Source organism: Cloeon dipterum, chromosome 1, assembly GCF_949628265.1.
Source record: "Cloeon dipterum chromosome 1, ieCloDipt1.1, whole genome shotgun sequence".
In the NCBI taxonomy this organism is placed as follows: Eukaryota; Metazoa; Arthropoda; class Insecta; order Ephemeroptera; family Baetidae; genus Cloeon; species Cloeon dipterum.
Genome location: NC_088786.1, coordinates 5,987,541 through 6,054,979, shown reverse-complemented (window position 1 = coordinate 6,054,979; position 67,439 = coordinate 5,987,541). Strand labels below are relative to the sequence as shown.

General features: G+C 36.0%; 1 protein-coding gene and 1 long non-coding RNA gene across 3 annotated transcripts; both read left to right on the top strand.

The window, feature by feature from the left end:
• The first annotated feature begins 10,444 nt into the window (after nt 1-10,444).
• On the top strand, nt 10,445-14,748 carry LOC135934782 (uncharacterized). Its single transcript, XM_065476764.1, has 7 exons — nt 10,445-10,639; nt 10,694-10,872; nt 11,331-11,745; nt 11,872-12,189; nt 12,769-13,128; nt 13,495-13,732; nt 14,414-14,748. Exons 1-7 carry the CDS (start codon nt 10,479-10,481, stop codon nt 14,576-14,578), a joined length of 1,836 nt encoding a protein of 611 aa, XP_065332836.1. The 5' UTR covers nt 10,445-10,478; the 3' UTR covers nt 14,579-14,748.
• A 28,089-nt stretch (nt 14,749-42,837) lies between these two features.
• LOC135947870 (uncharacterized) lies at nt 42,838-44,687 on the top strand. Of its 2 annotated transcripts, XR_010575732.1 has the most exons (4): nt 42,838-42,967; nt 43,576-43,698; nt 43,753-43,872; nt 43,932-44,687. It is a non-coding gene; the product is annotated as an uncharacterized LOC135947870 (long non-coding RNA). The 2 variants fall into 2 exon arrangements; XR_010575731.1 differs by lacking the exon at nt 42,838-42,967 and having other exon boundaries at nt 43,520-43,698.
• Nucleotides 44,688-67,439: the final 22,752 nt, after the last annotated feature.

Below are 67,439 nucleotides of genomic sequence, written 5' to 3'. Positions count from 1 at the left end.
TTAAGCATCGCCCTTTTTCGTGCATGCGGCAGTTGAGCTGGGGTGAAGACACCTGTGCATGTGACTATTGTTGTCCCCCGGCCGTCTCATTCCGCGAGAGCAGTTTATGAGTCACCGCATCACCGCCGCGCGCGAAACACTCACTCGCTCTCGGAAAATTTCGACGAGGGGAGACAATCAGGAAACTCGACACCGAAATTTATGAGAAAGAGAGTGAGAGAGAGAGAGATAAATAAATAAAGCAAAGATGCACTCGACGCATTTGAGAACAATGCTGCAGGTTGCTATCTCGACTGATACTCTCTGTTGCATGAATGGATTTTTTTTTTAATTTAATCATCAGGGTTAAGACAGTTAATTTAATTATCTTTGGGGGAGACAATTTAAAGGGAAGCTGCACTCACGAGAGGAGCAAATGCGTTCGAGGAAGAGGCCAACCATCTTTTGAAGTCTTGAAGGCAACTTTTTTTGCACCTCAAAGGCCTCAGCGACAGCAACATTGCGGGGCACTTCACTGGCAGTGCCAGTGGTCATGATTTCCATTTTGTTGGTCCATACATTTCGATTGGATTGGTCTTGAAAATTGTGTTTTTGTCACTGGTGCACAAGCAGCGAGCCTATAGAATCTCCATGAGAGCGTTTTGCCCTGAGTGATGCCAGGAGAAGTTGACTGCAATCTTCAGCACTTGCGGATACACTTTCAGAATGTTGAATTTGCACTTTATTTCCTCCTCGAGAGTGCTTTTCAGCAATTTGAGCAGGAGGTACTCGTTCCTCTTGCTCGAACCAAAGTTGGAAAGGGAGAAAATCACGCATTGCAAGAAATGCATCGACTTACTGTGCGCGCCAAAGGACTCAAGTCCGTGACCAAGGAGGGTCGCCACCTTCTGGAGTGCTACCAGAATCTCTTCAGAACACACTACCTGTCCAAACTGCTGATATTATTGATTATTTTATTTAAAAAAATAAGCCAGGCAGAAACATTACCACAATTAACTCTAAAATTGATCTAAATTGAATTTATTTCCGGCCAGGCTCAGCATGACCAGCATTTTTCTCAGATTCCATCACAGCTCACATAAAGGAGCATTATTTTTCTTAGGGTAGATTCTTGAGATACTAAAATGCTACCCAAAAATCTAAAATTTACGGAAGAGCCAGTCTGCTGCTGGATCCTCCTCCCGATGGATATTAACATGGTGTTGAACCTTCATGACTGGATGCAGCGATACAGTTTAGCAATCGCAGCGTACGCTTTTCGAGAGCTCAATTTTAATATCATCTTTTGTATTTAAATTATTATAATTCCAGATTTGAGACGTCGTCTGAGTTTTTCATATTAAGCTTGCTCAGCGGCGTACCTTATGGTTTTACCGTGGAGGAAATTTTCACAGCATATCTTTTATTCCAAGTATTTTTAACGATACCCATAGCCTTCGTGATTTTTTGCCAAGAGGTTAGTTAAAATACAAAATTGAGCCCTCCGATAAGAGTTTGAATTATTTTTCTTACAGACTCCAGCAGACGAGTAAGACCAGCAGCTTTATGCATCAGTTCGCATTAGAAGAACCATGCGCCGACTTAGAAATTAAAAAATAAATGTCAGAGCACACTTGCTACTTTTTAGCATTTGAAATATTCAGAGAAATCAATAAAGAAATTATTGAAGGAGCAAAATTCTCTCTTTTATTGTTACGCCAAATTTTCAATTTTGATTTTTTTTCAGCAGTTAGTTAAGTTAATTTTGCTAAACCTAAAGAGTAAAAAACAGAATTAAATATTTTTAAATCGAGTTTCTTTCGATCGGTTTACTCTTTTGTAAAAGTGAAAAACACATAGAAAGTGTAGAACAAACCGATTTATCAACATAATTAAGAAATAAAATTTGAAATAGAGGAATTTTAACGCCCGAAACTACGTTTGTGAGAAAGATGATAGAAATTTCCCCGCGAATAATTTTAACCCTGGAAATGGGGCTAGTTTCATTTTTATGAATCTAAAGATTAAATTATTTTTACGCAATCTCAGCTATTGATTGATTTTTGAGTAGAGCGTGAAATTTAGACAGTAATTTTTTACTCTGACATTCCAATCGTTGCGTTGTTGCGTTGCAATATAATACTTAAATAAAGTTGCCTAAAACTAAACAAATCTTCTTATAGTGCTAAGTACGCACCAAAATCCTCTAATATTCCATAAAAAGGTTATTTTTTGTTTCACTTTTAAAACCTGTCTCACAGAAAATATTTTTAATCAGTTTTTAGTCTCAATATTTTTCATGCATCAGACCTTGCTGGACAATAAACAGGATCATCTATTCGCTCTTATTTGATTTAAAAAATATATGGCTTTCGTTTTCATTCGGGTTAAAGTCGGGCAAAGAAAATGGTACAAATTTTATATACATTTTTAAATTAATTAACTAACTTACTTTATATTTGATTCGCGTCAGATCAGTACCGAGTATTTTCTAATATTTTCCCAGTAAGTTTTTCAATGGGAGCTTAAATTTTTGGCGTTATAGTCTCATTTCCTTCTTCAATATTTCTTATAACCATATTTTTCTTCAACATTTGAGCACCGATTTAAATCTTACAGCAATTTTGATACCGTTTAAGATGAGCATTAAGGATCAACACAAGGTACCAGTCTAAGATTATTTTTTTCACATTTATTTCATTGAAGTGAACAGCGAACGGTATTATTTTCTACAGCGGAATAACGTCTACCATCATAAGCAATTTTATTTTATTTTTGGCTTTCCATGGGATTCCAGTAAATTGTGCAATTTAATGTAGGAAAAATGGAGTAGCGGCTGAGAATCCTGAAGGAGGGATTGACCGTTGTTGTCCGGACTCCGGAATCCTTCGGCGAACGTCCACAGTTATACTTATGATAATATATAAGTCTTACAAGGAAACAAGAGCAACAAAACAAGTGCGTTCCCTTGCTCTGCATTGATTGTAAAAACTGAAACTTAATTGCCAACTAGTAGGGCGATAACCAAGAATAAAAGTTTTCTCATAATAATCTCTCGTTGAATGTCTAAAATTTGTTTTGTTTAAGTTTGAAACCGTTAAAATTTAATTAAGGTTCCCTAGTGCGATCCTTAAAAATTATTTTATTCCAAATCAGCTCTACTTTAATAATAAAACATAAAAGCTATCAAAGTTAAAATTTGAGCAAAAATAAGCAAATATTTTTTCATTGAGCTAGTTTATTGTTACAGAGGTATTTTTTTAAAATACACCGCTTGCCGAAAAAATGAATTTTTGTCAGTTTGGCTGCCTTTCCATTCTCAAATAGCAGGCAGAAGAAATTTCTAGGATGGATTCTTTGGATTAGAGAAATTCTCGAATAATTGATGCTCGCTAGAATTCAAAGCAAGGGAATAAGGTCTGTTGGAAGATTCACACGACAATGGAGTTATTCAACGCTTACGAAGAATTTATTTTTCCGCAACGTCGCCCTCAACGCCGAAGTTGGTATTGGTATTTCAGGCCCGTGCTATTATTTTTAGAACTGTAAGTTTTGAGGAATGATTTTGTTAAAATTTCCATTTGTTTAGAGTTAGAGGAAGAGTCAGGAGATTTTTCACTTTTTGATTATTTAAGAAAAATTAATGATATGTAAGCATATTTTTGAAATTGACAAAGATGTTGGAAGAAATAAAAATCATAGAATTTTTAGAATGAAAGACGAAGCATATTATATTAAGAAAATAAAACAGAAAACTCCCAAAATTATTGTTCAATTTATATTATTTATTTTTTTAATCATGATTCCAGGATTACCCGGGTTTTATGTCTGGCCATGTGTATGGCCGTCGTCACGAGGATATTTGAATTAGTGAGGAACACTGTGGTCGCCATTTATTTCAAGATAGCCGACTGGTGGGCCTATATTGCTGTGAGTGAAAACAAATCCGTTATAAATATTTGTAATATCTTTGATTATTTTGATTTGTTTATATGCAGGGATTGCTTTGAACTTCAAAGCAACAGATTGATTCAATGTAATAAAACCCTTTCGACGAACTTATTTTACATCAGGACTATCAGGGAGGGATAAATTACATCAAGTACCGTGGACTCCTTCTTTTCATCAATTCATTCGAAAAAAAAAATAAAAAATAAAATTTGAAAAGGCCATTTTAAAACGAACAAACCTATAGTGTATTATGCAGCCAACCGAATTTTTAGTAGCAATTTCACTTATTCTTGTTTGACAAAAGTTCATTTTCTCCGCAAGCGATGTCTCATATTTGGAGTTTATTTATTTACAAAATTCCTCTTTTAGAAATAATTATTTTGCAGGAATGCATTTTTCTGAGAGAAGGGGTAGAATGTACTTAAAATTTTAATTCGTCCCTTGATTACTTTTTCGAAAATGAAATAACTTATATGAATGAAGCGATTTCATTTGCTGAAATTCAAAAAATGGTATTTCCGCATTCAATTATCGGAATACGTGCAATCCGTGAACATGCAAGTGTTTTAAGCAGCAAAGAGTTTCCAAATTTATTAAAGGGAATCTTGAAAATTATTAAAAAAATATTATTTTTAAACAATAACTGAATGAAGAAAAATTGCTTCTCGTCTTGCTCAAATTTTAAATTGTTTTCATGTGTGCATATAGTGCTTATTTTTATTTTTGTGGAGAAAATCCCTGATATATAGATCAATAATACTACTGCATCAGTAAAAGGAACTACTTCTTCAGCAAAAAATTTCGGCTTGTAGGAAAAATTTGTTAATACAGACCATAAATCTTTTATATCTCGACAAGGACCGCATTTTTAGCAATTTTTTATATTCAATTGGATTTTTGAAATGCTAGAAATTCCTGGCTATTACAACCAAATACGCCGAAAAACCAGACAAGTAAGTCTTCTACCTTCTTCTCTCAAACATGGACCGAACAAAAGGCCTTTCTCAGTCTGGCAATAACTTTTGAGCAGTTTAAGAAAAATCTAATTATGATTATTTTATTTTTGAAATTTCTTACAGAGTTTTCTTCGGCCTGTATATATACGGTTGTGTCTTAATGGTCTGGAAATTGTTCCGAGGAGAGTATATAGACGAGATCCGCTGGCTAGTGCTTTTACAGCTAGTTGCTTTTTTAACCGTGTCAATTTTAACAGGTGAGATTTTTATATGGATAGAGATTTTAAAAAATTGTTTTTAATAATTCGTTACAGAACTGGAGTCGTAAATATTTACCGTCAAACCGCACTTAACACTCATTGGAAACCATGCATAAAAGTATTTTTTATGGAATTGTGTATGGTTAATAGGATTAAAAAAAATTGTAAAAAAAACGTTATGAAAATAATTTGGATTAATATGTATTAAGGAATAATGCAAAATTGAAATAAAACTTTGGGTGAGAATCATAAGATCTCTTTTATTTTTTTAATTATAACCCATTTTGCAATGCCGCGACACTATTTTTTGTCGAGCGCGTGGTTTAAAAAAGTTTCAAACCTACTAAAAAATTCAATATTTTGAATTTGTTTACCATTCAAAATATTTGAGAATTTGCTTTCGTTTTTAAACGTTCTAAAATCCCTAACAAAATTTGAATAAATATTATATATCTTTAGCAAAAATCAACAGTTTCTGGAACGTTCCATTTGTTCGGGCACTCCTTTAATTGCGTTCAAACAACTAGCTAACGCGGGCCAAATTAAATTTAGCTGGGATAAATTATACCAAAAACCGTTTTACATATTTTCAAGATCATCAAAAAAATTATTTTAATATTTTCTACAAAAATCTCTGAATAAATTGACACTTGTGAGATATATTCTGCAACCCATTGCTCTGAAAATAAAATGATTTAAAAGCCAAAAGAACGCGATTCTCAGGCATCTATCTCTCGTCTTTCTGAATAAAGTCTAAAATTCTAAAAATGCATTCCCGAAAGATAAAAATGTCTAAAGAGGCATTTTTTATATCTAACACCAATATGCCAAGAAAATGAATTTTCGTCAGTTTGGCTCAACACTCAAATCTCAGACAGAAGAAATTTCTAGGACGGATTCTTTGGATAAGAGAAATTCTCGAATAATTTACGCTTGCTAGAAATCTAAGTCTGGTGGATGCTTCAAACGACTGCAGTTCATCATGGACGAAGAACTTATTTTTGCGCAACGCCGGCGTCAACGCCGACTTTTGTGTTCGGTCATGCGAAAGGCTTGGAAACCGTGAGTTTTGAGGACGGATTTGTAAATTTTTTTAAGAAAGAGTAAAAGTCATGAGATTGACTATTTTTTATTATTTAAAAAATCAATCATGGCACAATTTTTAAATTGATAAGGTTGGAAGAAAAAAAATCAGAGCACCTTAAAAGGATTCTAGAAAGAAATAAGAGGCATTTTCTACTGTCAAGTATATTTCCTGCAGCAAGCACAGTTTTATTAATTTTAATATAAATATTAATAGACAATGAATTGAGCTAACCAAGAACATCTTATAGCAGAAGTTTAAATGATTTATTTTTATATCTCATAATTCCAGGATTGCCTTGCTTGGCATCGGCGTTTGGATTTTGCAACAGGTGGAAGTTGAAAAAATTACTACCATTTTCTTCGTGACTGTGATCGTCTTACTTTTTAAAATAGCATCCTGGGCCTATTTTGATGTAAGAGAAAACAAATCCGTTATACAAATTTGTAGTATCTTAGTATTTTGTTTTTAATTGCAGCGTTATTGAACTTCGCAGCAACTGTTTGCTTCAAACATAATTTACATCAGGACTATCAGGAGGAATGGATTACATCAAGTATCGTGGACTCCTTCTTTTTATCAATTCATTCCAAACAAAATATTTTTTTAAAGTGTTTTATTCTGTCAACCTGATTTTTCATAATTTTTATTTTTGTGGAGAAATTCGCTGATATAGATAATACAAATGCAATAAAAGACACAAATAAATTGCGCATTAAAGGAGATTAATTTCATTTTGTCCATAATTGCGAGTGTTAGCGAAATAATTCAGGGGCGAAGACCTTTCGCCGCGTGCGACCGTTAATTACTCTGGCTCACACTTGTGCAAAAACATGCACTGACTTGTTCCTCCATTCCTTCCTGCTTTCATACGCATTGCCCACCGGAATTGAGCGACGCGGGCGACTTCATAAAAGATCCAGCGGCGCGATAGCGAAAAGAGAGGAAGCAATTCAAAACAACTGTCGTGTGCGCTTAAACTAAAACGCAATCTGACTAAAAAGTGAAAAATGCGTGAGTCACCATCATTTCCAAAGTAGGATTTGACATTTCTGTTATATTTTTAAAGCTTATTTTTTATAATTAATTAAATCAATTTTTAAAAACCGAGCATCACAGCAAAAAAAATCCTTGCCAATTGATTCTTAATTTAATTTAATTCATGATTACTGCCTATTCATACAGTCTTGGATTGTATGGCAAATATTAAAAAAAAATACAATAATTCCGTTAGACTATAATCTCGACGAGAAGAATTAAAATCTGACAATACCAAACCGAAAGAAATGGAAATTTAAAAAAAAAAGTATATATTATTTTCGTCTCTGTGGTAAACCTTTCTGCAACACCACAGGAAGAAAGGTTTACCATAGATTTTGGTGTCCAATATTGATTTTTTTAATTAAAAACTTAAAAATTCGCAAGCAAATAAGGAAAATTTCACGTTTAGATTAATTTAAACCCTCAGATACACATTTTTTGAAGAAAAAGAAACCGAAATCAAGGTCACGCACCTTATGCAAATAGGAATCGTGATTAATGGACGTGCTTCTTGCCTCTCCCCTATGTGTGCAGTCCATTGGAAATGCGCACAAGGGGTTGATTTCAATGGGAGATTAATTATTCTGCTTCTATTTCGCATTGGAAATTCGAACCCTTTTATTGCTGGTCACACAAAAACGGGGCAGCAGGTCGCGCCGTGGAATGATTTATGGTCGCGCTCGCTTGCAGCATCTCTAGCCGCGGACAAATAAACGCAGCACCGCAGCATCCAGCCCTCTGCTTTCAGTCGGTGCAGCGATCAGCAGCGTCGTTTCTTCGCTTGTTTGATGAGCTCGCGCAGAGGAGTGAGATAGCAGCTTCGAAATGGATGATTAATCATTTATGGAGACATCTGAGTTATATTTTAAACACTTGAGGAAGAGGTTGATTATGTAATGGTTTTTCTGATTATTTTATTTAAATTTAAATTTATACTGCACTCAGTTCAGCAACAAATTTTTTTGTAATATTCGGACAAAATTTGAAGCAATTCCATATCTGGAGAACGATCAGGTTAATATACCTGTCAGTCAATCAGTAAGTCCAACAGCAGCGCGATTGATGCTTTTATGCTATTTCGATGTTATTCTCAAATAGGTTCGCAACCTCTGCCGCGAGTTGAGAATATAAGGGTCTCTAAAGTACAAAACTCCTTTGTGAATTTAATGAAATACACGATTGAGGGCAGTGGATATTCGTACTAGGGGTCGATATTTTTATAGAAGCAGGGAAACATGGATTTCTTAAAATGGACTTATATCGGCTTAAATCTCCTTCTGGAGCAGGCGAAAGATACAAATGCACTAGTTAAACGGGACTAAAAAGGCAGGAACACCTGTGCTGCACACATGGTATCGTTTTATGTTTAGGGGAGAGTATGTTTGCTCCGAGATCAAATATATAGAAGGATTATACTTGAATTGTGATCTACTATTCCACACTCAACTGCGCAGGAGAATCCTTATACATCGTAAACATCTGCGGAGTCAAAACCTTTTTAAATTTCAAGAAAATTGTTAAAATTCCGTTAGTTATCTAAAAACTGACTGAGAGCTAAAATTTCCTCAGGTAGCCGGGAATGGCTCCAAAGTTTGAATGCCAATCAAGCAACTATTAAGGAAATTCACGAGTTGTTTCCCCATCAAAAGGAAGTTGGATTGATCGCGACGAGAGGAGTCGAACTTAAGCGAATAATCATAGACAAACTGCTCAATTTGGCGAAAAATATGAAGGAATTAATTTTTTCATTTTCTACGTGATTATTGAACGTTGAAGAGATAAGCAACTGTTGCTAAATTCCATGATTTCAAGTAAGGAGACAGTCCTCGCCATTTGAAAAGTAAGCCAACACTGCAGCCACTTTTCTAAAAGAATTTAATGTCAATTTTGGCTTCAACTTAATCCTAAGGGATGAGTTCGTGCATTGGCAGGATCTGGCAGTTAGAATTTGGGATTAAAATCAGTATAATGAGAAAAATATTAAATTTAAGTTAGTTTTCCAATTTTACCGTTCGCGAATTGTTGCCTAGACCAATTTAGAATAAAAAGGATGTTACAGAAGAATTGAAAAATTCATTGATTAATTTTTTAATTTTGAACTCCTTTTTAAAGAATTTGTTCCATTTTAGTGAGTGACACAGCTATATATTTTACCATAACACTTATGTTTTTTAAATAAATAAGAAAATATTTTCTCTACTTCTCAACCACTTATTTTCATCGTTTTCAAGAGTTAGTTCTTAACACTTTGAACATTTTGCTCTCAGGGTAATTTAATTAATTAAAATTTATAAAAGTTTATAATTCCTTCACCCCCATTCCATAAACTGAAATTTAATTTTATAAATTAAAACAAAAAGTGTATCGCCTATTTATCAGAGCTGTAGTGAAATATTCCACTCTAATTCAAGGGAAGACGAACAAGAGGGGCGGAGGGAGGCAAGCGGCAAGCTGCTTTGACAGCGGAACCAGCGGCGGAAGATTTACTTCTTCTGCTTCCCTCCTGCTCACATATAATCTGCGGCAAATTAATCTGCACTCTGTTTGGCCAGCAAGAAAGAAAGAAAGTTAGAAAGGGACAAATACGGTCGGCAGCAAGGCAATTTGCCCGCGTGTTTGTCCAGCGTGTGTGTCGATTCCTTAACTGATTTGGCGGCCACGAAGGGAAAAAAGTGGTTGTCGCGTCGCTTCTTGATTGCATTTCGTGTTTGCTCGCCGACCAAAGGAGGCGCGGAGCAAAAACGTCCGTCCGCGTTGCCGCGATAAATATAAATCTTATCCTTTGTGCAGCTTGGTGTCAGCTCCTTGCTTTTTTCTTCTCTCGTAAAAAGCCGGAGAGAAGTGCTAAACTCTGTTATTAGGGGTGTCTTGGCTCGTCCCTACAGAGCGGCAATAAAAGGAGCAAAAACTGGGGGCTTATCTCAATTTGACAGAGAGCAACAGAGTGATCTATTATCTCTGATGCAGAGACATATGACCACTGGTTGGCTTTAGAAGATGACCTTCAAGAAAAAATAAATAAACTATTGCAACAAATATTATTTACGATTTAAACTTCAGGAATCAACATAAAGGTGATTTCCTTTTCCTTCTAGGTGGCCTCGAATATTTAAGAAATAAATGCAGGTTGCAGCAGGATTTTTATACAGGCATCGAGCTGCATTTCTCTTGAAAAATGTGGCGTGTTAGGAAGTAAAAATTCCAAAAATGTCATCCACTCTACAGTCGCCAGCAGTAAAGCGAGAAAATCTGGAGGACAAGCACGAATTTCCCTTGAGGTCCATCGAGGTCAAAATGGACACTTTCATGCAGGCAGTCAAAAGGACTGCGATGAACCCGTCGCCAAACGTCCAGCAAGTGACGTACAGGTAGGAAAATCGCTATTAAAATTGAGCATCAAGGGAATAATAATTCATTCGCAGACGCGAGGAGCTCAAAGCAATGGCCGAGGGCATCCAGAAAACGAGGAACAGTGCTAAAAACTTTAGCAGTCTCCTGAAGCTTACCATTGCGTACATCATAGAAAACAGGAGTGCCTTCGTACCAGACCCAAGTGCCATTTTCTTTTGCACCAAAATCAATCCGTTTAGAAATGTCCCAGGTATTATAGCTAAATTAAAAAGTACAAATGGGATAAAATTAACCTGCTAATAATTGGGGAAATTAGCAGCCGGTCAAAAAAACGGAATTTAATTTTAATAATTATGGTAAAAACCATTAATATATTTGCCCTGGCTGTAAATTCGAAATGGACAATTTTCAAATTTAATATTGGGAGTTACCAACAGATGACTCCTCCGTTTATTTACAAATTTCTCTTACCTTGAACAGCAATTTTAGATTTTAATCCCGTTAAAATACCATACCTGTCCAGAAATATTTAATTTTACGAGCTAAAATTCGAAACCGGTTCAACCAATCGATGAGGAAAGGTAAAAACCATTTTTCTACCCTTAAAAATATTGTAAAAGAACGGTAGCGCCATCAGTTTGCGGCTTGCAACATTAAAAACATTCAAACTGTTTGGTAAACCGCCTAAAAATAAATTCCAACTCTCAGACAAGGTGTTGAAAAGCCTTTTGCCGGCGGTGGTCGACGCCTCCGACGTGCCAAGCACGGAAAAACTGTGCCTGCTGATGTGTCTTTTGAATCGGAACACCCTCGAGTTCGAGTCGCTGTCGCGGCTGGAAATTTCTGAAATCCGCGACTCCGAAAGCACCATCTTCAGGCACATGCTGCAGAACTGCCCCGCAATCGAGCAAGCCAGCGTCACGCAGGCCGTGCTGAAGAATTTCAGCGTCGTGCCGCGGATGCGGCGCGAGGACATCTTTCCCTTGATGGCCGCCAAGTGGAGGAAACTCAAAGTCCTGCACGTCGACATCTCCTGCTTCGGCAACGTCAGGGACGAGTTCGCTTCTTGCCCTCAACAGGAGCATCCTCTCAAAATGATCTGCGACAGTTTGCCCATCCTCAGGTAAAACTTTTTTCAATTTTATATTCTCTTTAAAAATTAAAAAATATATATTTGAAGTCTCTTTTATCCAATCATAAATTGATAAATTTGTATAATTAGAAAGATTATTCGTGATTATTTTTCTAGCGACCTTGACGTGACGATTCAACCTGACCACATGACCCTCCTGGAAGCCAGGTGTTTCGAGCGCATGCGGCACCTGAAAAACCTCAGCCTGACCTTTGCCGGCGACATCGACATGAAGATTTGCAAGATCGTGGTGCACCTGGTTGGCAAGACTCCCAACCTGCGGGAGTTCAACCTGGACGTCAACAGGGACTATTTGAAAATCGACGTCAGTCCGGTCTACGGAGACATTGTCAGGCGGTACGACCTTGACAGCCTATTTGTTGAACTCTACGCTGAGCTCTACCCAGCCAAGACTTTGCTCCTGAGAAATTGCTGGTATGCATCTTAATTATTAAAAGGAAATAATGGTGATAAAATTTATTAAATTTGATTTTTTAAATATATTTTTTTGAGAATTTGTTTGTTTAAATTTATTTAAATCTATATTAGCGCAGCCAGTCCTTTAGGATTGCATTTTCATATCACCTCTGGCTTTTCCACCATTTAATATCACTCGATTTTGATCAATGTCTGCACAAGATTTGCATTTTTTATATTTTTTTCAAGATATATCACTTTTTGAAGTAATTTTACTGCTTTATAAAATAATATTATAAATTTATACTGTTGTCTACCTTCTCTTTCGCCATATTTACCTGTCTAGCTTACAAAAAAAATTGAAGTCACACGCTAAATCACAAATAGTTATTTAAAAATAATAAAATAAGGAATAAACCAGTCCGCTGTCCACTGAATTTTTTTCTATAATGGATTTTTGCAGCTGTAAAATTCATGGCAGGACTTAACTTAATCGTTTTATTTTACCTTTAAAATTAAAAAAACCCAGATTATTTTATTTTAAAATATTTTAAATTGTATTTAAATAGTTTATTCATATAAAACCATTGTCCAAAGGGTGGACGTGTCGCGGGTGGGCATTTGGCCGGCGATTCTCTCCGTGCGACACCTTCGCGTGATGGGCAAAGTGTTCAACCTGAACATCGCGGCGCTGCCGTACGAGGTGTCTGCGCTGTCCACCGAGTACATGCCGCTTCCGATCGTCTACGCTCTGCTGCACCTGCTCGGCGCCAACCTGTCTAGCCTGACGGTGCGCGTCATGGACTGCTTCTATGGCGCCGAGCCGGAGGAAATCGACATCTTCGCCGTCATCAGCGCCTGTCCCGCTCTCAAACACCTGCGACTGAACACGCCGGGAACTGTCGCTGGACACTCTGCCTACCGACTTGCCCCTGGACAATTCAAAAAGCTTGAAACGTATGAAAAAAATATTTTTTTATTCTAAAATTTCAAAAAAATATTTTTTAACTTAATTTAATAATTCATTTTCAAAAAGGGTATGTCATATTTTAATAATTCTTAATAATAGCTGATATATTTGGACTTGCAAATTTCAGATTGATGATATGTTATTCTAAAGTAATAGTTTTAAATAATCTTTGAAAAACAGAATTAATTTTTAAATTATTTCGCAGTGTTCTCTCTCTGTGAATAATGAAGTTACTAAACCAATAGATTGTGCATCAATATTATGCAATAAATATGGCAATAACAGATGAAAGTAACGCACTACACAGAACACATGTTTTAATAATCAAGATTTTTTAAAATGTGTTCTTTTAGTTTTAGCATTGATAGCAACGTGTACGAGAAGATCGACCCTAGGTTCTCGCAGCTGTTCAAGAAGTTCTTCCTGGAGAGCCAAACCAGGAACAAGAGTCATTGCGTGGAGAGTGCTTGCGAGCTGAGAGCCATGCACTGGGCCCTGAAAGAGCCCAGCGCCGGCACCTGCCTCGACGAGCTGGAGGAGCTCAAACTAAAAAAAATCCCCTTTGGACTTGGACAGGCTGACATCCTTCCTGCAAGTTTAATTTTTGTTTTTAAGTAAAATCAAAACTAATTTATTTGGCGTAGTTTTTCTCAGTTAATAAAAGTTTTAAAACTCATTTTTATTTACAAAATTATTTCAAGTTGAAATTAAATATTTTTTAGTTTTTTAAATTGAATTCATCTCATGAAAAATACCTTTATATTATGTATTCTATATTAAAAAGTCATTTAAATCTTAAGATTAAATTTTTTTATGTATTTCATCACTTTCTTTGATATCTCCTGAATTATAAATATAAGTTAAACTTCGCGTGTAGCATTATTTTTGCCATTTATCATGTCGTACTAATCAATGACTCAATTTGACAGTTAAAATATGGAATTAAAGCTCGAAATCTGGAGCAAATTTTATATGAAACGAGTTTAAATAGGGCTGCCACTCTCCGGGTTTGGGACTGAAAGTTTAACACTGGGAGTATAGGGATCTCCGGGTTTTCGAGTCCAAAATCTCCGGGTTTTAGCTTTGGAAGTCTTGCACCCCTATTTTAAAATCAATTTTTCTAGTAAAATTTGGTTAGCAAAAATAAAACTTCAGTGATAGTATGCATCAACATTCGATAATATTCAGAAAAATATCTACATTATTCCCTACTATCACTTTACTCCTTTTTGTTTGTAATATTTTTAATTATTATTAAAATTAAATTTGCAGGTCATTGGATATCTGGTGGAGCGGTCTCCCTTCCTGAAGAAAGTCAATGTCTTCAGGCAAATCCACGCGTTTTCGCCGCCGAAATGGTTTGAATGCGTGCTGAAGTCTGTCGGCGTCACCATGGAATATTCAGCCGACACCCGAAGCGACGATTGCATTTTTTGATGCGGATGATTTCAGACTATAATTTTAGATTTTATGGTATTTTAACTAGATCGTAATTAGTATGTAAAGTGACGCTGGGAGCCGACTCTCTAAAAATGTTTTAATTACGTATTTCACGAATGTGCGAGAAAATAAATATTTGCTTTAATAAAGCGGTCATTAAACACTAATCTATAGTAGTCTGAATGTTTTTACTGAAAGATTCAATTAATCAGCCCTAAAATCAACGATTATTCAAAAGAAAGAAAAATGTATGCCTTTTAGAACGTCCGGAAATGGTTACAACTGTCTAAACAATTGAAATAGATGAGAAAAATAACATTAACACGATTTAATATCAATAATAAAGCACTCGCCCCACTCACAGAGGCTTTCGATCACGGACTTCGTCTTCAAGCAACAATACATTAAGGCAGCATGGATAACCGACCAGAACGTCTCAATATCTTGGACAAATTGGAAGGGCATGCCCCTGACAATTAGTAAGAACAATTCCAAAAAACAAATGTTTTGTTTTTATAAGGAAAAATTTGACTGCTGCTTGTTAATTTTTATAATTTCTTTTTTAGCACGAGATCCGCGTTTATATTGTTCCCTATCTTAACCGGAATTTTTAGCCTCATTGGATTCGTCTTATGGATTGACTGGTATTTAAAGTTACGTGTGGATGATGACCTTAAATCATAGAATGACCACGGAGTTTTAAAAGTTAGTTACGCCTTTTATTTTAATGCATCAAAAATATTTGTTTGACAAAATGAATCCTTTTCAGACGCAACGCCTCTGCACCGTTTTGACTCGTCTCCAAGACTGGATGAATTTTCAGATTATTGTTTTTTTAAATCAAGTTAAAACAAAAAATTAAGCCCTAGATAACGCATAATATATGTTTTTGTCAATGCACTTATTTAATAAGGGACCTCATTAGGTTGAATTTAATTTTATATTCTAACGACTAAATATCTAATTGCACATACAAATACAGCTTATACTTAAACTGAACAAAAATTCCATATTTTTAAGTTTCTTATATTCTCTGCTGTATAGGAAGTAGATCTGATATTTATCTGTAGTTCCATAATTGATATGTTTTTAAATTTAACGGACGTTATGTATATAAATATATTATTTTAATGGTAGAGAAAGTAATACTTTCTTTTAACAAACGAGTTAGAGCTTAATGTTCCTCTTGTTTTAAGACCAAAACTATCTCATTATTGTTTTATTGTTCTACGCTTCGAGAGCTGCTAAAAAAATACCTTTATCAGTAAAGCTGCAAATCGCTTAATTGCATTATAATGATAATTGTTTTTAATTTTGTACTTGCACAATTAAGATATTTTGTTCAAACTTTACGAATAATTATATTTTCATAATGTTTTCCATTAATCATTTTCATGAAAGTTCTTGAGCTGCATGATACAAAATAAATTTATTTGAACAGCTTTGGCATGATGTACCAAGAAAAATAATTTAATAAAAAAAATACCAATTAACGCGCCGAGTAAAAAACGGTAGATAAAACTTGAGCGCAGAGTGCGGTAAGCGGTTCTAGAAACATTTTATAAAGGTGTAGGTGGTATAATTTGGAGCTTCGAGTGAAAAGGTTAAGTCACCCCCTCTCCCTCCACTCGATGCAGTGCCGCCAGAGGGCGTCTTCTCCCCAACTAACCCTGACCACGCACAACAGCTGAATGCACAACAAGCAACCGCATGTGTTGTCAACCAAAGCTGCGACCAAGGACAGTTTCCTTCACGACATCATAAGTTTGCGCTTCCTGAGCCATGTTCAACTTCCTTGTTTTGCCCATGGTCAACGTCCCTCTGGAGAATGATCCAGGTGTCATGCAGAAATTGTACATGTGAGAACCCCTTTTTAATGACCGCAGTTTTTTCTCTCCAATTTGTTCAAGAGCAAATTAATTCATTAATCTCATTTATTTGGCTTTTCAGATCTGCCTTCTTAGGTATTTCCTCTCTCTTGGTATTAATTATCATCCTCATTCTGGTAACCATCAAGGGATGGATGTGACGCCTGCAATCTCTCTGATAAAAGTTCTGTAAGTTGTTTTGAGTTTCAAAATAAAATATCGTTTCATGTTTTTCTTTGCAGGCGCATCTTCTGGCCATTTTTCGACCCTGCAACCTGACGCATGACTCGCACGCTCTACAAATTTCGGCGTCTGGACGATTTCATCATCTTAAAATGATTTCTCATTTTCAACTACAATAATTATGAAATAAGTAAATCTAAATTATTTTTAAATATCCATGTGCAATATTGGGATGCTTAATTGATGATGTTGTATACTGATTTAGATTTAAATGTCATATGCCACTTACGTAGAAGATCTCCAAAATTACCAAATAATATTGATGTCTTGAATTAAGAGGATTTAAATTTATCGCAATCGTATTTGTCCATTTAAGACTGAACGTCCGTTTTAATGAAAGCAGCCACAGACCAATAGGAAAAATCCCTTAAGAGTTATGAGCCGCCAACTGAGTCGCCGTTATTCAATTAAAATTTTAGGTGCTAGCACCTTAAAATCTTGCATTGCGATTTCAGATTCAATCCTTCTATCCTTATTACCCTTATTACTTATATTCTTGCCGTAAAAAGATGCCGAATTGAATTCATTTCTCTCTCTTGGAATCTGATTTCCTAGACGCTTGAAGATCTTGGTCAATGCGGTCTCAGCAATGTACCTGAGTTTACCTAATTTAATAAAAAAATAAAAATACCTAAATTATAAAAGATAAAATTTTAATTAAAAATCCCTATCTTTTCTTTAGTTTTCAAAGAATTTTAACTCCATCAAAGGCTTCCTGAAAAGTAACTGCGGATTTCAGTAGTTTATTTTATTTTATTTTGATCAATTCACCAGTTGCATAAACCCTAAGTGTTCGAAGCCGCCAACAGATGGCGCCACCGTAGACTTTAGCTTTTAAGGCAATTTTCGCTGCGATTTCAGATTCAATCTAGCTACTGTCCATTCTTCAATTAATATGCTTTTTTTGACGTGCTGAAAACCAAAATCGGTTCAGCCAATCGCCGTGGAATCGTGAAAAACTATCTTTTGAAATAAAAAAAAACTATTTTCCAACGTTTCTACGGTGAATGGCTGAATCGATTTTGGTTTTCAGCACGTCAAAAAAGCAAATTAACTGAAAAGTGCAAAATAGCTAGATTGAGACTGAAATCGCAGCGGAAATGCCTTAAAACTGCTTAAAACAAATTTGTTGAAGAAAGTCTCTGGTTGCGCCATCTGTTGGCAGTTTTGAACACACATGCAACTGGTAAATTCGAGCATGTCTGGGATTTTTACCCTCTCTCAAAGGTGAATACATGGAATATTGGCGCAATTTTCATTTCATGATCCAATTAAATTTTTCAGAAATAAAATGACTGAACCACTGTCATTTAAATTTTATTTAAAATCATTTAAATATATACAGAGCGAACGATTGAAACTATCGTCTCATAGAGGAATTTGTTTCAAACCAAAAAATAAATAGTACATCTTATCGTTGATTTGAAAGACGTTATTCCGGTGTACCGTTCGCTGGTCACTGAGATAGGATCTGCCTAAGTAATACTTGATTAAAATTCTGCACTTTTGTTGATCATTTTTGCTCACCAAAAAGAATGTGTGGTGATGTCATTAAAGCACCAAACCGGGCGTCCATCTGCGAAATATGGTTTAGATGATATGTAGAGATGCACTCCGATGGCAATGTTTAAAATGGTCAACACTCCAGCTCTGAAAAAACGATATTTTGTAAAATAAATATGTAAGTGCACAGAGAGACTTAAAGATACAAATTATGATTTACATTACTAAAAGTATGACGAGAGTGCACGACGGCCCCGACGGGGCTGGATTGTTTGGCATGTTGAGTAGCGTGATCGAGACGTCAATCTATTTTTGACTGAAACCAGATTAAAAAATTCAGAAATAGCCGTATAATACCAGAACTAAAAACTGTTAAAACTTGGCTTAATAAATTACAAAATTTCTAACCTCTACCTGCGATTCAATTTTTGTGTCACGACTACGGGGGAGGACCTCGAATACAAATGATAAATGATGGAATTTTCCCCTAAAGCTTTTGTAAGATAAAATTTAGAGAATCCAATGTTATGTCGGAACAAATACAGGGAGAAAGATTCAACACACGTAGTTGAAATTTTTCATTTATGAGCAGAGTTCGAGCAATATGAGCATGTAACTTGCATTTTTTGCCCTACCTTGAAGGTGGATTATATAAATAGCTGGAATAATGACCATTAAAATTGCTACTTTGCAGCTTAGCTGTTTAATGGGAAAATCATGTACTAATTTTTATTTGATTTTAGTGTTTTAATGAAAAATATTTAAAAGGGTTATTTTTAGCCAGTTTTTTCGTCAAACGTATTTTTCACGATCTAAAAATTCATCAAAAATAGACAGAATATCTGCTCCTATTTTGGTTACAAAAGATAGCTTTCATTTCCATTTGGGCGAAATAAATTCGAGCAAAGAGAATAAATTTTAGAATTTTTCAAATGACACAGATCTTAATTCCAACATGAAATGTTCACACATTGCTCGTTTTCGTAGAAGTGAAAGAAATATTGTAAAAAAACAGTACAGGCGTGATTTACAAAATAGCGTTAAAATAAAAGTTCGATAGGGAAGGCAAATATTAACCTTGTTTATTTAATATTCAATCTTTCGATATAAATTTGAAAAAAAAAACTAATTTTACTGTGATCTAAAATAATTATTTTCAAATCACTTACATTACAGTTCTTGAATTTGGGATAACTATCTTCAAAACTATCTGACAAAATTAAAATATTTCAGTAAAATAAGTTTCGTATGTAAATATTTACATATGAGCAAGGGTATTTTTTTAAACTAAAATTGCTGGATTATTGATTTATTAGGATTTTATTAACTAAGGTCATTTGAATAAATCACGGAGATGGAATTTCAATGATGTTGCTCGGAATCGCGTGGAAAGACAGTTCTAAAATCAATTTATTGCTGCGAAAAACATGCTGTTCGCTGGTCACTGCGATGAAATTTGTCTGGAAAAATAAAAATTAGCATGCTACCCTTGTTTTGATCTTTATTACTCACCCTAAAATGTATCATAATCATCATTGCTATATGAATTTAAGTAGTGCTCAAATGTTGAAGATGATATGCATTAAATGCGAGAAGTAAAATACTAAGCAGTATAAGGCTGCGAAGACACAAACGAAAACTCCGATGCAAAATCTGAAAGTAAGAATTATAATGCAAAGATCTGACGAGAACAAATATAAATTTAGTCCAATAATTTAGCTAATAAAATTTACAATTCGCGATAAGAGACAAACTGAGGAGAAGGCCTCGGTGGTGGTGGGCTCCATTGCATGTCGTGTAAGTTGAGATCGGCCATGGTTGAGTATCAAAACTTCAATAAGAATAAAACAAGAATAATGTGTAACATCAATACATCAATTTGAGTACCCTTCGGGCACTGTTATTTAAAACTTAAGTTTAAAAGAAATAAAATTATCAAAATAATACTTCTGCGATTGCAATTTTGTCTCACGACTGTGGTGGAAGAGATATCAAATAAGAATGATAGAGAAAATACTTCGAGCTTTAGAGTTATTTCAAAATTTAAGGAATCCAATATATGACGGAACAAATACGCTCAGGGAGAAAGATTCAACACACGTAGTTTGAATTTTCCATTTATGAGTGGAGTTCGAGCAATTGATGCATACCCTCCATCGAGGGTGGATTAAATATAAATACCTGGAATTTTGACAATTTAAATTGTTACTTTGCAGCTTAAGCAGTTAATTGTACTAATTTTTATTAAATTTTAGTCATTTAATGAAGAATGATTGAAAGGGTTTGGTTTTTCTGAAATTAAATTGCTACATTTTTGTGTCAATTCAATTTTACCGAAGATGAATATCAGTCATGGCGGTGCGATGAAATTTCAATAATGTTGCTCTTGCACCTCTTGATGGTGGCTACCTTATTATACACCTTTTTCTAATTTTAAACTATTATTTAAAATTAAATTATTTTAACTGAACCTAAAAATCGTTTCGGTCTTAAAGTCGTCCGATTAGCAAATTGATCGACAAATCTGCTCAATAAACGAAATAATAAACACTCTTTCAATCTCTCCAAAAGATCATTTGAATTTTTGATTTTTGAGTAGTTCTGTGAGATTTAGATGATCGACTTTTAAATTCTGACTTTCCTATCGTTTCATTGAACCATGCTTAAAGCTGCCTAAAATTAAAAAAATAATCTTGTTTAAGCAGTACAAACTCGTTGATATCGGCTAATATTCCATGGATAAGGGCAATTTTTGCTTCACCTTAAAAATGTTTCTCACAATTTCATTTTTAGTCATATAATATTTTTAGCTAGTTTTTTCGTCAAACGTATTTTTCACGAACTAAAAATTCTTGAAAAACAGACAGATGATCTGCTCCTATTTCGGTTCGGAAAGATGTCTTTCATTTCCATCGGGGCGAAATAAATTCGATCAAAGAGAATAATTTGTAGTAAATTTTGGGATTTTTCAAATGACTCACACATCGTATAATTCCAGCATGGAATTTTCCTATATCCTGCTCGTTTTCGTAGAAGTGAATGAAATATTATAAAAAAAGGGGTACGCAGGTGTGATTTACGAACAAAGCGTTAAAATAAAAGTTCGATAGGGAAGGCAAATATGAACCTTGTTTTTTAATATTCAATCTTTCAATTCAAATTTGGAGAAATTAATTTTAAATTGATCTTAAGTAATCCTATTTTAATATTTTACAGTTTTTAAATTAGGAAAAACTATCTTCAAAACTATCTGACCAAATTTAAATATATTACTTCAGCAAAAAAGAGTTTAGTATGTAAATATTTACATATGAGCAATGGTATTTTTTACTAAAACTAAATTTGCTGGATCAATGATTCATTACGATTTTATTAACTAAGGTCATTTGAATAAATCACGGAGAAGGAATTTCAATGATGTTGCTTGGAATCGCGTGGAAAGACAGTTCTAAAATCAATTTATTGCTGCGAAAAACATGCTGTTCGCTGGTCACTGCGATGAAATTTGTCTGGAAAAATAAAAATTAGCATTCTGCCCTTGTTTTGATCTTTATTACTCACCCTAAGATGTATTATCATTGCTATATGAATTCAAGTAGTGCTCAAAAGTTTGACGATGGTATGCATTATAATGCGAGTCATAAAATACGAAGCAGCAGAGGACTCCAAAGCAAAAAATGGAAAGTCCGACCAACCATCTGAAAGTAAGAATTACAATGCAAAGATCTGGTGAGTACAAATATAAATTTAGTTCAATAATTTAGCAAAAAAAATTTACATTTCGCAAATATTGATACACTGAGAAGGCCTCGGTGGTGATGGGCTCCGTTGCATGTCGTGTAAGTTGAGATCGGCCATGGTTGGGTATCAAAACTTCAATCAGAATAAAACAAGAATGTGTAACATCAATAAATTAATTTGAATACACTTCGGGCACTGTTATTTAAAACTTTAAGAAGTTTTAAAGAAATAAAATTATCGAAATAATACCTCTGCGATTACAATTTTGTCTCACGACTGTGCCGGGAGAGAGATCAAATACGAATGATAGGGAATACTTCGAGCTTTAGTGTTATTTAAAAATTTAGAGAATTCAACAATGCTGCATCAATAACAAGAGCACCAAGATTGTATTCATCGTTGGAAATTTCTAAACATTTCATTTTGGGTGTACCATGAATTTCATTATTCCTCGCAACAGAGGTTCAAATATCAAGAATATTTTCCCTTTTTTTATATTATTTTTAGGAATAAAAAATAGATCAACTTAAATAATAAAATCGTCCTTCAGTTTTACATAAGACAATCTGTGCAGAACCCGACGTGCATGCTTCCGTGAATCGTCAGCCCAAAATAAATTTATCAGAATTTAAGAAATTCTGTTCCACAAGTATTTTTTGATAAAGGTTTCAAATCTTATTAAAGAGACTTTTCAAATAAATATAGGAGTAGCTTTTTATTAGTATAAATTGTTTTTTATTCATAAATAATAATTGCTGAATTTAAAAAAAAAACATTTTAACATATTCTAATTAAAATCCAATGCAAACGATTGAATTATAAAACTCCACAATTTAAAAGATAATATTATCCTTCTATACGATTTCTGTTTATCATGTTGCTGACATTGGAAGACGATATTCTGGTGAAGAAAATACTTAAAATGAAATCTGCCAAAGATACTTGATTAAAATTCTGCTCTTTTATTGATCATTTTTACTCACCAGAGAATAATGTGTCATGATGTCAGTTTAAGTGTGCCAAATCATACACGTCCTTTTAAGAAATTTCTATTCTTGGCGCAGTGTTCGGGAAGTATGTAAATTTTAAAGAATGTAAAATACGACGAGCAAAACTACAATGAACATCACTACAGTCCTGAAAAAATAAAAGATAATTTGTACGTTAAGTAGAGGTGCACAGAGAGACATAATGACATAATATATGATACGATCATGATATATTGAAATAGATTTGACTGTTGATAATGGCCCTGACTGCGAGAACGAAAACCACGAAACGTGCTCTAAATTGGGTTTAATTTTTACGGGCGAACACTTGACCAAAAACGGAAACATTAATTAAGAGAAGTGATTTAACAAATTAAATTTACACTACGGTGATCCTGATCAACACATCGTCAGGTGGAAGCTTTACTGGTGCCGAAGGTGCTGTTTCCGGAATCGATACAATTACCGGTCGATCGCTTTTCATTGGCAATTCCATCTGCGGCTGCCTGCAATCAGAATAAAATTTCCACAATTTAATTTCATATATTATTTTTTTAAACAAATTATGTTGGCTTAAAATCAGTATAATATTTATTGATTTTATTTATGTATTAATTAATATATTGTTTTTCTTTGTAATTCGAATGCATCTAGAAATCATGTTGTCTGAAGTACAATCGTACCTATCAAATAAAAAATGGACAGTAGTGACAGTGAATAAGCTATGCTAAATTTAATTCAAATTCAAAATTATACTTCGGGGACCGCTTGTCAGCGTATGCAACCTGCACGGCTCCCTTCCGTCGCAACAGCGATTGTCGTATTCACTTGCCCTGCAGCAGCCGAGAAGACACGATTGTTTTAACTAATATACCAAAGCTATTTCATGCCTGACAATGAGGAATTTTGTAATGAGTGCGTTGTTTTTAAACTTCGTGTGGCTAAATTAATTAGTAATATTGGTGCGAATGAGTATAATATATAATCGATCATTCGTGCGACTAACCCAGCTCTCGCAACACCCGTGTTCGTAAATATCGCCTTATTAAGATTGATTAAATTAATAATGATTTAAACTGGGACTCGGGAATACGCATTTTAATTTGTTTTTGTTTATATTGGTTGATTCAGCTAGTGTATGTAAATTTCGTAAATTTATTTTTAATTGTTGTTGCGGTTCTTTGAAAGTTTATTATTTATATTCTTTAAAAATGTTATGTTCGCGAGTTATGAAATATTTAATATTTTTGGAAACCATGTTATTACAGTTCGTGTACGCCTTTAAAAATATTTCACGTAGCGGAGCAATTCATACCAGGGTTCGCCAATTTTGCTATGCGCAAAAATTCTTGACTGTTTCTATGCGCAAAAAAACAGCTGTAAAAATACACCAGTTACGGGGTTTTCCGCGTTTTCCTAAATTCAACCCCGAAAAGATATTATTTCATGCCAAAAAAATCAGATATTTTGGAAAATTATGTTCTGAAATTTTTAGTCTTTTGGTGAAACCAGTGGCTTTAACACTGATTTGAAAAAATCCCTATTTTTGGTCATCCATCATGAATCATGAAAATATTTTATAAAAAGCCACGTGTTTTGGTAACAATTAACGATGCACAAAATTGCAGGCATAAAAAAACAGTTTTTAGCAATGGACTGGGATTTTCGGAACATTCGGATTTGTGCGAAACCTGATTCCCACACCCACAATACGATGCAGCATAGAATTTCGTGTGTATTTAACATTGCCCATTTTCACCAAAAACATTAATTTACTAATTTGAAATACTGATAGGATCGGAGTGTAAGAATTGATATTGACTTTCTTTAAAATTGATTCTTAGACAAGAAATGAAATAACCTCAAAGTAAAATATTGCTTCTCACCACTCAGTTTGCCAAAATTGTGAAGTTAAGTCTGCGGACGTCTCCAACTAGCCCGTTGTTAACGAGTGAAAAAAGTGACTCGAGGGCTATTCAGTCCATGCTTATATAGGGAAAAGTGTAGTGATAGCATAACAGAAAACACATGTATTCCAAAGTTGACAATATTTTCGCCGTATTTGTAAATTAACAAATAAAATATTATTGATATTCCCTAAGCTCTGCAAAGGCTATTTGTGGCGAGTGCATTGTGATAATGATTAACGTGGTGATAAATAACATTATTTGCGGCTCAATGCGGCATGAGATACAACTTTTGTTTTGAAGCGTTTTTGCAGTTTTCTGCTAGCATTTGTTTGACCGTTCTTACCATGTCTCAATTTGATGTATTTAAATTTTGTAACTATCACAGTAGGAATAAACAAATAATAATAGTAGCCTAACTATCGAGAGGATAATCGGCGATGCGGAGAGGACCGCCGTCTCACAATTGTGATGCCTAATGAAAAATATTCTCAGGATCTGTGTCGGCCGCTGGGTCAAGGGGTGCCATCCAGGCAGCTGATTGATTGAAAATCAACTTTGAATAATAAAAAAGCAATTAACTGACACATTGTGAGAGAATTATTCGATAAAAAAAATATAAAAGAGCCACGTGGTATTTTAAACCAAGCATTTAAGTAGGAAATCAAAATGGGATTAATGCCTAATTAAAATTCCACATTTTGAATTTATTTAAAAAGCTTCTTTATTGGAATATGTCAAAGAAAAACTTTCAACCGTTATCAAAAAAATACTTGTGGAACAGAATTGGCAACTCGCCTGAGCTCGCATTTGACGGCGACAAGTCGGTGACATCGTCCGACGGCAGTAAAGTTGGAAATATCGAGTTCACAATTTGCTGTCAATAGATAGGACATTACTGCTAACAATATTTTGTGTTCATTGTGAAAGCACGGTGGAAATGTTGCTCACTCAAATGCTTTTTAATGTATGTTTTTCCTATCGGGCGATTACCACACTTGTCCCTATATAAGCATGGACAGAATAGCCCTCGAGTCACTTTTCCACGCGTAAACGACGGGATAGTGTTGGAGACGTCCGCAGAATTCACTCTATAATTTTGGCAGGATGTGTGGTGAGAAACAATATTTCACTGAAACTTTTTATTTTCTAGTCTATGAAAATTTAAAAAAGTCAGTTTCAATTCTTTTGCTCCATTCCAACCTCTCAATTATTTCGATGGCGTCCATTAACGAGTCAATGTTTTTGGTGAAAATAGGTAATAATATTCTGTATCGTTTATCGTATAATTAAGAGTTTCAATTAAATGTAAAAGATCCAGTAAATAAATCAAACTTTCAATATTTCAACCTATAATAATCTCTGCTATTAGAAGCTGCTCACCTAAAATTAATTTATATCACAAATATAATTATACTTTCTTAATTAGCAAATTGAATGTTAAAGTTGTACTTGACATTATTTCCAATATTTATGATGCGAATTAAAAATTTCATTATATTTTATTCTTATTTAGCTCAGCCAGATGATTCAACTCCAATGCTACCAAAACCACCAGAGGAGGAGTTTGATATGATAATGTAAAAAATTTAATTTAATCTCAATTACACTTTCAATGATTTATTCAATTAGTATCACTGCCCTTATTTTATGCAACAAATTTTAATAATTTTGAATTTCAGCGTAATTCCTGGGGCTATCATAATAGTTTGCTGTACCATTGGCTTCCTTTGGTGGCTAATTTCGAGTAACCCACCTTTTTGACATCAATCATCATTTAATTAATCGTTAAGTTAGTAGTGGTATAGAACTGTAACACATCATATATATTATTCAAAATTACAAATGTTGTACATTATTAAATAAATTGACTGTTTACAACAAAAATAATGTATCACGAAGACTTACCCCGAATGCGAGTCTGCTAAATTTATTTTGTTGCTGCGCTTCAAAATATTTCCTCGCACGGAATTTCCTTTCTTTGGAGTGAGTGGTTTGCTGGCGTGCCTGGCTTAAAAAAAGGCCACGCGCCTGTTGCAAAACTTAAAAAATAAAACTATTAAAGTCGCAATGATGAAATTCTAGATTTCAGTTCATTTCAATGCCCCCGGTGGGATTCACTCGCTAAAATGGAGGTCGGCGGCGCCCATGCGCCCATTTTCGTGTTGCTGTGTGCAAAACTTCCCGAATGGAGAACCGAATAGATGCGATGGCACCGGGAAAAACCTGAGGAAGGTCGGTGGCAGTCGAGGGTGAAAAACCAAATATACCAATCTAATGAGGGGTCGTGGTCGAGGATATGGCCAGTTCAATTTATCAAGTTAAGGACCTGGTTTATTGTAGCTATTGACATTAAATGTGTACAATACTTTTATTTATAGGACTGGAAATAGAGCAAAATATTTAATTACTGTATCCTTTTGATAAATAGATTCAATCTGTAAATATGAAAAATATCCCATCTTTATCTAAGCTGCAGGAATAGTTTTCTTCGGGGATGTTGATCTTTTAATTTTAGTTTACATCGCACCTCCAAAGCCTTTTAATCTTTTGATTGCCTAATTAATTACGAAATTTAGCATTTTTTAATTTATATTGATAAAATCATCACCGTAATATATGTATAATAATTACAAATTTTTATATATTTTTTATTTTTATTAAGGAGGAAAAACCTTGAATACATATTACAGAATTTTCCTCAAGGTCTTGTAATGTAAAATTTTAGGAATCCAAATATGCCGGTACAAACACAGGGGTGAAATATTCAACACAATAACGATCAAGTAATGTCTTCCTTTATTCCATATTCCAATTATTTGAGCCACCGCTGGGATAAAGAAAAAATATTCCAAGAATTTCTCAATGCGCCTTTTAGAAAATTCGAGCAATCTTGCTTTAAATCCACACTAGAGCAGACGTCAAATATCCATAGGAACGGTAAATATTAGTAAATTCATTTTTCAGTGTTAGTTTCTGCCAATGTCCGAATGTTAAGTTAAAATGAGTTTTTAAATACTAATTCTATCATTTCGTATTAAATTGAATCTTAGATCCATCATGGGTTGTATCGTATCAAGGCTACGCTGTTCATCGAATGGTTCTACCAATGAAGCGGAACAAGGTGCTTGCGCTTCTGCTTGTACGATTGAAAAATGGACCAAGAATTGGTAAAGTAAATTTATTATCATAGTTACTGGGGCTGAACCTCCCAATATTTGTCGGCTGCTGTTATAGTAAAAAATGTACTCAAAAGCATTTTCATCAGTTTGAAAAATATTTTAGCTATTGGGGTTGGAAGGTAAAGCACCCCTAAATCCTTAAGCCGATCATAGAAGGTCAATTTGAGTTCAACAGTGGGTAGAATTCAAAATGCAAAAATAACCAAATTTGAAAATTTCAATTTTTTTAAATTTTACCCGACTTGCTGGCGCGGCTCACAAAAACTGGAGGCTGCGGCTGGCTTGATATTTGAGCAAAAGAGGTGGCGCAACACGCTCAGACATCTAACTGCATCTCATTCATTCAATTAAAGTGGAATGATAGTGATTTTTTTATTTTAAAAAATGAAATTTCATGTAAAGTTAACCCTAACCGACCTATTTTTTCCATGTACATCTGACCAAAAGTGCCCCAAAATCCAATTTTTCGAATTTTACCGGTTACACCCTCTTTTTTTTAGCATAGGAAATTAATTGCTTCCGGGGTGAGAAAAATTATGAAAATTTCATAGTGAGAAGATAAAAAATAGTGCTTTTGAGTCTTGAAATAAATTTTTTATTTATTAAAAAATTGCCAATTTTCGAAAGGGGTCTGCGTTTGGCTACATTAAAATTCACTAGTTCATAGTAGCGTTAAATACTGCCTAAATTCAGAAAGCTGATTAAATTTCAAGTTTTCCCTCACTCAGCAAAATTTTCTCAAATTTAAAATTTTCGAAAAAAATTCGTCTGAAAATTTCAGATGTCCGTTAGAGAACGTTTAAAATTTTTTTGGGAAAAATTAAAATACCCAAAATTAAGTTAATTTATTCCAGAATCATCTCAGAAAAAATGTCTCTTTCATTTTAATAATTTTAATGATTTTCAGAGGCAAACTCGGACCCTTATGGCAATCAGAGACTGCGTATAACAAAAATAAATTTTTTATTGATTTTCAAGGACAGATTCATTGGCTACCATGTGCGAAAATTTCAAATTTTTCTGATAATGAAAACGCAATTAAAATGATAACTGAGTTGCGCGCCGGCCACCTTCTGTAATGCAACCAGAAGCGACGGCGTGAAACGCCCCCCTCTCTTGGCCAGCAGCGCTGGGCGCTGACCAATCAGATTGTTTTTGCCAATTTTCTCCGAAATTTACAGTGCTACACTATGTTTTCTCACATGATTTGGAATCCTCTCATCGAGATCTATCGGACAGCCAGAGTCATTTTTTGGGGAAATGCGGAATTTCAGAGAAAATCGTGATTACACAACTCCATTTAAAACAATGCTAAGTTTGAGGCCGATTTTCTCGAAAATTTACAGTGCTGCCTATGTATTTTTTTAACTGTACATGATTTTTAGGACCCAATCTGTATGTGTGTTAAAGGATTTTGCGGGGAAATTCACTATCATTCCTCTTTAATCTCCTCTAATGCAATTATCAAATGTTTGACAATTTTGTAATTTTAATTATGTTTCAGTTACCTGATGTGGATGTTTGTATTACTCTGCTTACTCATTGCCGCCTGCGTGGTAGTCGGGCTTATTATCTACTCCACACTTATGCTGAAATATGCCATCACGATGCGAGATGCTAACATAACCAGCAATTACTGTGCGTATTTATATTAATATTAAAAATGGCTAGGATGTTAATTAAATGATTTTGCAGAAACTGTCATGCCGAAGACCAGCTAGCCCGCTGACCATAGCGAAAATTAATATTCGCCAGATAAAAACGACGACTGTCATAGTAAGAAGATTTTATAGATTTTTTTTAGAAATGTCCTTCCACTTAAATCCAATAAATAAAATTGACTCTTAATATTGCAAAAAGCAACATCGTTTTTATCTCATCATCGCGATAGAATTTAACACTAAAACCGACAATTGTTTCATTTACACTGACCAAAACTGCCCCTATTTCAAATTTTTCGGATTTTAGCAGTTAGTTACGTCCTTTTTTTGAGCGAGGAAATTATTGGCTTCCGGCTGGAAAAATATTATGAAAATTTAATAGTGAGAAAAAATAATACTTTTGAGCCATGAAATTTATTTAGCATTTTTTTTTTAAATTGCAGATTTTTGGAAAAGGGGTGTGAGTTTGGCCTCATCCACCAGTCGATAGCAGCGTCCAAAACTGGTGAAATATCTGTAAAAATTGCGATGGCGTTTAAATCCTCTGAGAATTCTTCGTGAAAAACAATGCCAACTTTCAGGCTGATTTTCTAGAAAATTTACATGGCTCAATGTATTTTTAGCTCTTTTTTTAATATATCCTTCACTACGAGAACGAGAAATTCATGAATATTTATTGTTAGGGCGTCGAGTTATTTGAAAAATTTGAACATTTTCTGAATTTCATTTGCTGGAAAGACAAAATTAGTAAAATATTGTGTGATAAGGCAGCCACCAACGAGAAGGAATGACATCCAATTGGCATGCAACATGTTGAATTCCGTAAATTTAATAATAAAATAGCTAGATAGGAATTCATCATTTCTCTTTGAGGCTGCACTGGAAAAAGACGTTTATTCTGAGGAAGCCGTGTTTAGTTTGGACTGTCAACCATGCCAGGCAATGATGCAAATGGTTCGCGGCTGGGAGACGCAATTGCAAAACAAATTTCTCCTGAGATTATCAAATTCGGCTTGATGTAAATTTAAACACCTTCTCTTTATTTTTGGGTCAGTTTTCCGACTGTTGCGACACTCTTTGGCCTGTTACTGACCTTAGAGGCGCCATTGGCTCTGCTCTCGGGGAACATTCTGTGCTATCCGCCGTGCTACTCCGTTTGCTCGCTTGTCGTTTAAGGAAAATATAAAGAAAGGCCAATTTTATACATAAAACGGTGTGTTTCTTGGGTAGCGGCCGGAGCGTCTGGTGGCCGCTAAGTCTGCAGGCGCACGTCACGACGCCGACCGTGAAAATAAAACCCCATTTTTTTATACCGTTAAGGCCATTCTCAAATCCGAATATATTTATTTTATTTTTATCTCTATGTATCTACTTATTATAAAATTATCGTTATTTTTTCCAGAGTTGCTGCATTCTTCATTCTTTTACTTATCCTCGGCGTTTTGATGGTGTTAACAATGGTTCTCTAATCAGCAAAATGGAGACATAGCAACATGCATTCTTCGGTGAGTCAAAAATGATCAATATAAGTCCAGAAATTTAATCGAGTATTTTTGATTGCAGATATCTTCTTAGTAATGACCAAGCAGTGAATGGTTGTCTTCACGTCTCCAAATATCAGCATGCAATATACGCCATTATTTAAAATTGTATGTTTTGGTATGTTTCACTCGGTCTTATTAGTTATTATAATCAGGATTTAATTTAATAAAATTTAGCTCTCAGAAAATAATCCAGCAATTTCTATTTGTTTCTCATTAACAACTTAAATAGTTATATTTATTGAGAAGACATTATTTGTCGAGAATTATTTAAGAGCGTCAAGGTAGACCAATTGCGGCAAAGTGTTTTTTGAATGCTAAAATCAGTGAGTTATCGGACCGCACGCGTTTCAAGCTCATTGTCAGCGCAGCTGATTGATTCAAAGCCAGTCCCAGAATTCACTCTCAAGAATTAATGAATGTGATATCATAATGGCCAATTTTCTTTCCATACTGCTCCTTAAAAACTTTCCTTCGACTTCTGTGTTTTTTTGCTTCTCAATAAGTTGCAAATCACAATGCCGGAGTTTAAAGCCTAACTAAAAATTCCACGCATTTAGATATAATTAAAAAGCCTCTTTAATTAAATATATACCGTTTCAACTTATATCAAAAAAATTGTTGTGGAACAGAATCGGCAACTCCTGAGCTCGTATTCTACGGCAGCAAGTCGGTGACGGCGTCCAATGGCAAGAAAAGAGGAAATTTAAAGCTGAAAATTTCTGCCAAGGCAAATTGTAATAGGTTTTACTGTTGATAATGGTCCCGATGCAGCCGAGAACGTAACCACGAAAACATAAACTCTAAATGTATTAATTTGTATGGGCGAAGACCTTACCTTTTTTTAATATAAGTCATCTGATGGAAAAATATTTTAAGGTCGGGTGCTTTTATTTGAAAGTACATATATGTGAACATTCGTCTCTATCCATTATACGAAAAAACAATCACTAGTTGCTAACATAAAAAGTTTTATTTTATTGCCGAACACATCAATTAATAATTATAAGATAAAAAAATACATTTTCAATATTATTACCAAAAAAGGAATGGAAGGAAAGGTATGGCGGGAATTTTTAAGCAAAAAATGTCTCTCGAGGAGGGGTACAGCGATTAAATAATGCCTTCCTTCATTCCAAACTCGAATATTCCTATTATTCGAGCCACCGCTTGCAACAACTAAGCAAACACCTTCTCGAGGCACCTTTTAGCAATCATTTATCAGGTCCATATCAGTTGAGACGTCAAATTTTCATCAGAAGAAAGGTAAACACTAGTAATTTTAATTGTTTGTGTCTTAAGTTAAGACACGAATTGAAATGCTAATTTCAACCTTTTCTCATTATTTCTACGTCCATCAGGGATACTAAGATGACAGGGAATAATGATAATTCAGACACTCCTGTTCAGAGCGTTACTCCCGATCCACCGGGAGCAGGGGGTTCTACATCTTCTGGAGCAAGGGCGGGGACATCTGTTGAGAACGAGACTTCCGATTCATCGGGAACAGGAGGGGATTCTTTCCCGAATGTTACGAACGGACAGGAACAAGAGGCTCCCGCTGTGGACAAAGTTTGGTAAATTATATTTACTATATCATGATTATTGCATCTCATATGTCCTCTATTAATCACGGCTGAACTTATCAAATGCTTTATAATTTATATTCGTTTACATTTCAGCAATCTGATTTGGATAGTCGTATTGTTTTTCTCCCTCGCTTCTGCCTGCGCGTTTTTCATGTATTTGTGCTACTCCACAGCAATGTTGAGAAATGAGATATTGTCGCGCAAGAACAATCTTACGAAAGATGTCTGTGAGTATTCAAATTCTAAACTTGCCTGAATCACAATTAAAATTTATTGCAGGAATTTCCATCCCAAAGACTATATATATAATAGCATTTTCTTCGTAGTGACCAAAGCAAAGTATTATTCGACGGATAAAAAGGATTGATTGTACAGTGACCTGATGTGGATGTTTGTATTCCTCTGCTTCCTTTTTTTCGCCTGCGTGGTAGTCGGGTACATTATCTACTCCACATTAATGCTGAAATATGCCATCATGATGCTAAATGCTAACATAACAAGCAATTACTGTGAGTATTTATATTAATATTAAAAATGGGTAGGATGTTAATTGAATGTTTTTGCAGAAACTGTCAAGCCGAAGACCAGCTGACCATAGCGAATATTGATATTCGCCAGATAAAAACAACGACTGCCATAGTAAGAAGATTTTATAGATATTTTAGAAATGTACTTAAAATTACTTCAAATCCACTTAAATCCAATGAATAAATAATAAATATAATAATAATTCAAAAAGCAACATCGTTTTTATCTCATCATCGCGATAGAATTTAACACTAAAACCGACAATTGTTTCATTTACACTGACCAAAACTGCCCCTATTTCAAATTTTTCGGATTTTAGCAGTTAGTTACGTCCTTTTTTTGAGCGAGGAAATTATTGGCTTCCGGCTGGAAAAATATTATGAAAATTTAATAGTGAGAAAAAATAATACTTTTGAGCCATGAAATTTATTTAGCATTTTTTTTTTAAATTGCAGATTTTTGGAAAAGGGGTGTGAGTTTGGCCTCATCCACCAGTCGATAGCAGCGTCCAAAACTGGTGAAATATCTGTAAAAATTGCGATGGCGTTTAAATCCTCTGAGAATTCTTCGTGAAAAACAATGCTAACTTTCAGGCTGATTTTCTAGAAAATTTACATGGCTCAATGTATTTTTAGCTCTTTTTTTAATATATCCTTCACTACGAGAACGAGAAATTCATGAATATTTATTGTTAGGGCGTCGAGTTATTTGAAAAATTTGAACATTTTCTGAATTTCATTTGCTGGAAAGGCAAAATTAGTAAAATATTGTGTGATAAGGCAGCCACCAACGAGAAGGAATGACATCCAATTGGCATGCAACATGTTGAATTCCGTAAACTGAATAGTAAAATAGCTAGATAGGAATTCATCATTTCTCTTTGAGGCTGCACTGGAAAAAGACGTTTATTCTGAGGAAGCCGTGTTTAGTTTGGACTGTCAACCATGCCAGGCAATGATGCAAATGGTTCGCGGCTGGGAGACGCAATTGCAAAACAAATTTCTCCTGAGATTATCAAATTCGGCTTGATGTAAATTTAAACACCTTCTCTTTATTTTTGGGTCAGTTTTCCGACTGTTGCGACACTCTTTGGCCTGTTACTGACCTTAGAGGCGCCATTGGCTCTGCTCTCGGGGAACATTCTGTGCTAACTGTCGTGCTGCTCTGTTTGCTCGCTTGTCGTTTAAGGAAAATATAAAGAAAGGCCAATTCAAATCCGAATATTTATTTTATTTTTCTCTCTATGTATCTACCTATTGTAAAATTATCGTTATTTTTTCCAGAGTTGCTGCATTCTTCATTCTTTTAATTATCCTCGGCGTTTTGATGGTGTTAACAATGGTTCTCTAATCAGCAAAATGGAGACATAGCAACATGCATTCTTCGGTGAGTCAAAAATGATCAATATAAGTCCAGAAATTTAATCGAGTACTTTTGATTGCAGATATCTTCTTAGTAATGACCAAGCAGTGAATGGTTGTCTTCACGTCTCCAAATATCAGCATGCAATATACGCCATTATTTTAAATTGTATGTTTTGGTATGTTTCACTCGGTCTTATTAGTTATTATAATCAGGATTTAATTTAATAAAATTTAGCTGTCAGAAAATAGCCCAGAAATTTCTATTTGTTTCTGATTAACAACTTAAATAGTTATATTTATTGAGAGGACATTACTTTTCGAGAATTGATTAAGACTAATTGTGGCAGAGTGTTTTTTGAATGTAAAAGGCAGTGAGTAATCTGGCCGCACGCGTTTCAAGCTCGGCGTACTGATACGACCTGCTCTGGCTAAAGGGCCGCATACACCGCGGCGACGACCCGCTGTATCCGCGGTCGCTTCAGCCACCAGCGCGCACCGACCGAGCTCGGCCAAAATGCGTTTGATTATCGAGTCGTTGCGGAATGGAACGCTGCACCACCCGCTATGAAGGACTGTTCGGCGGCGCAGTTTCGAGCAGTGTGTAAGGCGTATATGAATGCGAAGCTTTAAGAGATACTATTCTATTACAGGCCCATGCCGGCTTTGCCCTCCTAGGTAAATTCTTGACGAGATGTTTGCCAGGTATGCTGCCTTTTCTCACATGTTTTATAAATCTTTGACGGCTTCTTCAATAACATGAATGTAATTGACCTCTAGTGTGAGGATAAATAATAATCATGAACATCAATGTGATTTGTGGCTCAATGCGGTGTGAGATAACTTTTGTTTTCAAGCGTTTTTGCAGTTTTCTGCTAGCAATTGTTTGCCCATTCTTACCATGTCTTATTTTGATGTATTTAAATTTGTAGCAGACTGTAAGAATAAACAAATTGAAATAGAAACGACAGAATTGTTTATTTTCCGCTTTTGTTAAATTTGAAACGTGCATTTTCGATTAAATCCACGTGCATCACGCGTGCAGCTAAAATTTAGCTACCGCGTCTTTCAAAATATCATGAGACTTTTAACGTTTCTGATGTAAAATTTGTAATACGTTTTCAAGAAATTCCAAAAAGAATTAAAAATATATTTTCAAGTTTTGGGGTTATTTCTACCTCCAAATCTCGGGTTCTAACCATCAGAATTGAAAAGACGGAAAATACTACCAAAAAACTACCCTTGATATTGCTCCAATACAGGATTACAATCGAAATAGCCTATATCTCTCTGTACATTAAGTATGTTTTCAGCATGAATGATTTCATTGCTGAAGTGAGAATCCCTAAATCTAATATACCAATACAGGATATTGCAATTGAAAACAATTCACTGTCAATAGGTAGGACGTTACTGGTCAAAATAGATTTTTGTTCATTGTAAAAGTACGGTGGAAATGTTGATGGCTCAAATGCTTTTTTAATGTATGTGTTTCCTGTCGGGCGATTACTACACTTTTCTGCCAATATATAAGCAGGGACAGAATAGCTTTCGAGTCACTTTTTTCCACACACAAGCTACTGGTGGAGACGTCCGCAGAATGTGTGGTGAGAAACAATATTTTACTGAAATTATTTCTTTTCTAGTCTAAAAAATTATTTAGAAGAAAGTCTTTTTCAATTCTTTTGCCCCATTCAAATCTGTATTTCAATGGCGTCCACTAACGAGTCAATGTTTTTGGTGAAAATGGGTAATTCTATACTGTCGTATAATTTTGAGTTTCAATTAAATGCAAAAGATTCAGTAAATAAATCAAACTTTTTCAATATTTCAACCTGAAAATAATCTCTGCGATTATGCTGCTCGCCTAAAATTAATTTATAATCCCAAATAGAATTCTACTTTCTTAGTTAGCAAATTGAATATTTAAGTTGTAATTGACATTTCCAATATTTATGATGGGAATTAAAATTTTCATTGTATTTTATTCTTATTTAGCTCAGCCAGATGATTAAACTCCAATATATGGTAGCATACCAACACCAACACCAACAGAGCAGCGGAGGACTCCTCGAGTAAATTTTGAGTAAATATAATTTAATCTCAATTTCATTTTCAATTATTTATGCAACAAGTCTCTGCCCATATTTATTGCATCACAATTTAATAATATTTAATTCATTTCCAGAGGAGTTGGTGAGGCTGTCGTACTGGGTTGCTTCTTCCTTTGCATCTTTTCACTCATATTGATGGGCATCGTTAAATTTTTTTTCGTGTTGTTTATTTACTAATGTTACATTACACACTTCACTGGAATTCCATGGAAAAAGTCCTAAAATCAATATGCGATAATGATTAAAAGCGATATTCCATTGAAGAAATCGCTGTTCACTTATCTAAAATCAAAATTAGACTTATACCCTGTGTTGAGATCCTTACTGTTCATCTTAAAATGTATCAAAATTGCTGTTTGAATTGAATTAGTGCTCAAATGATGAAGAAAGCTATTATATTAAGAAATATTGCACAAGATATTAGGACTTCAACGACAAAAATTAAAACTATGATCAATAATCTTAAAAAGCAAAGATTAGACCAAATTCGGTGCTGATCTGACGCAAAACAAATTTGAATATCGATTATCAATTTTCAAATAAAATTTACATTACGCAATACAGGAGGAGACCCCGATGTGTGCGGTGGTAGCGTTGTTCATTGCAGTGCATCCAAACTTTGGTTAAAACTATACTTCAATCATAATAAAATATAAATAAAAAAAAAACCATCAGAAAATGAATTATTTTTATCCCATTCTATTACCGTTATTAAAAAAAATACCAATCAATATCTGCGACAGTAATCAATTTCGTCTCACGACTAAATAAAAATCGAACAGAATTACCTCACGATGTTTAATTTTAAAATTTATTAATTCCAACAATGCTGCATCAAGAACAAGAGATAAATTTTTATCAATTATTAAAAATTTCCAAATTGTACCCTTTTGAGCAAAGAGGCGATGGGGCACGAAAAAGCCCCAAATGTTTCCCGCCGAACGCATAATTACTGCCGGCCGTGAGAGTGCGCGTCCCAGGCTGGTGGCGGAGACCAAGAGTGGTTTGCAGGCGCCTGGCTTAATGAACAGCGCCTGTTGTATTGCACACCTCTCCGAGTGCAAAACTGAAAAAAAATAAAACTAGCCAAGTCACAATGGTGAAACTTTAGATTTGAGTTCGTTTCAACGCCCCCGGTGTGATTCACTCGCTAAAATAGAGGTCAGCGGTCCCCATGTGCCCATTTTCATGTTGCAGTGTGCAAAACTTCCTATAAGGATAATATGGGAAATTTTGGCGGATTGTGTCGCGGGTACAAACTACATAAATCTTACATAATGTCATTTGGAATAAAATGGCAAAAACAGAAAAAAAGTCACCCTGGCGCCGCACGGTGCCGCACCGCGTCCGTGTGCACGTTCTGCTCTCCGCGCATAAATGAGCATTGGGAACTGGGAGTAGCCGAAAAGAATGTACGGCACCGGCGAAGCCGCATAAAAGCAGCCCTAACGAGGCCCGGCCTGAGGAAGGTCGGTAGCAGGAGAGGAAGCAAATACGTCACCAAACGTGAATTTAAACTGCGGAAAAGCATCAAAAGCGAGAGTCCGACACAGTGTCCAACTTGCACCAAGTCTTCATATTAGAATGCCCCTCAAAACTAAAATCCATGTCCAGTTTGCAGGGCATGCAATAAGAACCGCACGAAACCGTAAAAAGCCACTGCACTGCAAGTTTGGCAAACTCTCCGGGAGATTCCCAGCCCAGCCAGTTTGTCAACTTAATTGCGAACCGTGCCTAAAACTGTTCCTGTTCTATTCTAAAATTGGATTTTCTTGTCTTGTCCAGTTCCGTCAGGTACAATCCTGAGATATCATGATTATTTAAAACTTAATTCCATATGACTAAAATGGTCATAGCAACAAACGTTTTTCCTCACGATCTACCAATATTACAATTGAATATTACACACTCCATAGTTACGATGTTACTTGTAATAATATTTTATTTGTTCATTTACAAGTACGGCGAAAATATCGTTAACTTTGGAATATATTATGTGTTTTCTGTCGGGCGATCACTAAACTTGTCCCAGCATGGACAGAATAGCCCTCTGGTCACTTTTTTCCACACGTTAACAGCGAGCTAGTATTGGAGACGTCCGCAGAGTTAACTTCACAATTTTGGCAGAGTTATGAGAAACATTATTTCACATTTAGGTTATTTCTTTTTTTTATCCCTGTCCTCTCGGACCGTGAATGGCACGCACTGCACTAGCACGAATGCTTAAACCCGGGTCCCAATAACACCGCGAACGGATTGAATGGGCGCACCAGAGGCCGCACAGGGACCCAGCCCACTGAAGGGCCACTTGCCTCCGCACCGAGGACTGCATTGAAACGCCAAATCACGCATGCTGGAAAGGTGCAAACCAGCAAGTAGGTAAATAAAATAATTGATCATTTAAACTGATGATTCCGGCGGAACAAAATCTGTTCGATGTGTCTAAAAATTAATCCATTAGAATTCTACATGTGTGGATTTTTTATTACTCACCGAAAAATGTGTCGTGAATGCTGTTTGAATGCAAAAGAGCGCTCAATTGTCGAAAAATTTATATCTAGTCTAATAATGAGTGTCTGTTCAGTTCCATTAGGAAAATGATTGAGACGACCGTCAAAAAAATGCAGAAACCCACTCTGAAAGTAATGAATTATTACGGACATTAATACTCAGGTCAACCCAAAATGGAAGTTCATATGAAATAATTAAATTTACATTTCGTGCGTCATGAACACCGGAGCAACTTCAACTTGTTCGGATTGCGCAGGCGTGTCGGGGATGTTGATCTGCATGATCGGAAATCCAACTATGTAGGAAAATATAAGAAATTAAAGAACATGCCTTATTTTCTATAAATATTAAAAATGTATATGAATTGAATGTCTTAAAGTTCTAACTCACTGCTAATCCGGAGTAGGATCTGGTATACAAAAATTATACACTGCAATAGTCAGCGGTGCGAAAAACTCACGTTTGACACCCCAGGCTATTTCCTCGCCGTCTCACACCGTTCTTGGCACAATTTCGGGACTAACGTGCATTTTCCATGGTTGTGGTATTGTACAAACCTCCAATGTAAACTTCCACACTATTTTCACTTTCATTTAAAAAAGAAAAACAGCTAATATACACAACAAGTCTACTTATGTGGTCAAAAAACAATAATTATTGCAAAATACTAAAATGGTGAATGCATGGTATTAGAATAATTTTAAGGAAATATGAACTATTAGGCAAGGTATACGGCATGACCGGTTTAATTCATCGCACGCTACATAACATGTTTTTGATAGCCAAAAGTAGTTGAAAAAATGTGTCAAAACCAAAGCAACCTTATTATTATTATTATTCAAATTAACTGCCGACCAATCAGCAGTATTATTTATGTATTTATTATTGTTTTTGTAAACGCACGTAGAGCCAAGCCGCAAGTATATATTATAGGACTTGTTGTGTATATTTACTGCTTTTATTTTTGAAATGAAAGTGAAAACAGTGTGGAAGTTTTTATTTGAGGTTTCTACGCAAGATCACCACTATGGACAATGCACGAATGCCCCGATATTGTGCCAAGAAGCGGCGTGGGACGGCGAGGAAACAACCTAAGGTGAGTTATTCACACCGCGCAGCAGTGACATGCAGCGGGGTGAGATTTTCTTAACGCTGACATGCAGTGTAGGATTTTCTACAAGCTCTTTTTTAATCTGTACAATTTAATTAAAACATGCTGCATCGAGCTTAGAAGCTTAAAGTGGTTTCAGATACCTAAATTTTTTAACAGATTTTGAAACAGCAATAATTTAACGTTGAGAGTATTTTTTTCTGTTTTGGTTAAAGATGCTCGATATTTAGAAAATTTACTAACGATTAGATTAATAAAAAATAATCCAGTCGATGTCTCAGGATAAATATAGGGCTTTTAAGAAATCTCCGGCCTGACCTTCCCCAATGGGCTTGAGACACGTCCAACGTTCTCATCATCTGTGTTGTCTGCTGGGTCACGGCGTTCCATACCGGCAGCTGAATGATAGCATAGTAATTTTAAAAACTAATAAATTATAAAGAAATTAAAAATTTGTGAAAATAATTGCTTTGAACGGCAACCTTGCCATTTTTTCAATTTTAAGTTGCTTTCAATACATATAAGATAAAAATTAATTACAAATATTTTAATCTTGAATTATAAGATTTATCTAACAATTACCAGCTGAATGTTCAATGCTTGTTTCACTACTTTGTGTGGAAAAAGGATCTCTTGTGCCATACAAATTGAGTTACTCAACCATTTGTGACGTAATGCATTTTCGAAATTGTTCCTCACTCCCCACACTCTCAAGCCGAGCAGCAGAAGCAGAGTTTCGAATTTATCGGGCTCGTCTAGCTCTTCGTCTCTATATATTGGGAATATTCGCAGCGTTTGGAATTGCTTGTCAACAACGGAGCAGAATAATATTGGCATAATATATTTGATCGTGGCCGCAACTCAGTCTCAGAATGTCCACCTTGTTGCTTCCAGACGCCGAATTGCTTCCATCAACTGAGAATCCAGGATGGAAAAGCTCGTAAGTTTACATTCACGTACTTTTGCTTGGCTAAACATTGAGATTAAATGACTGCAATGAGACTCAAATCTCTAAATAATACTGTATGTGCAATAATTTCAGTTATAGGTTCGCCTACACACTCTTTGCTTGGGGAGCTAGTGCGACATGCATCGGAATTTTGGTATGCTGCTGGTTAATGTTTAAAAGAAAAACAAAAACCGCGGATGAGGAAAAGGATGCGACGACCCTTAAGCCACTGCTGCTCAAAGTGCCTATCAGGCAGTCTGCCGAATCTGCGCAGAATCCTTCGGATGACGCGAAAACCACATTGCCGACGGACAATATTTTAGTGAGTCTAAATTTGTTATTATTTTTTTTCAGAGGATTAATATACAAATTCTGTGCAGAATCCGTCGATCTTAGTGGAAATCGAAGCGGACAATAGTCCAGTGAGTAATTAATTATTACTTTATTTTATTTTCTTGATTTTATTATTTTGTCCAGGGGATTTATCCGTCGATCAAAGCAGAAATCGAAGCGGACAATATTTCAGTGAGTCATTATAATTATAACATTATTTTATTTTATTAAATTTATTGTTTTGTCCAGGGGATTCATACAAATTCTGTGCAGAATCCGTCGATCAAAGTGGAAATCGAGGCGGACAATAGTTCAGTGAGTCTATAATATTTTCTATCATTTGCCCAGGGGATTAATCTTTTTGATGTTTCCATTTCTAGACGGAAACTAAGCAGCAAAACATTTGAATTATCCAAAAAGAAAGAATAGTGAAGATGGATGGGAGCCGCTCAACACGAATGTTTATTGGAACGCCATAACGATTTCTTTGCTTGCTTTCGTCTCTTTTTTTAGTTCACTCACCGACAAATCATGATTTGAATTTTACGTGCCAAATTGAATATATTATGTAAAATTCTACTGAATTTTATCAATCGGGATTTCTCATTCATAAGTTTAAAGTAGTCGTCTTCTGAAAAATTTATTAAGTAACAAATTGATGGGGCCTTCGTAGGTTGTGTAACAAGGTATTTCTATAATAAATACATTAGTGGGCAAGGAAATTTGTATTTTCTTGATAAAAAATACCTTTTTTTAAGCGAAGTTTTGTGTTTCTATCACATTTTGTAAAAGTGACACTCAATTTTCGACACTACCTGCAGTAGTTTATTTTTTTCCAAGATGGTTTCTTTGAGCTCACTTGTACCGTTAGATGTTTAAAAATTTGGACAAATTTAACAAATGGGTGTGCAAAAATTTTAGTCACAGGTTCGCCTACACACTCTTATAGCTTATTGGGGAGCTAGTGCGGCATGCAACGGAATTTTGATATGCTGCTGGTTCATGATTAAAAGAAAAACAAAACCCGCGGATGAGGAAAAGGATGTGGCGGCCCTCAAGTCACTGCTGCTCAAAGTGCCAATCGGGCAGTCTGCCGAATCTGCGCAGAATCCGTCGGATGACGCGGAAACCACATTGCCGACGCACAATATTTCAGTGAGTCTAAATTTGTTATTATTTTTTCCAAGGGGATTAATATACAAATTCTGTGCAAAATCCGTGGATTGAAGTGGAAATCGAAGCGGACATTAGTTCAGTGAGTAATTAATTAGTACATTATTTTGAGGAACGAGACTGAAAAAAACTGGACATTCTCAGGCAATAATCACAGCACTGAGAGCGAATTTAGGTATTTCCAGAAATTTGAGGGATACGCTTTTTTTAATTTCCTCAAAGTCCATCGAAATTAGCTGATAATAAATATCCTGAAATTTTGTAGGTTGTATATAATAAGTTTCTTTTATGGATCTGAACTAAATTTTGGCTTTAAATTTCCGACTACACTTAACTAAATGTATAATAAATATACACACAATAAAAAACAGATTATCAACTTCCAGAGTAAAATTATTTTTGAATAATTAAAACCGTATGTGTTTTAGACCAAAACTTAATTAATGAAAAATGGAAACATTTTAGATATTGTAACCAGAGGTTGTTGCATTCAAAGACATGATAGTAAATAACATGATAATTTTTATTTAATTCAAACGACCAAATTTTCAAAACAGAAACATGATAATGTATAGACAACATAAAATTTTCCTCCACCTCTTTAACAGTATGTAGGTTGAAAATTCCAGTCGTTCGTAAAACATTTTTTACGTATTTGTCTCGCATTTCTAACATTTTAAGAATTTACAGGACTGCTCCAAAGTAATGAGACGCACACAACGTTAAAAATCGTGCACTTAATACGAAGCAAACAATGAAGAAAGGGAAAAATACCTGTTCCAACAGGTGTGTTGTGTACAACGCGCTACAAACGTAAGAAAATTTCATAATTTCGTGAAGGAATACATTAATATTTTGGAATTGCAGGTGTTTCATGTTTGTCTGCTGCTTCCTATCTTTGTCAGCAGTCTCATTTGCATGCTTGAAACTTTTCTTCTGCTTGGCTGGTGTCGAGCTGTAAAATAAAGAGAGAAATGCACCAATAATGTGAGTTTAATATTTTTCGGTTATTAATCTTAGTCTGGTATTTTTTTTTTAATTTTCAGAGCTAAAACGGTGACGCATTCTACAAAATAACTACAGAAATGAATTTTTCCAATAATTTCCCAAATGAATTATCGGCCTCTGATGAAACGGCTATGTGAGAACTTCTGTCACCATGTTTATTTCAGTTTATTTTCAAGGCAGATAACGAGTATCTCTTCAGAAAAAAATGTTGTAGGTGTTTTGAAATTATGCGTTGATGGATAAAATTCCAAAAACTTCGTATATTTTTAATTTATTTTCCTCACTGATCTCTTCTGTGAAATTGTTATAAAAATATCTCTGCTTGACTCAATCATTGTAATTTTAAAAGAGACGCTGGAGATAAATAAATGTACTTTTATTGTACGTCCACCGTGAGTAAACACCCACTTGTGCGGTGAATTTCGCTCTTGAGTGGGGCAATGATTCACCTGTTGACGCGCCGCCGTTGAAAAACGAGGGTCTGCGTTCCGTGAGTCACTCAGAACCCTCATGTTATGCGCATTACATCGGCATGCTATGAACTCTATCACTTTCTCCGTATCTAAAAAGGTGTCAGGAAAATGTTTTACAGCTGTTTATTCACAACTGCCAGCATGTATATTCACGAGTCGCTGAAAAATAAGAAAATTAAGTTATATAAACAAGTTTAAGGAAAAAATATTAAATATAAAATCAGGTTTAAATGACTATTAGTTACCCCGAAAAACTCTTTAAAATTTATAATGTAAGCTTTTCATAAAAGGAAAAAAAGAATAAAAATGCGAGCGTGATTCAGATTCCACTCATTGAGATCTCTGGAAAATTTCTGAGTGAATAAACATGAACCGCATTTTTATAAACATAAATTTTAATAATGGGATTTCAATCGTGGGTTGCTTGTTCGCTGAACCTCATCAAAGAGACAATAACAAGGCAAATTTCGGCATAAAATTATCGCCTCTCTTTCGAGGAAAATAATTCGAGTCAGCTTCAGTGACCATTAATTATCAGACAATTAGGGCCTGGTCGTCACGTGCGAGTGAGTGCGAAAATCGGCGGCGGAGCACCTGCTGCGATGCAAATTTACGACGAAAACCCGATTCCCCGAAGCAGGCCGAAATCGGATTACTCTGCACACTAATTGTTTCGGCGCTGAGCAGGATGCAGGAAAATCGGACGAATTCGCCGAACGAGTAATAAAATGTGTATAATTCTGAAGACAATAATTGTGCATTGTTGTTGAGCAGGAGGGAAATGCCGCAGTGACACGAGTCGTGCGTGCGGTTCACGCTGAGATGTAATAAAAATTGAGTACTATGCACTCTCTCGGGATTATTATAATTATATCATGCGGTCACCCTGCGTCTTGCGTTTTTGAACTGGTGTGACTCATGATGCAAGGCTGATTCTGAATAAAATTAATGATTTAAAATAAATTTAGTACAAGTCACCAGTTCGGTAAGCTCTTAGTGTTCGAGGCGCCACTGTATACTTTCGATTTTAAGGCACTTCCGCTGCGATTTAATACTCAAATCCTGGTGCTGTGCGTTCTGCTTCTAGAATTATTCCTTAGACGTTCTTAAAAAAATCAGTCCAGCCATTCGCCGTAGAAACGTTGGAAAATATATATTTTTTTATTTCTAAAAATAGTTTTGCACGATTCTGCGGCGATTAGCTTAACCGATTTTGGTTTTCAGCACATCGAAAGAAAACATATTAAGTGAAGAATGCACAGTGGCGGAATTGAGTCCAAAATCGCAAAGGAATTAAATTTTAAGGCACTTGAAATTAAATTTGTTACGAAAGTATACGGTCGCGCCATCTATTGGCGGTTTCGAACACCGGCGAGTTAAAATATATAATTGATCACTTTTTAGAGCAAGCGTGTTGATATGCAAATTTCATTCAGTTAAATTAAATGAGACTTTTAAATATTTGTTTGCTTTTGATTTGAAGTAAATGGAAAATTTTTCATGGAAAAAATCTAAATCAATTTTACCAAATATTTTAAAACAAGCGATAACGTTATCATACAAATAAAATCTAGAAAAAGATAGCTTTATTAAAGAAAAATTTGCAAATTCAAATTAAGAATAAAATGTACAGCTTGTACATACTGCATTAAATCGAGTCATACATATTTCTTTAATTTAAATTGAATGAATATGGCTCTGGAAATATACTTTTAGGATGGTTAGCGCCTAAATTGGAATTCCGAAAACTCTCTGAAATTAGCCTTTCATTAAAAATAATTGTACATGTATTTAAAAAATCATTCGAGTTGAGGTGAATGGCCTATGCAATGAATAATGCAGGCCGAGTATGCGTCATCGATTGTGTGTCGCATGTCGCTCTTCTATATTTTCACGGAATCGACCGTGTTGCGCAAATTTCCAATACTAATAGTGATGCACCTAACTCTTTCCACGCAAAGCTATTTTGAACAGCTGGCTTATTAAATTGCACTCATCCTATTGACAGTTGTAGCAAATAACACGTGCGACTGTTTCAAAACAAATTCTGTTTCTCTGTCTCTCTTTCTTTCAACTCTGCCGACAGCATGAACCCTTCGTGGGAGGTAAAAGTGTGTCTTTCATGCCGGCACCGCCTTTCGGTTTAAATGAGCAATTTTTCTCTTATGTAGGAAAGTGTTTTTTTATGGGGATGATGGCTTGGTGAAATATATATCAAGCAACAAAAATATAGGAGAGCGTGGTTTGGCGGCTTTCTTTATGGTTTCGAGAGCGGGGGCTGCGGCGGCATCGCTTAAAGGAAAAGATGTCAATTTGTTGACGGATTCACTACCGTAATGTGCACCAACAGAAGAATATAGGGACGCACGGCTAAAGTTATAAAAGAATACACGCATCGCGCTCTGACAGGTCAATTCTATAATTGGCGGGAATGTTTAGGAGGAAATATTTTAATTGATCATAACATGTGTTGTGATATTGTGCAAAACAAGCCTGTTGCCTCATACTGTCAAGGCAATGGGAGGAATTTGAGAATTTCTGAGATGTTTTTGGCTAAAAGTTAGTGAGTATGTATAGTTCACTTGCCACTTGCTGGTTTTCGCACCTTTTCACCAGCTTTATGGACAAATGTCTAAGGCCACTTGGGCCCCTTGTTATCCGCTCGGTGAAAATAATAATGTTACCCACGGGATGTGCTGAGCAGAGGTAGATAAGAAAAAATAAATATAACGACCATTGAATCTTTTTCTGTGTCTTTTCATCAATCAGACCTTCAAATAAGTGCAAAACATTAATTTCTTTAATGATCTAACGAATATAAGTTTCTTTGCGCGATTTTTAGATATTTTTATCTCCATTAAACTTTTGTTTAAAATGCGTATAAATACACAGACAGTTTTTTCTATGAGAAAATAGCTCTAAAACAATAAATCATATGCAGTCGTGAACAACAAATACATCGGGCCAATTACAGAGGTGAGAGGGTGTCAGAAAAACCAACACTTTTGCTTTAATTTGTGTATTCAGATGCAGTAATCGAGGTGAGAAGAACCTTTTCCCTTTCTCAACTCCCATGCACTCAATCATTATGGGGGAGGATTAGCTTTTGACTGACTATTTTGGTAAGAAGTGAGCATCATTTGATTACTATACCCGTCAAAATAACCTCAGGCCAGGCCGTCATAAATAATAATAAAACTCTCCAGTCTGAGCTTTTGAAATCAAAAGAATAATATTAAATTTCTATGGTAAGGATTTGGCAGGAATGACTTGTCCGATCTTCTGAATTGGTTTAAGACACCAAATGAGTATGAATTAAGCAATTTAATAATCTAAAATTAAAATTCACTCTACATCGTTTTAACCCCAACTTAAAAAAATACATTTTAGAGATTTCAGAGGATTTTCATCAATTTATACAACTTTTAATTCATATTTAAGCAAACAATTGAAGTTAGTTTGCGTGAAATCAACGTAGATTTAAAAAATCTTGACTAGCTCTAATTTTGTTTTTAACATTTTCACGATCTCACCGGTCAGTTTGTGTGGTGTGTGAAAAGACGTCTAAATTGGCTGCTTTATCGACCAAAAGCTCCAACCCTAATTATCTCCATTATCTTAAAAATAATGCAGCTCAAGTCTTTACTCTTTTGTGTTGACACAGCTGCATGGGGAAAAAAGCGTGAAAATTTTGCCCTGGAGAGCGTTTTGTCCTTCGCGTCGGCTGGTTTTTATTTATAGGCAGCCTGAAAAAGTTATATGAGAACGCTCAGTATATTTTGTGACAAAGAAGACTCGTTTGGTTGGTTGCAACTTGACTTTCAAAAATGTCAAATTGCCCTTGCGTATATATACAGCGCGGGGTTCCTTCCAGCAGAAATGCGCCTAAAAAGGGAAACAAAGCGCCACTAGGACTGTTCATGATTGAAGGCACGGAAAATCACTTTATTTTGTCCGCAATCAGTTGCTGTCAGGCTGTTTGGGGCAGGAAGACGAACAATAAAGTTGACCTCTTCTGTGCGTGAGTACAAAGTAGTGCGTAGTATTAAAAGTTGTTGGGGGCTTTTGTCAGGCGGTCCCACTGGCGCCTCCTCTTCTTTAGGGCGGCTCTCCACGCATCAAAACACTATAATTGAAAGCGGAACATACATGGTTACTACTACACATGTTGCAGTAAGACGCCAACAGCAATATAGTAAAAGGAGCGTACTATAAATTGCTACATTGTATTCAAGCAAAGAAAACTTTACGTAACTTTCCATGATTTAAACAAATCGCTGAGTAAAAAACAGCTTGTTGGGTCTTTGACGAAATTTTCTTGTACACCAATCGATTTCTGAGGTTTGAATTAGGTTAGGTGACAAACTTTCCCGACCAGAATTTCAGCGTGAAATTTTAAAACAAAAGTGTTGGGTTTTTTTCTGACACTTTCACCTCTGTAATTGGCCTGATTATATTTGTTATAGATTCAAAAACCACATTGGACCTATGCTACACACAATTACTGACAGTTGAATTCCAACAAGCATTCAAATCAATCTTCAAGCAATGTTTTTTATTGAAATTTCAGCCAATTCCAGGCTCCATCGGCAATCTTGGCTCCAAGAAAATTGTATTAAAATCTGTTAAAAAGTAGCTCACAGCAGGAATCCAAATTGGCTTTTTATCTTCTATTTATTTATTTCAAATTACGCGAGCCCAATAGTTGTTTGTTTCAAAACAAAAATAATTTATCTATTCGCCACTGACAAGTTCTGTAAGCGTATAAAGATACGAATGCGCACAATAATGGCACTCGGCAGTGAATTGGTGAATTGGACCCCCGGAGTTTTGTCCAACATAAACTTGTAGTAAACAGCGTGGTCAGACTCGTGAACCTATGCCTACCTCTAAAATATAAAAATTAAGGGATGATTGTAGCAAGGAGCTTATTTATGTGACAGTTAAGATGCCGCTGCGTTTTTTTACGAAGAGAAGTGGAATAAAAGTAAAATACTTTGGAAATATATTGGTACGAGGAAAATTAAAAGGGGGATCACTGCCGACCGCTGCCGCATGCTGGTAAATGACGTGACACCCTTTTGTTGGCAATGTCTTTTTCTTTCAAAAGATTTTGTGTTATAAATGGGGAGGCGTCTGTCACAGACGCGCAGACGATTTTAGGCGGAAAGATACCATCGCTGAGATGTGGGTGTAGTTGGAATTGGTTTGTCAGACAGCACCCTTGAGAGGAAGGTGAAATTATGAGATAATGGTCTGCTGCGCGCATTGTGTGCGGCGGCAAGGGATGAATTATGAGAGTTGCCTGCACACACACGTCAAATATTTCGAAATCAAAGAAAATATTCGTTCCTGCGATGGTGTATCATGTTCCTCATACGGCCAAATCATTCTGTGAATTTTTTCACTCTCTCTGCAGACGATGTTTATCGGTATCGTGATTTTCTTTTTAAAAATTTCATTTTTTCTTCGGTTCTTTGTATTCCATTCTGATCTCGAAACGAACAATATAACGGATGTATATTTTAAAGGTACAATATTATATCTACAACGTAATATTAAAATGGCTTTTTCCTTTGTTACGCAATTGTTATTTCTCTAATGTGAGGCAAAACCACTTTTGATTTGTCAGGTTGCGTAATATTATTTATCTGGGAAATAATCAAATAACAATGTGTGTCAAAGGAATTATGTCAAATGATTTTTATCGATTTCTATACTGTCACATTTGACCAGAAGTACAGTTTTAGCTTACACGCTTCTTTATTCTTGCCTGGGGGTGGGTATAGTCAATAATACTTTAATTACATAAAAATGTAACGTCCTGGTGCCGTAAATATTGCGCACAGATCAACATGCAAACACCTAAATGTTCATTGTCAAATTGATTATTGACCTTTTCTTGCAAGGAAAACCGCGTTTGGTTGTTGAGCTATGCGTAATTTTACCTCACCAAGCAGATAAGTAAAAAAATTCCAAGAAATAGAGTGGACAGAGGGAGCAAATTTAATAATATTATATAAAAAGCATTCTCTAGCCGCACTGATTGTGAGCCGAATTAGAGACGATTCACTGAACAATAAATTTTGCACGGGGTGGAAAATTTGGCCACAGAGCAGTCCTTTGTATTCGGCTGGTAGGTTATTTTCACGCTATTTAACTTTCCCTCAATAGAGAGGGCGAAAACGCTGTGCACGGACGGCGGCTGCAGACACTGCGGTGCCGGCCGCTTTTGTCGCCTCGCAGTGGCCTCTCCTTTCGATGATGCGGTTGTTGAAAAATTACCTTTGAAATTCCACAAAAAAATATTTCTCTATGCTACAATAAAAAATCATGTGATAGTAAAAAAATAATAAAATTTAAAAATTGCACACGGGACGAGTTTTTCATTTTATTTCAATTCTTCTCATTACTATTTATTTATGTGTGGCCTGTCTGGAGATGCGTAAAATTTACCCAGGTTGCTGTTTAAATTTCTGAGGAAATCGGCTCCGAATTTTTCATGTTCCGAATCATGGCTCCGAATCTTTCTCCCTATTTTTTTTGCCAATAAGAAAAATGTGGAAAATTCCCCTCACATTCCCACACCGTTGGATAATTAACTGGGACTAGAAGGAGCCAAAATCTAGCAAAATATATGTAAGGAATTTTCGATAAATTATTTGGAATTCTTAATTTATTTCAGAACAAAAAGTTTCCCTAAAAGTTTGATGGATAGAGAGATCTCGGCCGCGAGAGGAATCAAAATCTGGCCAAGCGCTGGAAATTTTGGAGAAAATTTGAATTCATCAGTGGCTTTTTTTACTATTGCAAAATTTAGAACAAATTGATAGTCGTGACACTCTTTGACCTGCCACTGACCGGCGAGGCGCCATGACCAGGAACCCAGCAGACAAGTAAAATGTATAGTTCGCATTGTATATTATACACTCTCTACCTTTTTGTTCCTCTCTTTTATTGGTGTTGATCAGAGCTGAACGTCATGCACTATATTGATGATAAACTGCATTAACTCTCGTCGAACTACCCGATTGTCATTGCGAGATTGACAGTCAAGGGCACTACATACAAACAGAAAAATATCCAAATTAAAGGCTCATCTCAAAGAATATATAGCACAAAACGCCGCTGCACCAAATCAGAGCGTACAAGCGAAAAGAAGAGTTGTTTGTGCCTTCAGAATGTATTTTTTCGAAGCGAATAAAAGGAGTAAACAATAATATTAGGCGCGGTCAATAGAGCGTTTTCATATTATATCCTTTCAAATGAAATAGGTATGCGCAACTAACACCTGCTGCTCATTTTTGCGTTGGCGCCGGCTTGAGAAAGAGGTTTATCAGAGTATATTTAAACTCACAGTCCTCATTCTAACAGGGAGTAATCGATGATTTCATAGCCCACTGGATGCGCTTATTCGTGAGCAGCGAGGCTATGCAAAAAATTACATTCCTTTGAATTATCATCTTTATTCGATGTAGCTCTTTTTGGTATTATTCCACAAATTTATTCACTTGCTGGTTTAACTGGAACTGAAGCTTTCTTTCATGATTTTTTGAGTTTGAATGAAAAATATTATTTTTTAACGAGCAAATAAAAAGTGCATGTTTATGGGTCTAGCAAACTGGGCGTCAAAACATCATATTATCACACTTGCAACCTGTCTGGACGCAGATTTACAATGTGAATGGGAAAGGGAAACGTATTATTATGTCTATAGCTGCAGCCGTATAATAGCGAGCCTATTTATTCGGCGAACTGATATTATAAATCGGGGGTAGCGCTTCTTCCCCCTTTTGCTTTTCTCGCCCTCGTATTTTTTATCCAACCAAATGTAAATAGAAGTGTCTGCATGGTGCAGACAAAAGTTCTGCTTCTTCAGGTGTCAGGTCGTGTTTCCTTTCAGCGCAACGAGAATAAAAACGCATGCGGATTAGTGGCGTCTCCGCTCTTTTTATTATCAAACACACGAATGGTATAGGACGCGGCTATTTATCTTTTTTCCTCTTTAGAGCTGGCCCATGAAATTATGTATATTGGTGCTCGCGGGGTTGTTATTGAGCCTTGCTCCCTGCTTTTGTTCGGGGGAGGCCGTGTCTCTGCAGCGCCTTATTTGCATTTTCTTTCTTTCTTTCTTTCTATCAGTCGGTCCGATTCGCCGTATTAAATTACAAAAGGTAAATACACCAGAGTGCAACATGGAAAAATATAAATGTATAGTGGGATCAGACGATTCGAATGTGCACTCAATTTACTATACACATACAAAAAATGCAACTAAGCGGAAGAGACACAACATGTTCTTTTTACGCCTGAACCTGCTATTTGTTTGTGTGTTTGAAAAGAAAACTTACATCTCAATTAAAAAAACTCTATACTTTTGATTCGAAGTTCACGTTTTTTAATTTTAGGATAGAAACGTAAGTGCAATACGGCATATTGCGAACAAATTTGTGTTTCCGCACTGCAAAGGGAAACAAATTCTAATTGAAACTCTTATTATCACATTAAAATGTAGAAAATAAATAACAAAAAATTGAAATTTACATAAATACAATTCTAGCTCATGAATTAACAATGCAATCAGAATATGCAAGACTTTTCAAAAGAAAAACAAACTATTAATACAACTGTATTTAATCTTAACTCTAAAATAATTACATACTTCAATAAAGATTTATTTTTAATTTTTAAAAAATACTCAACACTTAGGATAAAAAATTCGGCCTATTTTTATTTTAAAAATTTGAATCATTTTGAAAAAGAGGCAGCTCAGTTTCATCACTGTGAAATACGATTTTTAGCATCCTCTTTACTAATTATTATAGAATTACCCAATTAAAAACTTATTAATTATGCTCTGCAGATGGCAATTAATGTACTTACGTTTACTTAATTTACTTAAAAAATTATTTCAAATTCTGTTCATGTCCTATCTTCAAATCGACCAAATTAAAGATTATTTTTTTTACCAAAATGCGAGAACTAAAATATTCATCTGAAATCTTGACTATCCTGCTGTGAAGCTGTTGAAAACTTAATTCTTGAAAAATTTCAACAATTGTGTAACCGATAAAAACTTAATTTAAACAGTTGCACGATTTTTAAAATGAAAAATTGAATTAATGAGATAACTAAGACGAAGATTGAAGTTTTTATACAGACTTTTTAAGAAAAACATAGCGCATATTTTTATATTTCAAGGAACCGACAGCAAATGTAATCGCAAAAAGTAATTGAAACTGAACATCATGTGCGATATTGATGATAGACTGCATACACTCTCGTCAAACTACCCTTGTCATTGCGAGATGACAGTGAGGCGCATTGCATACTAGTACAGGAAAATATCCAAATAAAAGGCTCATCTCAAGAATAGCACAACACGCTGGACCAGATCAGTGCGTACAAGCGAAAGAAGAAGAGTTGTTTATGTCTGATGGAGGTATTTTTCGAATCGAGTAAAAGGAGGAAACAATAATTTATTAGGATCCAGAGTGTTTTCACAAATCCTTTAAAATGAAATATATAGGTATGCGCAACCAACAGTGGATGCTGCTCGTTTTTGCGTTGGCGCCGGCTTGAGAGAAACGCAGCGCATATGTTAATATTTCAACGAACCGTCAACAAACGGAATCGCAAAAAGTAATTAAAATTTCTATTTTTAGTCTCAGGATTGAAATAAATGTTGTTATTTCTTACCCCCAAGAACATTTTCATAGATTGTGAGACATATATAAAGTGTCAGGGTCGCAAAAACCCGCATTTGCAATATAATCCACTATATTGCAAAATATTTATTCTGCAATTTTTCCAAAACACATTTTTACGGAAGATGATGGATGAATATAGATATTTATTACAATGGCACTGCGGTTTCATCAAAAGACCACACATTTTAACACTCATCGTAGTTATCTAAAATTTATGACATTTCGATGGTGTGAAATGTTACTTTTTTGGGGTTACATTCGGAAAAATGCGGAAAAACCAGAACTGGTGTTTTTTCCATCAAAACCAGTGGTGCATTATTGCGCTTTGTAAATTGGTGAACCCTGCACCATATCTAGAAAAATGGAGCAGAAAGCCTCTGCAATTACCTATGTAAAACATGAGCAAGGAGAGTCTGAAATCATCATAAGTTTATTGTTCAAATTTTTGATACGTTACTTTAACTGCTTGATAAAAAGCAATTATTTATAAGAGCAATGAAATGAAAGTTAATTATCTGATTCTGTATTTTTAATCCGTGACATTCAAAGTTTCTGTAATTATCACAAAAACAATTTTTACTCTCAATAAAATAAAAAAACCAATGTTTCCTCACATACTTATCATTTTCGCCAAGCTGCAATTCAATTTAGACATTTTTACAATGCACCCAATTTTTCACCAGCTCCATCCCATTTCACGCAGCAAAAAGAATCTCGATCAATCCCCGAGGGAGAAAGAGACGCAAAAAGCAGCAGCATTTTTCGTCTTTTTTTAGGAGCTGATCTGCTCGAGTCCCTCGCAAATCCCGCGAAAGCCTCCTTATCCGCGGAAACATTGTTTGTTCTGCGGCGACAGCAGCAATAATAATACAATACTGTGCTCACTTTTCAAAATCACAATCTGGATGATGCGTGCGTGGAAATCGGCTCTTTCAGAGTGGAGTAATACTTTATTGCATTGTTTACTCGGCGGATATGACCACTCTCTGGGGGAATAAAGATGATTATTGTCCTCGGAAATCGCCGTCGTGCCGGCCAAAAATAAACACATGACACGAGTGCGGAAGCGTTTAGCTTTTGTTAAAAGAGCTGGTGAAAAATCGGTCGCAATTACCAGAAGGTAATGACCGTCGCTCGGATATTGGCGACTGATGGCTGCTCATTTTTCTCGGCGCTGATACCACGATCTGCGAAAAGCGCAGAGGGGTCGCAAGCAACAGATTGCGTTCGGAAATGAGAGCCAAAAGGATGGGGGCACACAACACTTGAAATTTCCTTGCAGTAGTTTTAAGGAAAGAAAGCATTTCGTTCCGACAAACGAGAATAGCTTCCAAATGGTCAAGCAGATTTATAAGGGAGTTATAGCGGATTATTAAGAGTCTGGGTTTATACAATTATTTAAATTGTTGGACGCCATAAGCAGTTCAGCAGTGGATCGATTAACAATTTGTTCCAAAAAAGGAATAAAAAATCCTTTATATTAACAATAAAATTTTCTCTTTTTTCATTTTTAAAATTGATAGCGCTTGACCACTTTTTATTGGCAGATTTCGATTCTTCTCGTCGAGATGTGTCCAACAGCGTATGAAAACTTTTAGCGAAACTCTTTGTCACGAAATAAAATATGATTTCAAGTAAGGAGACAGTCCTAACCATTTAAAAAGCATGCTAACTTCTCAAAAATTTCAAATGCTACTTAGGTCAATTTTGGCTTCAACTGAATCCTAAGGGATCAGTACATACATAGACATCAAGCATTTTTCAGGATTTTGAAATACCAATCCTCTTTAAAAACCTTCATTTTACAAGGGGAAATCATGACGAGTCAAACAGTGTTTAGTTTTTGCAATGCAGACTAAGATTTGTCCTTAAAAATATATCTAAAAATTAAAATTTAGTTTTTTTCATTTTAAAAGTTGAATTTCTTGAAAAGCAAAGTAAACACCACTCTAAAATTTTTCACAGTCCACACTTTGGGGATTTACAGATGCTTGAAATCATGAAAATTACGACAAACACCTGAAATTTTTTCAAATGAACGATCCAAAACGTCCTTTAGTCTTGACCGACGACGGCGACGACCTTAAATTTTGCGTTCATTTGATTAGGCTTGAAAGAAATTGGATTTTGTTTTCTAAAACCCGCAACAAATCACCTTCAAGTCAATAAAACGAAATATTTCCAAATATATTGACTGCAACTCTCAAATAAGAAGCTTTTGAGACAAACTCCTTAATATTTTGGGAGAGGAAAATTGACAAATTGCACCGCAGACAGAGAGATTTCCTTGCGGAGTGTCTCGAGAGAATAAATAAATAAATAAAGGGGGTAGCAGACGCGAAGAAGGGGGAGATTAGTGGTGGGTCGTTTGACAGGCCGCGCGCAAAAACCGCGCGCTGCACTAATGGATGATCCTATGTGCCGTTTTTTATCTGATCAACGCCGTTTAATGGATTTTCATTCCCACCGCACTGCATATAATAGTAAGAATAATCGAAACGCCTTGTGCAGCCGGATTTAATTGCAAAAAATTGCATTGTACCTGCGGCAGCCCTTCTCCCCGACGATAATTATGCACCCCTCGAGTCTGCACGCTGGCTTTGATTGACAAAACCAATTAGGAAGACAACCAGCTTATCTCCGTGCTTTCTTTTTTGCCGAAGAATCATTTGTCCAATCTTCAGGGATTTGCTCAACGACTCTGAGGTTGTAAATCTATGAATCGGGGTGGTTTGCCACTTGCTGCATATAGCAGATAAGACATCTGATACTTTTGCAGATGCGTGATTCATAGACTTCGAGGAGTAGAACAAAACAGTCGTTTTCGAATTTTTATCTGGGAAAAATAAATATTTTTCAAACAAATAAAAAGACCTTGCAGTCAGCAGATAAAATCATGTAATTTCATCTCAAAAAAATATTTTCTTGATGAATATCTTATAAAATTGATCAGTTATAAAAAAAATGGAGAGAATTTGGAATTTTGGCGAGTATTTTTGCTGAGCCCTGTATAAATTGTTAAAAGTTAATTCATCTTGGAACATGTAAATTATCAAATTAAAATAGAAAATTTGGACTTTGCGGTTCTTGTGCAACCAACCCTTATGTATAACCATTTATCATCCTGTTGGCCAAAGAGAAAAAACCTCCAGTTTTACATTACGACAGCAAATTTAATTGACTAAATCACCCCTAAAAATAAACAAATAATTATTAAATTTTAATTTTTTACCGTAGAAAACTAATAATCCTTCATTCACACGCTCTTTTCTTTTTACTCTAAAAACAAAAATGTATTTTGTGATCCTTTATATTATCAGAAAAATAATAAAAAATTATTGAAAACATTTAACCGTTTGACATTTAAAATAATATTATTTACTGTTTGAATCATATTTTATATAATTATTCATCATTTAATTTATGTTATAAATTTTTCTATTAAATTTCCATTTAAATTTGTGCCCATGCGTATGAAAATTAAAGAATCTTAGTTAATAATAACTAGTACGACACTACTTACCCCCTGTTTTACTTTAAATGGTTTATAAAATTGATTTCTCTCAAGTAAAGATCACTATGACATAAGTTAATAAATGGAAATAAAAATAAAATAAGTCAGCTTATGAGAAGACTCAACTTTCTCACGAGCATCAATCACAATTAACGCATTAGATGCAAATATTGATCGCTTTTGGCACGGTGGATCATAACGGGCGAAAATAACGCATTCAAATTTATGAGCTGTTGACTTAATTCATCACTTTTGCGTGTTCTCAGTCAGCATCTTGGCCATTTCCTCGCCGGCAGCAGAGATAAATTGACGCCATCAAGTGCATCCCCCTAAATCGGCCGACAAAAGACGACTTTGCATGCATAAATAAATTGCTCGTGTGTGGGAATACGCGCTGGAAGGCCGATAAATAAATATCAATCAAGTCGATTTGGCGAATGAATAATAATCAAATTTAAAATGCAAATATGGCGCTGGCTGGCTGGTTATTATTCATGGCTGGCTGCGTGCGCAGTGATTGATGAAGTGTAAAGCGGGCAGGTATTCTCTTTTTTGTCGATGTGTCAAAACTCGAGTGATTATCAGAGGGGTGGAATAAAAAATAAAACAACAATTGCGGCTGATGTGAGATTTTTGTGCGCGACGAGAAGTGCACATCCAACAAGGGGTGCAACCCTTCGGCGTGATTATCAGCATTTGACTCGTGAAGAGCAGTGCCACGCCACGCAGGGGGTTATATTAAATTGTGTGTGTGTATAGAAGAAATCATTTTCATAATCAGTTTTTTGCTTAACAAGCGATTTATATTAATCACACCCCTCGTTTTTCTTCGTCAAATTAATTGTTATTCAAGGGATTATCGAAATATTCATGAGGAATTAATATTTAATTTATGCTTTCAAAGCGGTTAACCCGTTTGCGGCTTTGCTTTTCAATTTTTGCTCGTCTGGAAAATTATGTTAGAGCTACTTACGATCTTTTGTATTTATCAATCTTCAAAGTATAAATTAAATTAAAACATCCATTAGGTGACCGATGAAATTTTTCCTCCTTTGGCGAATAAATCATTGACAAATTGTTTGATTTTCGAGAAATTATATATTAATTGTTTGATTCTGATTTTAATATATATGACATTGTAGGGAACTTAAAATAAATTCCTGAAGAATTTCCTCCCAAATATGGGAAGTAAATAAAAATCATGTTTTTATTCTAGAAGGGTCCAAAGAAGAATTGTTGCCAAACAAAAACTGTAGCTTAATATTTTTCGTAACAATAAAAACGGAACTGGCAAAAAATAACACCTTTGCCTTTTTCACAGGCTTATCCAATTGTTGTTAATTTATTTTCAAAAGCTTTAATTTTCGAGAGGCTTTAGAATGTTCTTTATTCTATTCGGCTGATGTTGTTTATTCAGCCAATTACCAAATTTTTCAAATTATTATCTTAGGTCAACTTCAATTTAGTTGGGCCTGAAATAAATGGGCCCATGAAAATAGTTAATAACTTTTATGTGAGCTAGAATTGAATATAAAAGTAATTCAATTTCATTTCACACTGATTCAACAAATTACGTATTTTCTATGTTCCACACAAATTAAATGGTTTAACAGGATGGTTCTTTGAGCCAAAAACCTGCCAGAAAACTGACTCATTTAGACTAAAATACAATATATTTGGCGAAAGAAAAAAGGGAAAAGTGAAATTTATTCAATCAAAAGTTAATGCTCCAATTTTAACCGTTCACACTTAAACACTATAGTTCATACGGGAAATTTTATTTTCTTAGACCGATTAAAATGATTCTCCGAGGGAGGATATACAATTGTACAAAAAGGAAGTAAAACCTTAAAAAGGACCAAATTATTGACAAATATTTTGCAACTTATTTTAAAATGTATGTATTCCTCACAAGCTGTCAGTATTTGTATTACACAATTATTAATTGCCAACTTTCTACAAACAAGAAGGAAAACTTCCTCCTCCTATATGTGTTATCATTAAAAAATTGCTTTATTCCTCCAAAATATTTAACAAACGTCTATCGCATTTTCATTTTCAATTTATATCTTATTTTTGGCATTACCATAAATTGTTACTCCTAATAAACTCAAAATACCATGTATTATTCACCGAAGCCACGAATAGACCGCAAAAAAGCCTACTCTCTTCACTATTTATTTCACAAACAAATATATATTTTCTCCTGAAGACATCATCGTAGCTTTCAAGCCCCTGCTCGCGCGTGCTTGCTAAAAAATGACTGCAGCGTCGCATTATTGGCATTGTGCGTAAGGATAATTCACAAACGAAACATCAGCCGTGCATCCCTGGAGACACGCACGAGAGCTAGAGGGACGGGCAAACCGCGAGAAAATATCGCAGGGAAAGGATGCGGTGCGTCGCTGTCAAAATTCAAAACAGTCGCTCGGAATGACAAATGACGCGGCAGTAAATTGGCAATTTCCAGCAGGCAGTCGCCTGGGAGTTCTCTGTGCGTTTGTGTGCACTATAATTGCGTTTTAATTAATTATCCTGCTCATCTGAGATGAAAGAGTGGAGTGCGTGCCGCCGCATTAACGCTTGTTGCTTTCTATAGACTGATTGTGAGTAGAGTGCATTTAGATTATAAATGGGCTGTTTGACAATCGCCAAATCTCGCTCATCCATCTTGACACGCCGCGTCTTTGTGCGCTTTCTCCAAGCTCGTTTGGCAGATTTAGTGAATTGTGTGCAACCCGACGAGGTATACAGTGCGTGTCGTGGTCTTAAAATTAGGTTTTTGTTTAGTTTAAAAATAGCCGACATTGACCTGAATTAATTAAAGAATCATTTTACCTCCCACAATACAAACTAGAACTAGACTCAAATTTAATCGCTCCTAAATGTCATGACACGCTATTCAAAATATATAAATACTTATATTTAAATTTTGTTTGTTAATTTCATATAAATTTTAACTCTGTTTTAAATAACTTAAAATGGTTTTTTAAATTTATATAAAATAAATAATAAATTAAAAAACAGATAAATAAATTTTATTTATGTAAGGCAAAAAAAAAATTAATGTCTAGACTAAATCAATTTACATAAAGCATAACGGTTTTAATTGTTTAATTTTAAATAAATATATTTAATTTTAAAATTTCAGCCTCTGTAAATTGTATTGATTGTTTATTTGTTCATACAAGAGCAGGTTATGTGTCCAATTAAGTGAAATCAAACCTCAGGATCGCTCAGGATGTCGATTTTGTTAATACATATATTTACACTCAAAATCTGGGCTAGTCTGATCTCACTTCGGCTTTGCCCCCCTCCCCCCGAGAGTCTTAGTAACTTGTTTTCCAGAAGTGTCGCCCTTTCTCACATGCTTTCTTCCCTATCTGTAAACTGACCTGTGATGACATGAATGTACTTACAAATTGTGAAATTGAAATAAACTTTTAAATCAGGGGTAAGAACGGGTATTTTTGTCAGGTTTAATGCAAAAAATAAGTGTTTTTTTTTAAATTTCTAATACAGTCGAGTCGCAAATAATCCAAGTTTTTAATTTACTTTTCGAAGGTTTTCAGATGGAGTCTGTTAAGCGAAGAAATATTGACGATCCATACAGTTTTCAGCGGATATGATATTTTTTTGTCGAGAAAAAGACCGGACATATTCCCACTAAAAAAATATATTTTTTTAATATCAGGATGTTACCTTTATTTTCAGCACCTCTGGAAATAAATCCCATCATATTCAAGAACACAGCAGAAATGTAAGAGTAAAATTAGAGCAATTTTTCAGGACAAGTCCAATGATTTTTCGATTATTTTTTTTTCAGTAATAATTCTCCCATTAGACGAAAAAAAGGAGTGAATAAATCACCGTGTCTGTTGGACGACTTGTTTTATTACCAAAGAAAAATATTTCCTGCGGACTCGTAATTCGGAACGCACTCGAGCTGCAATTAATTCACTTCGGAGCATAAATCTCTGGAGCCAGCAGCAAGCGGCAAGACAAAACAGAAACAAGGGGAGGAAAAAGAGAGATAAGCCGCCGCAGCGCCACGGAAAAGAGCTGTAAATAAAAATCATATATACACCCGATCGAGTTCATTTGTGTTTTTTCGGCCGACTGGAAGCGCATTTTGTATTTGTGAAAAAATAATCTGCAGACTGCATCGCACACTTCTTGACGCTGCACTCCACCCCCGAGGGATTTTGCACCGAGCGGAAGAGCGCAGGGAACTTCACTTTGTCATACGAGAGAGGAATTAGAGGAAAATAATATAAATTACCGCGTAAAGAGTTGGCAGGCCGAAAAGCAGAATCCGCCGGAAGTGCGTCCACATTTAAAAGCGATTGTAAATCATTTTGAAAGTCCTCCGTGAAATAAATATATATGAATTTTGCGTGCATCGCATTATATGATTTACATTTTATTTCGAAATTTCGCAGACAGATATTATTTGGAATTATTTAGACCTATTTAAGGGTGCTTCCGAGAATTTGATACTGGCTCAGATGAAAATATCCAGTTTGGTAAACAGAAATGAATGTGTTAATGGCTTAAAATAATTTATTCAGCATTTAGAAATATCTAGGGGAATCTCTTTGTGTCTGATTCACTGTGCTGCACTCTTGGAAATAGAAGGATTCCCATGACAATCGTGAGCTTGGAGAATTTAAAAAGACAGCTAACTTTTCACAGCTCTTTTGGGAACTTTATTTTAGAAAGTAAAAACTCTTTTGTGCGCTTCAAATCATCACCAGCAAATCTAAAGAAAAGCTTAGTAAAAACTGCTTTAAGTTAGAACTAATAATATCGTTATGAAACTCTAAATCATATCATATACTTCGGAATGTAAGTTAAATTTTTGTAGGAAATTATAATTCATTATTTCAGGCTAATTTTTATTTATAAAAATAGAATAGATTTAGTTAAAAACATAATGGCAAATATTGAAAAATTAATAAAATATTTATATTTATTGGCATGTTATTCTGCCCAAAATTAAAAGAATTGCAACTGCATCAAACCTCTTTCAAGTAATTTAATGCCAGGTTAGTTTGTCTTAAAATTTGAAAAATTAAAATATTGTTTTGGAATTGATTTTCAGCACATTATTTTCAAAATCCGCTGGAATTCGCAGGATGTAAGACATAACGCAACTAGAAATTTAAAAAATATTTTCAAATTGATCACAATTCAACTTTATAGTCCTATTGTAAAAGTTAAAAACTGTCAATGTAGCGTAAATTGCTAAAAATTTCTTCTTGTTACAGATTGAGTAAAGTATCCCCATTCAACGAGATTTAATGTCTGACCCAATTTATTTTATTTAAGTCAATTTAATTTACGTAATAATTTTTCAAAATTCAAATTCTGTAAATCAAACCTGATACTAAATTTTCTATATTATTTTATATATTAGTATTTAATAATTTTTACAAGTACAAATATGGTAAAGTTATAAGCAAGTTCTATAAAATAAGCGTTAAAATCCATATAATTATGGTTTAATTTAATATCCAAACGATTTAAATAATATGCTACAATTAAATAAAAATTCATCCCAATCAGCTTGGAAACCGCCTGAAACTAACAATCTTTAAAAATTCAGAGCCCTAATTTAGTAACTTTCAATCTTTTATATGTAGACGAAAACCCTTTGCTCCTGCTCAAACTAAACCAATTACGTGATAAAACGTGGATAATTGCTCTCACAAGCGGCTTGTGCAATCGATTCGGTTGTATTTTATTCGTTCTTCTTGCACCACACAGTTCGATGATCAAATAAAAAGTGTGCGCATATTGTTTTCAAGGGCCTCACTCGCTCGGTGAAAAAGCAACAAGGGTTGGCTCGTTAACAAAAACGCACGGCCTCTCTCCCAGCAACTTTGATATATTTATTGTTCTGCTGTTTTCCCCTCGTCGGCGGCGGACTGGCAGGCAGGCAGCCGCAGGCAAATTAGATTTTATCAATCACATCTCGCGGCACGGCGCCGAGTGGCCAAGCACAAAGACGCGCTTTGATTAAAAATGCATGTTTCGACCACCCGAGTGTGTTGACCGCACCAAGTGAGTGATCACCCTTGTTAACCTTCGCTATTCTCCACCGATGCGGACAATGCGCCTATATATAATACTCCCTTGCGTTACATCGTTGACGGAATTTGCGTAGTGGAATTAAGGTAAACATAGTGTCGCATAATACATATGTAGTAAACAATCTATTTTTACAATCTGTTCGGGAATTGTTATCTCTCTTTTCTGCAGTTTATTTAAAATATCTTCCTGGGAAATAGGATTTAATTCCCAAGCAAAACTAGATGATTCATTCGGATTTACTCTCACTTATTGAGGAAAAAGCGTCCCTTTATACGTATAGAATGAATAAAATGCAGTAAAATGAGTAAAAATCCGTTATTGGATAAGCATTTCAGTTTTAGGGCGAGAGAATAGAGTGATTTATCAGATTGATTTTGAGCCTTTATTGAGTTATTCACATGCCTTTAGTCACGCCGTGTGCTTCAAACCTTTGAAAATGCATTTTTACCATTATTGATATGGTTGAAAAGGAGTTAAAATCTTTAATTCTAAGCTATTTCGGTTAGGTTAAAATAGTCATAAAGCACGCAGTTTTTGTAAATTTGATAGATAGAAGCTAAGTTTTGGCGAAAATCGTACTTTCTTCCAGCGTCCTGAGGCTATAGAAGAATGTGCCAACTAAACCTCTGTTTCCAATTGCATACCACTCAACTGGTATTTAAATAATTTCAGGGCAATAAAAAATATATTCCGGTGCGCAGTTATCAGGAGCAAACAAAAAACAATACAAAATTGGCTAATAATCAACAATAAAATCGATAACATCTCACAATAATTATCACTCCCTTGTCAGTTTATCTCAATTAAAAAAGATGACGAGGGTTTAATATCCGAAACGGCTGTCCTAGTCACGGGTGTTTGGCAACAATGGATGTTTTGTGTTTTTTCTGGGACATTTTGGCACTTGCTTAAAATGTTTTTGAAAAATTCACTGAACGTTTGTTTTTGATGATTTCTCAAATGGTCTGCGTTGCATTGAGTAGCATCCCTTAGTATAGTACGAGTATCTTTTTTAAGAGGAAGAAGGAGGTAAGCTAGCATCGAGTGTGCACGCAAAGAATCTGTCTCTGCTGTATTCCTGCCTCCGGGCGTTGTTTCAGGTTTTGGGCCGGCGAGCCCACTGGCGAAGCTTCTTTGTCGCCCCCGCCGACCTTGTCGCGCGGAGGCGTCCCTGAATACTGCCCAGTTGATTGGAAAATAGCTAAATTAGTTTTCCCATTGACGTAAGCCCAATCACTGGAGGAATTTCTATAGAGCTGGTTACGTAGAAGTGACGAGGATTCCATAAAAACCCCTAGGGAACAGCGCTGAATTTCGACGACTACCTGGACCATTTCAAATGCCAGAGATGCCACCCTCTTTATGCTTTTATTGTGACAAAGCCGGCCGCAAGAATGCCGTATTTATCAGATGCAACGATTGCCTGCTGGAATTTCACAGAACGTGCCTCCTCAAATACACAAAAATGAGCGAGAAAGAGGTTAACGATTTCAAAAAGAAGAATAATTTTAGCTGCTGGCCTTGTTCTTTGCCAATGATGAATGATTCCTTCTGGAGCGTTCCCGAGCCGCTGCGTCCAACTCGAGCGAGTAATTCCCAGCAGCATCAAAGCAATAAAAAATCAGCTGCAATTTTGTGCTTTAACGCGCGGTCACTAAAAAACAGGAAAAGGGCTGCTGACATTGCTGGTCTTCTCGAGTGTCATCCTGCGGATGTTCTAGCTATTAACGAGACATGGTTGTCGCCTGATATCTTTGACCACGAGGTGATCCCGACAGACTACGTTGTGATGCGAAAGGACAGAACTGGCGGCCGTAGACCAGCAGGCGGTGTCCTATTGGCCATTCTTCCGCACCTTCTGCCGCGCCGACAGACACAGCTCGAGACCACTGCTGAGGCCGTTTGGGCCGAGGTGACGGTCTCGAATTTGCGTTTCCTCATCGCCTCGGTGTACAGAGCACCAAACAGTACGCCGGAGCAAAACGATGGGCTGCTTCGCTCGCTTGCGCTGGCCGCCGAGCAGCAGCACAATTACGACGCGTGCTTTGTCATGGGCGATTTCAATTTGGACGTGGACTGGAACACTGAGACGCCGCTGCCGAGAGCTGCACCTGCTGAACAATTCGTCGACGCCTTTGATAATTTCGCCTTTGCGCAACTGATAAAAAACGCAACGAGAACCACGGCCACGAGCGAGAAGACCATCGACTTGTTCCTGTGCGACACGCCGAATCTAGTCTCCACGAGCGAGGTTATCGCCGGCGTTAGCGACCACGACGCGTTGCTGATCGGCCTCAAGGTGGACTCCCGCCGCCCGCCACCTGTGTCTATGACGCTTCCGGACTGGCGGCGCGCCCACTGGCCGGCTCTCAACGACCAACTCGCGGTGAAGCTGCAAGAAGTGATGCAAGAAGATGACCTCGTTAAAGCCTGGACAGCCTGGAAGACAGCGCTGTTCGAATGCGTCGCGGAGTGTGTGCCAACCAGAAGGACGCGATCTAAGAGGAAGCTGCTCCCCTGGCTCGACAAAAATTTAAAAAAGTTGATAAAAATTAAAGATGATCTGTTCGCGCAGTGGAGGAGCGAGAAAACCAATGAGGCAAGGAGCATTTTTGAGACGGCGAGAAAGGCGACCCAAGGCGCTGTCAGACTGGCTAAAGACCGATGGTTTTGGAATCTCGGCCGTGGACCACAAGGGGCAGCTGTGTTCTGGAAATTCATTCATTCTAAATCAAAAGTGCCGATTAACACGACTACTTTTTCAGCTGACGGCCGCATTTTCAGTGAGCCTGCAGCCGTCGCTAGCCAATTTCTCGCCACTTTCAAGCAGAACTTCTCGCCAGCAGGCACTGATTTTCCGTTCGTGCGCCGCGCGCCCGTCCAAAATGGGAAGCTGAGCAAGCTGCATATCACGGCGAGCGAGGTCAGCGCCTTGCTGCACGTCCTGGACGCCAAAAGTGCCACAGGACCGGACGGGATCCCTGCAGTGCTGCTCAAAAACTGCGCTGAGACGATCTGCCCCAGCCTCGCCCACATTTTCAACCTTTCGCTGCGGACACGCGACTTGCCGGCCGACTGGAAGTTTGCAGCGGTGACGCCGATCCCAAAAGAAGGTAACAAAAATGATTTCAATAATTACCGCCCCATCAGCGTCACCTCGCTCGTTGGAAAACTCTTGGAGAAGCACGTCCGCAACAAGCTTGCAGCCTTCTTTGAGAGGATAAATTCCCTGCCAGACTGCCAGCACGGCTTCCGCGAGCGGCGCTCGTGCACGACAATGTTGCTGAAAACCCTGGACAACTGGACTGCGGCCCTCGACAGCAACAGCGGGCAACACGTGCACGCAGTTTTCCTCGACTGGGCGAAAGCTTTTGACAGGGTTCCACATCAGCGGCTACTGTCCAAGCTTCATCACCATGGCGTTGACGGCGAGGTCCTCGGGTGGCTGAAAAACTTCCTCGTTGGCCGCAGCCAGTTCGTGCGTTTCGGCGGCGCACGAAGCGAACCATGTGAGGTCACGAGCGGCGTCATCCAGGGCAGCGTGCTGGGGCCGCTGCTTTTCAACATCTACGTGTCCGACCTGCCTGCAGCCCTGAAAACTAACCTGGTGCAATACGCCGACGACTGCACCGTGTTCAGGGTAGTGAGCTGCCAAGACGACGTCGACGAACTGCAGGATGACCTCGCCCTCGTCGACATTTGGTGCACCAACAACGGCATGCAGCTGAACGCCAAGAAATGCGTCGCGATGGA

Bases quoted from the DNA above. Each gene is read 5' to 3' on its own strand.
- LOC135934782 (XM_065476764.1), top strand. From the start codon at position 10,479: ATGTCATCCACTCTACAGTCGCCAGCAGTAAAGCGAGAAAATCTGGAG. The intron at 11,746-11,871 runs GTAAAACTTTTT...TTATTTTTCTAG, and splicing joins GACAGTTTGCCCATCCTCAG to CGACCTTGACGTGACGATTC. The intron at 13,733-14,413 runs GCAAGTTTAATT...TTAAATTTGCAG, and splicing joins GACAGGCTGACATCCTTCCT to GTCATTGGATATCTGGTGGA.